Source organism: Crassostrea angulata, unplaced genomic scaffold (genome assembly GCF_025612915.1).
Source record: "Crassostrea angulata isolate pt1a10 unplaced genomic scaffold, ASM2561291v2 HiC_scaffold_137, whole genome shotgun sequence".
NCBI lineage: Eukaryota > Metazoa > Mollusca > Bivalvia > Ostreida > Ostreidae > Magallana > Magallana angulata.
Window position 1 is genome coordinate 50261 of NW_026441692.1, and position 72089 is coordinate 122349.

The 72089-nt window shown below is 33.4% G+C and overlaps 1 protein-coding gene, 1 long non-coding RNA gene and 1 pseudogene across 2 annotated transcripts; 2 read left to right on the top strand and 1 right to left on the bottom strand.

The window, feature by feature from the left end:
* Positions 1-4525: 4525 nt before the first annotated feature.
* On the bottom strand, positions 4526-34155 carry LOC128169461 (suppressor of tumorigenicity 14 protein homolog). Its single transcript, XM_052835599.1, has 11 exons — positions 33935-34155; positions 13927-14161; positions 13578-13704; positions 12909-13044; positions 12085-12192; positions 10924-11040; positions 9210-9326; positions 7905-8021; positions 7046-7299; positions 5600-5715; positions 4526-5494 (listed from the first exon to the last, which is right to left on the bottom strand). Exons 1-11 carry the CDS (start codon positions 34023-34025, stop codon positions 5356-5358), a joined length of 1557 nt encoding a protein of 518 aa, XP_052691559.1. The 5' UTR covers positions 34026-34155; the 3' UTR covers positions 4526-5355.
* LOC128169462 (uncharacterized) lies at positions 16780-26398 on the top strand (annotated as a pseudogene).
* A 9246-nt stretch (positions 34156-43401) lies between the features above and the next one.
* LOC128169463 (uncharacterized) lies at positions 43402-47191 on the top strand. Its single transcript, XR_008241538.1, has 2 exons — positions 43402-44631; positions 46892-47191. It is a non-coding gene; the product is annotated as an uncharacterized LOC128169463 (long non-coding RNA).
* Positions 47192-72089: the final 24898 nt, after the last annotated feature.

Consider the following 72089-nt stretch of genomic DNA (forward strand, 5'->3'; position numbering starts at 1 on the left):
TGATTTTTTTCTGCCTTAATGCTGTTAATTTTAACAGGTAATCAGATAATAACCCCTAATATGTCATTTCTGAAAAAAAAACTTGTTGTAAATTTAGACGAAAAGGATGAGAGAGCAGAACAATTAATCCCCTGGGATTAATTATCTTGCCTGCTGCAGAAAATTTAGAGGCTTACCTCTATCTGTCGTATGAAGATTAATGAACACGATTGTCTGCAACTGATGTTTGTTTTGAAGTTGAGGTCAACCCTTGGTGATACAATGTATTTGCATTCACTGAAGGCTTGCATTTTATAAAACACCTGTTTAAATCTTTTTTTAAATACACATTTTATTTAGTTTTTTTATAAGACATGAGGTCATCCCTGTTTTTGGCAGATACAAGGTTTCTATTTAGAGTTTTTGGACATTCAGGAATTATCTTGAAATTTTAAAAATACAGTTGTTACTTATAATTTTAATATTTTTTTTACCACCTTATATATATATTGCAGTTCTTTACATCTTATGCCGGGCATTTATTTTCATTATTCTTAATAGAAAGAGGATGGAATTCAAACTTTTTTTCACTTCTCTATATTAATTGTCATAGCGGGGCCCTTCCTGACTGGTCAGTTTTCTAGTTGATACATGTACATTTTTCTCAGCAACTATTTATTGCAGATGCTTGAAATTTTATCACGCTATTTGCTTAGGCATGTCATAGTGGGATGTATTTTTATTATGAAGTCTCTCAAACGAACGAAGTTTGGAGACTTAGTTTTTGTACGGTTCTTCTTCTTCTTTCCCGCTCTGAACTTGTCCGTCGCGTTTCTCAAAGATGGCTGAACACAATTGTACAAAACTCTAGGATACCATAAGCCTGCATATCTAAATGTGCAATCTGGTTGAACACTTTCTCCCCTTAGAGGTTTCTATCCTTTAACGACCCTGGCCATATCCTTAATGACGACTTTTGACGCACCCTAGTGAGACCTCTAAACACCTGTTGTTTTTTATAAACATGGACCAATATACACCTGGCCATGTATACGGATGGTTGTTCACTCATTCTAAATAAAGATATTACGGGATTTACCTGTGTATGGTGGCGTGATGCATTACTACAATAAACAAAGATGGCGGACTACGATGCAGACATCGCACATGTTCATTTTTTGTTTATAATTAAGTCTAGAGGCAGATTTTTCTAGAATTATTGGTAGTGAGATTGAATAATGAACGCCAGATGTCAAATTCATGCAAAATTTTGTGGAAAAATCTATGAAGTTACAGAAAACGGAACACAAGGTGTGCATTACCTGCAACCCCTAAATACATGAATATCACTGGTAAATTTGTATTTTTTCAAAAAGTTTACACACATATTTTGTTAACATGTTAGATTTCTCAAATCCTCTTAGACCATTTATTGGAAAAAAATCGTAAATATAAGTCTGAAAACGATAGAAATGAATTGAAATTTTTTTTGACGCCTCTAACTCCCTTATTATAGGGGCCAGCCTCTTTTTCTGTATACCGAATGAAAGGTCTCGGTTAGACCAAAAACAGTTAAAAATACATCTTATAACAACTTATGATCATGTAGAAAACTATAACGGAACATACGTGAATTCTTTTGCATTTTTTTTCTAACCTTTGTTTGAACACCCATACAACTCCTTTTATTTGCATTTTAATGACAAATGAAATATGTCTTGTTCCAATTCCATGAATCAGCTTCCAAACCAGCCAATCTTTAAGACTCTGTCAGTCATCGTTAAAGCTAAACCCATCGGACAAAATAAGTCGTTAAAATTTACTAAAAGGGGAATAATTCACAACAGGATTGGGATTTTCATCAAGTAAATTATGAAACGACAACACCGCGCGGCATGTGATCAGACCTGAAAATCTCAAATAAATCGGTGAACAAACGAGCGAGATAATAAGGATCAAAGTTGTCGTCTAGAAGAAAAAAAATAATATGAAATCTGAAAATTTCTCATAATAATAGTAAGGTCTTCCGCTTTCTTAAAAATAATAATGAAGAATTTCTAACACAATCAGTACAAGGTCTTCTGTTAGTTATACCTTACTGACAATGGAATTCAATTTTAAAGCATAATGGTATTAACTTTTCGAAATAATTTTTTTTCATAAATGCTTAGAAATAATTAACAGATTCAATGCTCTCTCTCTCTCTCTCTCTCTCTCTCTCGTGTTTAATCATGATCTGTTATATCATCATGACTAATGTACTGTAGGGAAAAAAACCCATTGAATTGACATTGTAAAACAACTCCATTCACAAGCACAATCATTAGATCACTTCCTGTAATGTCGATATCAACAAGTGTGTATTACATAGAAAAAACAAGAGTGAAACTTGTTATTTCATAAGGAAGGAAAATAAAGGGAATACTGTCAAACTGATTCACAAAGCAGCAAGCAGTAGGTCGGAGAGAGAGAGAGAGAGAGAGGTGATACCGAATATCTGGAAAAAACCCTGTCCGGATGAAAATTCCCTGTTTTACATAATGATCTCCTATGTTTGCCCTTTCATTAACTATACTTTCCCCCGTCATTTTCAGTTCTCATCCACTGTATTCCTCTTTGGTCTCCTGAACGCACCACTCATCCCTTTTACGGTCCCCCACAATGCTCAAGTAAACAAAGAAAAAGTTGGTATTTAATTAATATGTCTTTTATTTTTTTTATACAATTCATAATGAGTAAGAAAATTAAAAGCAATAAAATACTAATCTCTTTGATGGAATTAAAATATTAGTACATCCCAATTTTCAGACAAGAGACAACAAAAGAAGCCAACTCAGTTCTGACAACTTACGAGGTCTTTGCAGTTAAAACAAAAATAAATTAAATATGATATTAATTACCATTCGTTTAAAAATTTTCAAACAATGTCAAAACAGTTCATCCGCCTTTCGACCTTCGGCTGCTTTCTAAATCCTTTCAAAGAAGTCAGCAAATTAAATAAAATTGAATAATTTTGATTCAATTTTTATTACAAGTATACGTACAAATGTCCGTGTGGGTTTTTTTTGGGAACTAAAAAGTTGATGGGGGGGGGGGGGGGTTACATGTTCAGAAAATCAGCAACTTTCTGTAACGTAAGCTTCCTGAATTTATTTAAGCACTAAAAAGCATGAATAAATGGTGCAAATAATTAAGTTAGCTTAGACACACAAGTATGCTAATGGAATTGATGTTTTAAGATGCATGTAGAGTCTATTTATCAGGAAGTAAATGAGTTAATATATAAATGAAATAAATTGTTTATAGTCAACCGTTAAGCTCTTTCTCTCTTAGAAAATTTGTATAAAAGCTTGTCGTTTGTTATTTTGTTTTACTTGGTTTTTGTATCATGTGCGCAAATAACTGTTAAGTTAGTCGAATACTTCAGAATTGTCAGTGTCATGAATCCTAAAACTTGATTTTTATTGGTCAACAGATGAACTTAAATTACGGATTCATATTTTTTTGTATTGATGAAGTTTTAGATAATAAAGAAAAGTTCGACATTTAAATATATAATGCTTTCTTTATTTTATCCAAATATGTTGGGGAAAATGTTTTGATAAAGAATATTCATGAATGATAATCAAAAGCCGACACTCAGAACTTAAGGAGTGTGTGTATATACACGTACACGTTTGTGTGAATTAAATGTCTTGTTTCTCATTCCGCTACCATTCACTGCAAATTGTCAAGAGGGGTGGTGTATAATTATTAATTGAAAATATATGTCAACATCCTATCTTTTAAAAACTGTAAAACACAATTAACAAGTTGTTATTCGTGTGTTTTTCGATCAATTGATCTAGTGTAGATATTGATAAATTAAAAAAAAATAGTTTCAAAGGAGTATGGTTTCGATTTTGCTTATATTTCATTTTTTTTTCATTTTTTTATTACGATGCTTTAGTAATGCATTTTAAATAAACGACCAAAATTTTAGTATCAGTTTTAGAGTTTAAAACGAGATACAGAGCTCAAAATTCTTTGTTATGTAAACGAGACTGGTGCCATGTTTTTCTTTACATTGTTTCAATATACTTGAGACAGTGTTGTTTTTTTTTTTTCAAGCTGATTTTTTTATCTGCTAAGTGAAATTTAACATTAATAGTTCCTAGCATTTGTCACTTCAATTTTAGGTCTTAATTTGGAATTTTCTATTCAACAGTCAAAGTGTAATGTAGTACCTGAGCTTGTTTCATAACACAGAACTGTCAGCTCTGTATCTCGCTTGTAACTCGACAGCTGACACTGAAATTTAAAAGTATTATTAGAAATGCCTTACTGCAGTATTGTGAACAATAAAAGCGGAAATCGAAATGTTAACCAAAATAGTGACCGTGTCCCTTTAAGTATATCTAAATGATATAAAAATAAATTAAACTAATTACTTTCTTTTAAAGGGATGTTTTCTATTAATTTCAAAATATTGAAACCTACACGATACTTAACTGTAAATTAAATCAAAACGTAAACAACTCTCTCTCTCTCTCTATCTCTCTCTCTTTCTCTCGCCGTTTAACATTTTTTGCTCTGAAACACATAACCCGCAAGTATCTAAGTTTCTTAAAAGAACAATTTATTAAATAAAACGAAAAATGAAACATGTCTCGACTACTGATGTTGAAATCAGGTCGATCACAAACAAAAACAGTCAATAAAAATTACCCCTATAATTTTGTGTAAATGATGTTTGTCTTCACAGACTAATTACGGCTTGTCTAATCCCCTGGGATTAATTATCTTGCCTGCTGCAGAAAATTTAGAGGCTTATCTCTATCTGTCATATGAAGATTAATGAACACGTTTGTTTGCAACTGATGTTTTGAAGCTGAGGTCAACCCTTGGTAATACAATGTATTTGCATTCACTGAAGGCTTGCATTTTATAAAACACCTGTTCAAATCTTTTTTAAATACACATTTTATTTAGTTTTTTTTTATAAGACATGAGACTATCCCTGTTATATGCAGATACAAGGTAACTATTTAGAACTTTTGGACATTCAGGAATTATCTTGAAATTTTAAAAATACAGATGTTACTTATAATTTTTATATTTTTTTTTACCACCTTATATATATATATATTGCAGTTCTTTACATCTTATGCCGAGCATTTATTTTTCATCATTGTTTATATAAAGAGGATGGAATTCAAACTTTTTTTCACTTCTCTATATTAATTGTCATAGCGGGGCCCTTCCTGACTGGTCAGTTTTCTAGTTTTAATTAATTTTGCTGGATTGAGCTTTTGCCTGAAATTAAGAAACAAGAATAAAAAATAACCAAATCACTGAAATATAATGCACAGCAGCGTGACCGTCTACATATATCAACTATACGACAGTATCGTATATTTCAACAGGAGTTTGCTGTAGATGTTCATATTCATTACAGTTATGCGAGACATTAAGAAGTTCGCCATTTCTCCACTGTGCTTCGTCATTTGTTCTCTGTTTCTTCAGCCGTTTTCCTCTAAAAATTTAATCGACAAAAATGATAACAAGTAGCTTATGAGTAAAAACTTGTAACTTTTGTTTAGGTGTAATAATAGTTGGATTTGAAGTAAAGAGTATTTACCGTGAATGCACACACTTAACAAGTGCTCCATTAATGATTAGCGAAACGCCAAAAACACCCAGAATACAGTAGAACATAATCTGCCAGTGATTCACACTGTCTTCTTTTAGTGTTTCCGTAATGATAATCACGTTTATATTTTTATATATTTTAATAAAATGAAAAGGATGTAATGAAACCTTAACTTGATTAAACAGGTATAGAAGAAACCATATATATATTACTGATCGAATTATACCTTTAAGTATGTTTTGATTTTCCTTTTTTGCTTAAAATCTAAATATTCATAAAAACAAGGGAGCCAAAATCTGATGCTTTCACAACATTAAATAAACTTAAAGAAGTTTGTTTCAGAACAACTCCTACATTGCGCCCTTTCATATGGAAAGGAAAGCTTAGTGGAAATTAACAGGTTTTTTTATCCGATATGAAGTAAGTCTTTTTGTCATTTTTACGCAAAAAGTTTTCATGATAAGAAAAATATGTTAAGTATTTCAATTATATCAAGCTGCATACGTGGTATGCTCCAGAGTATTTTTATATTTGGAAGGGTTGGGTGGTTGAAAATACTTATTTCAAAGTTTTGACATTTTTTAAAAGTGATATATACTTTATATCAATTTTTTTTTTAGAAAAAAATCTACTCACAAAACATACACAGCGACACTTACTTGCAACCGACTAAAGTTTAGGCATATACATTTAGAAAGACACGCAATTTACACCATTTTCAAGATGAGTTAAATCCTCCCCCCCCCCCCCCAATTGATCGATTTTAACAAAAAAAAAACCGCTTCGGCGATTAATGTTCTCCTATAAAAAATCCAGACCATATAAGTATATTTATACGTCAATCCAAACTGATGATTTTGTTTATTAATTAACATCAATCATCAATCAGTAATAATATCTTAGTAGTAGACAATGTAGCGATGCGATGGTCCACCCCCATCCATAACCTCCACTGAATCTTCCGAACATGTTCATTTATTTTCATTACAGTATTGAAATCATGCTTGATGAACATCCCTTTTTCTTAAAAAAAAACGAATTGCTTTAATACCTAACATTTTCTTTTATTACGGATTTGAAAGTTGACACATTAAACCTATATTGGGTTATCTTTTATTAAATATTAAAAATGCCATAACTCTCGTTACTTGCACTGTTTCGGAGAATGCAACTTTCCAACCTAAAATGCAATAAATACTGCATCCAGTCAATTGATTTGGAATACATCAACATGTTCTAGTGTTTGCCTGCAAAGTTATATATCAAGTAACAATTTTGATTTCATTTTTAAAAAAGGTTTTTTGAATTGCTATGCACAAAATCAAAATCAAGCGTTGTTTTGTTGATTATTGATAATAAATAATGCGCCGTTTCTTTGTAATCAATTGGTATTGTATCAAAAGGGCGTTTTTAAATGCTGTTCTACTTATTACCGTAAACCTCCACTTCACAGACGTCATTAAAGGCGTACATAGAATAGTCGTCAGGGTATGCAGTACCAGGGAGTCTCTCGTTGTAGTAGATGACGTACTGTCCGTGGACGGAACAGTTGATAGTGAACACTGCAGGCAGGCTACTTGTGGTAAAATTGTTGTCCTTGAAACACAAGGTTCCTTGTGACCTATCTGTTGTGTTTGAGACATACACCGAAAAACCAAGGAAGTTGGATGGCATGTACGATATGGTTTCTGTCAAAAAGAATAAATGGATATATCTCCTTTCTTATTTCACTTAAGATCAAGAAACAAAAAAAGCAGAAGCATAAAACCCTAATGATAAAAGTATATAAAAAACATTTGCTAATTTGTTGAATATTTGTTCTAAGGCAAACACGTGTTTTCTGTCGTAACAATAGCATCTTAGCATGTTTGCCAAAACAACTGAAAAACACAACACTAACTTCAACAAATTCGTGTTAAGATTATGAACATGGTTTTGAAATGTGTTGACAAAAAGAATGAGCATGTCATGTGTTGATAACATCAGTTAAATTATAAGTATTGATAATTTACTCTCTCGTACACGCTACCCATTCAGTTTAGAAAAAGAAAGTCCTAATATTTACAGAGAAGTAGCTGAAAACGTAAAGATGTTAGCGAACGACGAACTCCGAAGTACGAAAACATACTGCGATACATGTATGTCATCTCAGTAAATTAAAGTGCATAGTTTGAAATGTATAACTTCTAGGTATAACCTAAAAGTAACAATTATTCACAATTGTTTTTATTTCATGTATTAAAAAATCGATATCCAAACAAATGACGTTGTAAACATCATCAATTACACTTACCACAGTTTCTTTCGTCGGAGAAGTCGCCACAGTTGTTATTTCCGTCACAGATATGGCTTATCGGTACACATTTTCCATTGGAACAGGTCATTTGATCTGGTCCACACGTGCTGTCTGCTATAATATAAGGTATATTATAATAAGTTTACGAACATGGTTTCGAAATAACTTTACAAAAAGAATGAGCATGTCATGTAAATTGAATCATTTGAGTTAAACAGCATTGATGTGTTATAGATGTGATGATAACATGAGTTCTACACAGACGATCCTTGAAAAAAAACCTCGAGAAACCCCACTTTTATTACCTAACATAGCACTAAGGGAGATTTTGAACCCGCAATAAACATGCTAATTATCTAAATTGAATATTTTATTTGATCTAAGAACATTTTCCGTTGTCTGATTTCCCTCTTTCGCGTTTTCATAAATTATCTAAGCAATGCTCTTTTCTAAAATGAAACTGAATTTCGTAGGTATCATATATCATAAATGTTTATCTTTGAAAAACATTGATACAAATTACTCGAATGTTACGGCTAATACAGGTCATAAGAAGTAGAATGGAATATCATATATTTTGAAAATCAGAAGAAAAAAATGCCCGAACACAAAGTGGATGTCGTTGGACAGTTAATCTGTGAGAAACTTGTAAGATTGTGCTAAAAACCATCTTTAAGACTTAAATTTCATATCAATCAGTGTATATTATTTCATCAAACAAAAAGATCAACTGTATGGTTCTAAAAATGATATCTATGAATATCTATATATTTGTTGTTGTTTTCTTCCTTATTATACACTGTGCTTATTTCCCCGCTAACTATCAAGCTGTATGGAAGATTTGTATTAATCGTAACAGATTAAAACCAAAACAATTGCCTTCAAGGAAGAATAGAGTAAGGTAAGCAAGAAATTTCGCCCTGTCTTAAAGAAACTGAAATCTAACAAAACATATCTGGAGTAAGATTCAAATTAGTTAAAACAAATTATTAGGATTTATAATTCCCTCTCCCTCTCTCTTTCCCTCTCTCGTTTATGCTTCCCATTCAGTTTAGAAAAGATAGTCATAATTTTCACAGAGAAGTAGCTGAAAATGTAAAGATGTTAACGAACGACGACCTCCAAAGTACAAAGATATAGCGAGACAGGTATGCCATCTAGTAAATTAAAGTGCATAGTTTGAAATGTAAAACTTCTAGGTATAACCATATTGTAACAATTATTCACTTTAGTTTTTATTTCAAGTATTAAAAAACTGATATTTAAAGAAATGACGTTGTAAACATCATCAATCACACTTACCACAGTTTCTCTCGTCGGACATGTCCCCACAGTCGTTATCTCCGTCACAGATGTAACTAATTGGTACACACTTTCCATTCGAACACATCATTTGGTCTGGTCCACACGTGCTGCCTGCTACAATAAATGGTATATTATAACAAGATTATAAACATGGTTTCGAAATGTCAAAACAAAAAGAATGAGCCTATCATTAAAATTTAGTCATTTCAGTTAAACAGCATTGATTTGTTTTAGATGTCATGATAACATAGCTCCACACACCCACCTTGAAAAAGAAAGAAAAACCCACTTTTATTACCTAACATAGCAATAAGGGAGATTTTTAACCCGCAATAAACATGCTAATTATTTAAATTGCATATTTTGTTTGATATAGAACATTTTCCGTTGCCTGTTTTCCCTATTTTGCGTTTTCGTAATTTTTCTAAGCAATTTTGTTTTTTTTTAATGAAACCAAATTTCGTAGGTTTTCATGTATCATAAATGTTTATCATTTAAAAAATTGTTACCAATGACTCGAATGTTTTGGCTAATACAGGTCATAAGAAGTAGAAAGAAATATTTTAAATTTTGAAAATCTGAAATATAATGCCCGAATACAAAGTGGATGTCGTTGGTTGGAGAGTAATTCTGTTCTTTGAATAATCATTACAAATGAATGAACCAGAGACAGATAAACATTGGCTGACATTATTTTATCAACTAAAGGAACTTCATAACAATTTTTAACAAAACTTTGTCGAGTAAAGATGCGTGAAGCAAAAAAGTGAGGCAGGTATGAAGTCGTACAAAATAAAATGGAATTCAAAATACCTATAATCAAATGTGAGAAACTTGTAAGATTTTGCGAAAAGATATCTTTAAGCCTAGAATTTCATATCAAACAATGTTTGTTATATCATCAAACGATAAGATCAACTGTATGATTTCTATAAATAATATTTATGAACATGTATGTATTTTTCTGTTGTTTCTTTCCTTATTACACACTGTGCTTATTTTCCCGCTAACTATTAAACTGTGTAGAAGATTTGTAACAATTGTATGTAAATGTAACTGTTTAAAACAAAAAATTTGCCTTCAAGAAAGAATTTGGTAATGTAACGATGGATATTGGTCCTGTATTAAAGATACTGAAATCTTACATAACATATCTGGAGTCAGTTCCAAATCATAATTTCTCTCTCTCTCTCTCTCTCTCTATCTCTCTCTCTCTCTCTCTCTCTCTCTCTCTCTCTTATATGCTTCCCATTCAGTTTAGAAAAGATAGTCCTAATTTTTACAGAGAACTAGCTGAAAATGTTAAGATGTAAACGGGCGACGAACTCCGAAGTACGAAAAAATATAGCGATACATGTATGCCATCTGAGTAAATTAAAGAGCATATTTTGAAATTATAACTTTTAAGTACAACCATATTGTAACAATTACTGTAAACCAATTTTCGCGAGGTTTGCAAGAGCCTTATCGATGCGATAATATCTTGCCGCTAACCAGTATTTGCCATTAAGTTGTAATAAAAAAAAAAGAGGTTTAGATAAGGCTTGGTAGCGAAAAAAAATTGTCGCGAACCAGTCCGTCATGGGTAATTCGCAATATAAAGTCGCCGCAAAAATAGTTGGTTTATAGTATTCAATATTCTATTTATTTCATGTATTGGAAAATCGATATTTAAATAAATGACGTTGTAAACATCATCAATCACACTTACGACAATTTTGTTCGTCGGACATGTCCCCACAGTCGTTATCTCCGTCACAGATGTATCTGGTTGGTGCACACTTTCCATTGAAACAGGTCATTTGACCTGGTCTACACGTGCTGCCTGCTACATTATATGGTATTAAATGAGAAAATTGCATCAGCTTTTAGGCCGTTTTGTTCGATTATATAAAATCGTTAAAAAATCTTTGAAACGATAGTTAAGAATTAGAGCCTTAGACCAATCAGTAGAACGATTGTAGTTCAACGCACACCAAAATAAACTTTACAATCATGCACCATACTCTGCCCCGACTCTTTCTTTGCTTTTAAAGTTTATTTTAAAATATATCATTATGTCCGTTATAAAATAGTATATTTACAATCTCCTTTAAATAGTAGATCAGATAATGATGTAACGTAACTAGCTTCGTTATTTTGTTTTAACCTCCTTAACGTTTAAAAAACAACTTTTGTGTCCTTTTGTTTAAATCATAAAAACGTTTGATATCATTTTCTGGTATGTCATAGAATTTTATTACATACTTAGCAATAAATAAAGGTTTTTTGCATGTGTGATACAGATGACATCACAAAACTCGTATCGGCCTTCCGTGCTGAAACAGGTTTTCAGCCCTAGGGCTGATACGGATGCGTATTACACCCCTTGCGGAACTCCTCTGCCTTTTTTTCTTTTCGGCATTTGTGCGTGTTTACAGACGAAAAAATAATACATTTGTTATAGTTGAAATTTTTAAGTGCAATTGAAAACTTCAAATGCTAGTAAATATTTTAAAGCAGTAAATTTTATAAGCTGAGGAAATTCCGTTTCTGTAGCTTTATGTTATGATGAACAAAAAGATCTCATTTTTTGTAATACATGTACAGACTACTATCAAAAATTGTTCAAGTTGATGTTTTTCATTGTTGTTTCATTGATGTTTAAATTTTATTATACATGTATGTACTAAGTATGTAATAAATATAATAACAGATACCCTTTTCTCCATATCACAGCCTGTATCGGCCCTCGTACTGATATTAGAGTGTACATGTCGAGCTGATACTAGCTGTGATATGAAAAAGGATATCTATTATTCTCCATGTATTAGCTTTAATATTTTCATTGCCAAATGAATCTACTAAAAAATCGTCTTTCTTCAAAACGTACTACAATTTCTTTCGTCGGACATGTCCCCACAGTCGTTATCTCCGTCACAGATGTAGCTAATTGGTACACACTTTGTATTGGAACATGTCATTTGGTGTGCTTCACATTCTAAAACATAACAATATTAGACAATGCCCTGCATATAAGAACACGTGTATTGTTTTATAAATAAGCTCACTACAGATGAAGTGCAATACTGGTCTTACATATTTTTTATGATAAATTGAGCATTATATGTAGTACTCTAAACAAACAGCTCTTTTTACAAAAAAAATATAAGCACCATCAATGCTTGTATTGAGAACAATTTTTTACCACTTTTAAAGTAAGTTTAAGCATATTTTACATTAAGACTCCGGCACATGAATAAAATATACACTAACATGAGAATAGCGTTTAGTATTTAGGATTTGAAAAAAAATGAGAGAAAAAAATTCAACATTACGGTCTTCATTGTTTGATAAGAAGAATTTTTTTCAAGAATCATTTCAATGGCGTAATGACTTTTTGAACGACGTTTGTACACGTATCCCTCTCTTGTGATTATGTTGATATATCATCTTAAATCAGTAAAGAATGGAAATAAAATATATTCTCAATTATTGAAGCAACACCTGAGGCCGAGGGTCTAACTGATAAATTTAAGTACACATACTTTTGTACAATTTTTGGAGTGTGTGCAAGTGACTAGGAAATTACCCTTTTTTTTTAGCTGTGTATCAAAGTAAAGCAAATACGAGTACTGCAAAATTAGAAGAGAAGAACGCTTTCATATATTTAGTATTTTATAAAACAAACCAATTGAGTTTTACTAAGACACGTACCTGACCAAATATCTAATCTGGCAATTGCAAAAAACCTTGATTCCTCACCAACAACAAAACACTTGTAAGATCCTGTGTCGGAAGTCCGTGTTTCTGGAATTGGCAGAAAGATGCCCCCAACCGATGCAGGCAGATACTGATTTAATATCCAGATTGATTAACATTTAACAGAAATAAATTACCATATAAAACTATTTTTAGATGTGCTATTTAATGTTACATTGATTAAATTCAAAAGTAACGTATAGGTTTTTGGCAGTATATAATTTTTTTTTTCTTTTCTTTCAGTAACCAGTGATGTACCCAATACGATTAAAGGGTTTATACAAGATACTTTACCGCCTATTTATCTTCTCGTGCATATATATCGCCTACTGTGTAAAAATACTGACAACTGTTTAGTCAATAACATTTGACCCGTTACGCGAGTATACGTATTATTTTCCTGACTTATAACGGGGTTTTAATATTTAAAAAAATGGATGGTTTTTTTTTTAATTTTACTCATAATTATTAAAAATAAATTCAGGCTATAAGGCACCTTCTAGACAAGTGATGAAATATTACCATTATTAATAATAGTAATTATATTATTATTATTATTATTATTATTATTTAATGTAGCAGTCTCGAATGATTGAACTTTATACATTTAAAAGAGTTGTTTACTTTATTGCTACTTGTACTCCATCGCAGTGGCACGGGTACACTGGACGTACATCTGAACACTGCTGGCTCACCTTCCCTCAGCCTTATATATTTAGGCGAAACTGTGATGGTGAGAGGCTGGTCAAAACCTAGATTGGGAGAAACAAGTGCCATAATCGCAACGCATAATATATAAAACATATGCAGCATACGCTATTTCAACTGTCAGTATAAAACGTAAATACATTCTTAGCAATATAATATTATTTTAACATACTAACAGCATAAGCGGATATAACATCCTGATCGAAAAAAAAATAACAAACAATGAATCATTTTTATGCATGCATTTTAATATGATTTTTGGATCCCCAATTTTTCATTGCCTGTCCGAAAATAGATGTTGATATGATGAATGTTGTGGATGCTGGACAAGTTCACCCACCAGGTGGCGGTCTGTTTGCCGTACGCTGATACAACACACTGCCCCTCGTCCCATGTATGGTTTGATTTGAGTCCATCCACAGCGTTACTAGATTCAAACCTGGCGTCCCACACTACTGCTGGATTCTCCTGATGGGTTGGCTTGTTGAGGGCGACATTTACTATATATATATATATATATATATATATATATATATATATATATATATATATATATATATATATATATATATATATATAGTTATACAAATCCGTGTTGTGGGTTATTTCATATACCTCAGACTCACGTTGTGGGATCCTTAGGTGGTTTATGGGTCATCTATATTTTGACCCATAAACCATGTAGTTCAAAATTCACAGGGAGGTTGAAAATGGTATTATTAACATAAAAAACAAAAAAAAAATGTTTTTTTGACCCACACGGATATATTGAAAAATGTCCCACAACTCAAAATCTATTTTTAGAACATCGCGTCAAAGCTACTAGTTTTGAACATTTTGTCTATCTATAAACACCCAGCGGGGTGTCCCACAAAACGGTGTGATGCACGCAATGCATTGTTGGATATCAATGGCGGAGTACAGCAGTAACTTGGGTAAGTACTGAATATATTTTCTTATTAGCAGTAATTAGTAGGTCATATTTATAAAAATATGACGAAGAAGCAAGGATTATCGAACTAAAAGTACAATTAAGAAAAAAAATGGCGGACGCTCTTAGGCTGAAACGTCAAACGGCTGCCTTTTGACCATGCACCGATTCGTAATGCTGAAATGTCAAATGGCTGCCATGCACCGATTCGGAATGCAAGTGTCATTCTTCAGCTGTACAGTACATAGGGATTAAGTCTGCGAGTTCAGAAAACTTGTCTTGAGCGGTTAGATTACTTTTTTGTTCGTTTGCATACATAAAAATGTATTGTTTACAGGTGCAAGTAGAGAGTCCCCCAATACTCAACCCCGGGACTTGTTGAACATTTCTTCCTTAAATTATATTTGTTATGCACTAATTTGTACGACCGGATTGATTAAAGATCGGTTGCTTATCACTTCCCTGCCATGTATACAAACTGGTGTTCACTGGGGGATAGTATTAAACCTAGCATATATACGGTAGCACATGCAACCCTGTGTCTTTGTTGTTGATTGAGTCTAAAGTAGTATATAATACTGTATATGAAATAGTTCACCGGAGATTTCATTTCACCCGCTAATGTTACGGTCCATCTATCGTCAGTGTAATTACATGTATTCCTTAAGATTTAGATATATCCTACCGTATTGCTTAAACAATAATAATTTATATATGTGCTTAATCATGATAATCGTTCACACCTCTGTGTGACTTTTATATTGTGTATATAATGAGTCAACCTCTCGAAGACTGCGGGCATGAGTAGCACGTGCCGAGAGTTCAACTGTGTATAAACAAAGTAGGCCCAACCCAGACTGATTTCAGAGACACCTGGTTTAGATTTCATTGAGAGTTTTATTTTGAATCTACAGAAAAAAACTTGTAGATGTGTTCTATTATAAAAAGAAATCAGCTTTTTATTTCTACCCGGCGATATTTTTTCCTCCTTTAATTACAGACCCTGAAACGTACTACTACACCCAAAAAGCGTGCGACTTTCGTGCGAGAAACGTTTCGTGTTTAATTTAGCACCATTACGGAGATCCTGTGGAATTGTAGCCCTCTTCAGTAAACATCAGATATAAAAATCGGAGAGGGCTACATTATTGCAGCTAGATACATGAATAACACTTTTTCTATACACTTTTTCATACAGGAAGCATTATGATATCATATCATGTGAAAAAAAGACCATACAGTGCGAGTAACATTTATCATATCGTACAAAAAGCAAACCGTGCTATGCTAGGAACGTATTGTAAAAACTGTATAGCGTGTGAGAAGCATGTGAGAAACATACAGCTGGTATAGTAGTGTGTTTCAGGTTTTTATTTGTATGAAGAAAAAAAAATTATTACCTCCTCTCCCCCCCTCCCCTCCCCCCCCCCCCCCCCCCCAAGAGCGTGCATGGGGAAAGGAATATTTTGATCTAAAGGGGTTTTATGAAGATAAATATTATTTGTTATTTTTAATTACATGTATATTCTAAATAATGCACCCCCCCCCCCCAAATATTTCATTTCATCTTGCGAGGGGATGCTCTGCTTTGCGGTGCCCTTGTATTTTTTAAAAATACATTGTGATTCATATATCGTTACCACTATATTGTGATATGTATTGTTGTTTCATAACGCATGCATTGTTCATATAACCATAATATTTCATCATATGAATGCTTATGTTTATATGTAACATTAGACTTTTTATCTAAGTATTGTTTTCATTATTATTTTACAGCATTGATAAGTATGAATCTTCCAAAAGCTTGGAAAGCACATTATTTAATGATGCAACCTCAGACAAGCCCAAAAATAATGCTGTTATGAAATTAATGTTGAACAACTACCCATGGAAGCTTTGACTCTTTGCATGGAGGAATATTGATAGACAGTAGGAGATTAGATATGACTTTGGACTCTGTTGCAGCACTGTGATGCACGTTCCATAGATTCTTCTGAACACTGCACTGATTCATCAGCTGTCAGACATGAACAGGTATTTTTCATTAACTACATTACTTTTTTCAACACATGATTTACAAGCTTAACTCTAATTACAATGAAATCTTTTTCAAATTTATAACAGAGAGCATTCTAGAGAAGGACACAATGGTAACTCATGTAGATGTTCCACTAACTAGTTAAGATGGGCTCTTAACTGATACTACAGTCTACTCAGGACCATGTAACTCCACATGTTCAACAGCTTTGGCATTTTACTACAGGTATTACCTTAAGTTACTCTTTCTGAAATATAGGGGAACATTTCAGTAACTACAGTAGACCTGTAGTAACTAAGTAACTAAAATTTCATTGACAATTATTCTTTGCCTGTACTCTAGGGAGGAATTTGAAGGCAAATCCTGTTGAAGCACACCCAGATGTTCCACAGATTCTGCAGAACAGTGAAGATCTGTTGCAGCTCATAATTACCGTATATACTTGTTCAACAGATTCAACAGGTCATAAAGGACCATGTTGCAGAATATGTTCAACAGCCTTGCATAGGTATTTTTATTACACAAATACATGTATTCTGAATGATAGGGAATTTTTGTCAAGGCAGGACTTCACGAGAATATCATTGTTCTTTGTATACTATAGGGAGCATTTTGGAAGCGGCAGTTTTGCATATACCGCATAGTTTAGTGCTAGGATCTTTTTAAGAGCACTCTATTGGCGCAACAATTTTTGGACTATTTTTATCTCCTTAATAAGAAGACCTATGTATAAAGATAGAGAAAAGTAATAAGATTTTAAAGCTGAAATATTTAGAATTTTTTCTTTTGTAAATGATAGTTTATAACTAGACAAATCATATCAAAAAAAATTAAAGAAGATCTGATGGTTAATTTATTAACCACCCAGCCTCCTTAAAGGATGCCATCCGAGTACTAATTAATCACCAAATCATTTTATTTCTTTTCAGAATATGAGATAGAAGCTTGTAATGGTAGTAGCATCAGCATTGCCTGGAAGGAACTATCAGTGAAGGTAATACATGCAGGTACATTATTTGAGGGTCCTCAACACCTGTTAAAAGTTCTGCATACAAGCCCTTTTTCTTAATTAAAGATATTGATTTTTACCATGTGTTTTGACTTAAAAATTGCCCCCCCCCCCCCACCCCCTTATAATCAGTTTTTTAAGGGGGGACTTTAAATTTCATTTCTCTTCATTAAAATAAATGCTCCTCCAGTATTCACACTCAGAACCTGTGGGTTGGTAGACTGAGGGTAAACCCATAGCTGCACAGAGATATTTAAAACACCAATTATTGGCGATATAAACTGTTTCACATCGCGTTGAAATTGCCATGATGTGACGTATTGTCTTAAAAGTAGAAGTCACAGGGTGTCGAGGATTCTTAATTTCGTTATTGTTTTAGTTATATTTTGTCACCACTTTTTAATCAGCCTTTATCCTTAACTTTGACAATGACAGCTTTTTCTCTGAAATGGAATTGTTTGTTCTGACATTTTCCCTGTAGATTGTTCATGATTTTTTTTGTGTCTTTGTGACATTGTGTATATGCAAACATATAACTGTGTGATTGCTCATGGTTTTTGGGTCACTGTCAAATATATGTATTTGTGTCTGTTCATAGATTAAACGTGGGTCATTGTCATATATATATATGTTTGTGTCTGTTCATGGATTGTGGGTCATTGTCATATATATATAAATATATATATATACCGGTATATGTTTGTGTCTGTTCGTGGATTAAATGGGGGTCATTGTCATATATACATGTTTGTGTCTGTTCATGGATTGTGGGTCATTTTCATATATGTGTCTGTTCATGGATTAAATGCAGGTCATTGTCACACATACATGTTTGTGTCTGTTCATGGATTGTAGGTCATTGTCATATATATATACTATATATACCAGGGTTGTCCAAATATGTTCGTGGACAATAGCATTTTTATCATTTTAAATGGGTTAATTTATTCATATTATATATCTAAATCTTTTTCATAAAATGTCAGATCAAACCAAAGTGGTCTTTATTGTTTTCTATAGAAATAAAGTAAAATTTTAATGTATCAAAGGCTCGCAGAAAGTATGCACGTCCCAGCGCAAAAATTGTCCAAACTTTGTAATTGAGTTTTTAGATATGTATATTTACTGTTTTCATAATCTTCTATTGTGATGTCGTCTGTATTGTGTACATTATTTTCATACATCATTTAAAAATATTTTCAAACCAGCAGAGGACATTTAAAAGATATTACGGCAAGAATATGTCTTTTAAAACGCATGAAAAAGCAACTTCATCTGACCGCTGGCAATAAAAAAATTGTGTCAACTGAAGTAAAAAACTGAAATGAATGAAACGATTAAGGAAACTTATCCACAAGTGGCACAAGTGATATGTTGATGGAATATGCGATTGTACCTTCTGACCAAACGGTGAATGCGGCATATTACTCTCAATAAACCCAGTACTACGTCATTATAATTTAACGTCATACTGGGCTGTGCGGCCTGTATAGGCAATGTATATACATTCATAACTCCATTACAAAAATATACATTATTATGCTCTTTATTACAATATTATAATACCTTCCTGAAAATGGCGCTTCTATTTTGAATAAAATTACATGTGTCCACGAACTTTTCGGACAACCCTCGTATATATATACGTTTGTGTCTGTTCATGGATTGTGGGTCACTGTCATAGAGTTTTTGTTCTGCAATTTTTTCTGTGGATTGTTCATGGGTTTTTGTGTCTTTGAGTTTAGACATTTGTGCATATGCATGCATACATATTTAGTCAAAGATATATATGTGAATGCTCATGGTTTTTGGGTTGCTCTCATATCTACATGTTTGTGTCTGTTCATGGGATGTGGATCACTGTCATGGATTGGTTGTTCTAACATTTTTCCTGTAGTTTGTTCACGCCTATTTTGTGTCTTTGACTTTAGAAATTTGTGTAAGTGCAAATATATATGTGAATGCTAATGATTTTTGGGTTGCTGTCATATATACATGCTTTTGTCTGTTCATGGGATATGGGTCATTCTAACAGATTGTTTGTTCATGAGGTTTTAGTGTCTTTGTACATACCCTAACTACCTTATGTGGATGATGATGATACTTCAACATTAATTTACATGATGATACTTCAACATCACATGCTGAAACTTTAACATTACAAGCTGATACTTTGTCTTTATATGATGATAGTTCTTTGTTATATGCTGATACTTCTTCATTATGTGATGGTACTTCACTCTGCGGTGATTCTAAAAATAGGGAAGGGTCATCTTGAGATTGAAATACATTAAAATTCAGAACTCATTGATGCCTGACAAGTTTTTAACACAGGGCTTTTTCTCTGTTTCGGAGATTGATCAGATATTACTAAGGTCCACTGAGACTAGTTTAATAGATCAAGATACTCAACAAATAATACCACTTGATTATGTGTTGTCCTTTAACAGAGTCATTTTATATTTAAAGAAAGCCTGCTTGGGAAAACCATTGGCGCTCCCCATCAGTGCATACAAATCAGGGGGTTCGAGGTACCCCAGGGGATTTTTTGTCCAAAAATGTGCATTCTGAAGTGAACCCAAGTTTATGGCGCTTGGTCAAAGTGGACCGCTAAAAGTATTCATAGCACCTAAACAAAGACTTCTGTCATTCAGGTTACATCAGATTTATGGGTGGGCTTTCCCTGGAGATCCACGTAAAGGAGTGGAGAATGTAAGCACTAATTTTTTTCAACAGTACAGTTACTGCTAAAATCAGTTTCAACAGCGCACGTAGTCCCTAGCATCTGACTTCATGTAAGATATTGCAATCTGGAGGACGCAATGCTCTATCCTTTGTATGTAGTTTTACAATAATTTTATGAAAATGGAAATTCGATCATATGTAGATCAATAGAATGATGAAATATTGTAAAATACGGGATCCCCCCCCCATTCCCTATTTTATATTTACTTGTTGACTTGTGATTGAGGGGTAGGACTGCCACCACCACCCCCCTCCCCCCCCCCCCCCCCTTAAATAAAAGATAGTTTGTGAGAAGCGCTGGGATCTAATGGATGATTGCTCATGCTCTGATTTCCTTAAGACAGAAAGTAAAATTGCTATTTAATGGCGTAGAATGCCCAATCCAAAGGGGGTAAAATAAATTTGAAGGCGCCTGCCTGCAGAATTAAAACAATCAACCTACAACATAAAACATACTCATAAAATTGGCATCCAATTTGAAGGCGCCTAAACAAAGACGAGTTACAATAAGGGGACTATGGAGTTGTTTGACACACAGAGATTTCGGCGCAAGTTTCAACAAATGTAATCAAAAGTGATGGTGCCCCCATTCCCTCCAGCATCCAGTTTCAGCTGAATGGCACAATCCCTAGTATTGGGAATATAAGTTTTGATAATAACCAATGGGGTGTCCATATTTATATAAGGAAAAAAGCATAAAAGAAGCTTGTTTAAATTGTTGGGTACAATGTAGCTTGAATTTAGTCTATTCTCTCCTTAGTAATATCCCTGAGTTTTATCGAATCACGATCCTGCTGCTTATAGCGAATTTAGAATCAGCGCATACTGTAATACCATCATTTTATGAAATATCAGCATGTATTAGTGAAAGCATATAGTGAATACTAGGTATAATCATATAATAAAAAATTATCAGCATGTAATGTTATACTATCAGCATGTAATGATAATTGATAAATTATCATATAATGAAGAAGTATCAGCATGTAAAGTTCACTTGATGTATCAGCATGTAATGTTGATCGATGATCAGCATGAAATGTTGAACTATCAGCATATTATGGGCATTATCTACATAAGGCAGTTGAGGTGTTCCATTTCTTTGAGTTTTATTTGTGTTTGCATGTATATGTATATATATGTGAATGCTTATAGTTCTAAGGTTGCTATACTAATACATGTTTGTGTCTGTTCATGGATTGTGGTTCACTGTCATATATACATGTTTGTGTCTGTTCATGGATTGTGGTTCACTGTCATATATACATGTTTGTGTCTGTTCATGGATTGTGGTTCACTGTCATATATACATGTTTGTGTCTGTTCATGGATTGTGGTTCACTGTCATATATACATGTTTGTGTCTGTTCATGGATTGTGTATCACTATCATATATATACATGCTTGTGTCTGTTCATGGATTGTGGGTCACTATCGTAGGTTAATTGTTGTTCAGTATTATTTCTCCTGTACCAGGTAGTTTGTTCATTACTTTTTTGTGTCTTTGAGTTTATACATTTGTATATATGCAAATATTTTAAAGGGGCACTGTCATGATTTTGGTCAAATTTTGTTTTTCTGTTTTCATTATTTACAATGCTTTAGGATATATTTTTAATGATCAAATGAAATTTGAGAGTCAGTCATTGAGTTACAAGCAAGATACAGAGCTCACAATTCTTTGTCATGTAAACCAGGATTGTGCCCTATTTTTTTATTTACATAGGTTCAATATACAAGTCTTTTTCAAGCTGATTTGTCTATCATTTTATTCATTTTAAGAATAAAAAAACAGTTCCTAACATTTAATACATTCATTTTAGGTCTATAACTGGAATTTTTGCTTCAACATTCAAAATTAAAACAAAAGATTTGTTTACATAGCAAAGTAATTTCTTATTTAATTTTGGTCTCAAGCATTTTGATATTAGTATGATAGAATGCTGGAGAAAATTGTATCTAATTTGTTTGATGAATTATTGAACTGTATATACATGTTTGTGTCTGTTCATGGATTGTGGGTCATTGTCATGTATATACATGTTTGTATCTGTTCATGGATTGTGGGTCATTGTCGTATATTTACATCTACAAACTTTAAGTATAATTTCCTCAATTTCTTACGAAAGGTTATAGTTAATTCATAGCTCTATAGAAACAGCCAGACTGAAATCTACACGCCCCATTTAACTATTGGTCGAAATCTACAGCGGCTGAAAGTGACAGGACTGAAATTAACACGCCCTGTTTATCGATTGATCTGAACCTACAGCGACCTAAGTAAAATCACGGACTGCATGAAATAATCATGATGATGTCAGACTGAAAGTCTCACAGGAGACGATTTGGCTGTTTCTTTTAGCTAACGTACATGTGTACGTTAACAGTAATTTAGTAAATTTTACTAACTTTTCATAATCAATTTATTAATTAGTTAAAGAAAGATGTTAATATAAACAATAAAATGCTTTCTTTGATGATTCATGCAGGTTATGAAGGTAGCGATCATTGCAGGAAAAATTTACATAACCCGCTAATGCTGGTTATTTAGCGGGTTATGTATTTTTCCTGCAATGTCACTACCTTCATATCCCGAATGAATCACTATAGAAAGCATTTTATTGTTTAAATATGTTACATGTTGGCGTCGATCTGTTCATGGATTGTGGGTCATTGTTGTAGATTTCTTATTTTAACATTTTTCAGTTGATTGTTCATGAGTTTTTATGTTTTTGAGTTTACTGATCAATAAATATTTGCTTTAACGGCCTATTGAACAACATGTAACTTCCAAGTAAAATGACTTGCTTATGGAAAGGAACGATATGATTAACATAATAGGATACACAGAAAAACCGTGAAGTTAAATGATAAACTTTCTAGGATTAACACTCGGTACTACTGGATTTGTGCATGATGATAGATCTGTATGCTTGATCAATAGGTCTGATAAATGATATGATAGTATAAGATTGTAAAAAATATTGATGCGGGTACCATATATATATGTTTGTATCAGTGTTCATGGATTGTGGGTCACTATCATATATTGTTTGTTTAAACATTTTTCATGTTATTTGTTTATGTGTTTTTTGTGTCTTCAAGTTTAGTCAATTGTGTATATGCATTCATACATATTGAGTTCAGACATTTGTAAATTCAAAGATATATATGTGAATGCTCATTGCTTTTGGAGTGCTGTCATATATATAAATGTTTTTGTCTGTTCATGGGATGTGGGTCACTCTCACAGAATGTTTGCTCAAACATTTTTCTTGTGACTTTGAGTTAGATATTTGATCTTTATGTTAATTTTTGGTTCTCTGTTATACTGCACCCGCAATGAATTTAACATGATAATAAAATGATAGGATAGAAACCACGCACGATATGATAGGATTGACGCATGTTATACATGTACATTGAAAAGTGTACATGCAAGATACGATAGGAATGATACACCAGAGGAAAGGATAAATGATGTTCATGATAAACATATAATATTAGCTCTAAATGATCTTCAAAATTAATGTGATAAATTAATGGCATAGTTTGATAAAAAAAATGTACAAATTAAGATACTTGCAGAAATCTTTTTATTAACAATTGCCTAGTTCTTAATCCTAGCTGCTTCATCTAAAGGGTATACAAAAATGACTTATTGGCTTACATGATTAATAAATTATCTGTATTTCTACATTTTTTTCATTACCGAACATCCCAGCCAAACACTACTAACATCTCATCCCAACATCGAATCCTGTGGAAAATAACAGGTTCAATAAAAATTCAACTGTTGTTTTTGATAAACATGTAAAATCCATACAATAACAAATTATATACAAATTACATGTAATGTTTACGCAGTTATAAACTCTAGTACATATGATTAAATGTAATACTATGAGCATTTAGTCTAGAAAAAAATGTTACTGTAACCATGTTCCTATAAAGATCTTCAATTGTTCACATTAATCTTTTATTTCCATTACTTACATATATGATTAACATGTAATTTCTAATTTGATTTTTGTCACAAGAGTTTTGATATTAGTATGATAGAATGCTGGAGAAAATTTTACCTAATTTGTTTGATGAACTATTGTACTGTAAAAAAAATGTTGGTGTCTGTTCATGGATTGTGGGTCATTGTCTTGTATATACATGTTTGGGTCTGTTTATGGATTGTGGGACATTGTCATGTATATGTATACCTGTTTGTGTCTGTTCATGAATTGTGGGTTATCATCATATTTTTCTTATTCTAACATTTTTCAGTTGATTGTTCATGAGTTTTTGTGTCTTTGAGTTTACTTAATTGACATTTGTATACTGGATATATGCGTCCATACATATTGAGTTTGTACATATGTACAATGAAAAATATGTATGGGAATGCTTATGGTTTTTGAATCTCTTTCATGTATAAATGTTTGTGTCTATTCATGAAATGTAGGTCACTGTCAGAGATTATTTGTTCTAACATTTTTCCTATAGTTTATTACTGTGTCTTTGAGTTTAGTTATCTGTTTATTTGCAAACATAATTACCAGGTACATGGGATGTTGGTCACTGTCATAGATTGTTTGCTCAAATATTTTTGCAGTGGGTTGTTTATGAGTTTTTTGTGTCTTTGAGGTCAGATATTTGACTGTTCATATGCGTACATATATATATTGCAAGTTTAGACATATGTTTATATGCAAATATATACATTGATATGTGATCGCAGATAATTTTTTAGTTTTTTTAACATTAAAGCATTATTACTTGAAAGATGTGGTCACAATTTACTGCAGCATAGTGTGTATACAAATTGAATACCAAGCACTAGCATGTTATGAAAATGTGTTGCGTACACTATTATTTTAACTTACATGTACAATTGTAGAATTTAATTCACTGAACCTTTCTTATATTTGATTCACAGATTCTATTGAAGAACACAAGGATTATGTCCCAAGTGGTATAGAATCAGTGGATAAACCATCATGCACCACATTACCATCAAAGAAAAAATGGACAATGGAATAGGACATTTGAATTTTATATGGACTTTAAAGATTAAAGTGTACCAAGAGAGGCAGAAGCACTGAAAGTAAAAAAACAATTGCAAATTTCTTGCTGATAGAAGTATTCATCAGAAAAAGAGTAAAATGCAACATATGCTGAGACTTAATCAGCAGATACGAAAGCTGATTCCAATGAGCCCCCGTTAAACGTAATGGCGGAAGATGAGGATGCAAATTTAGGACGTTTGGTCTTGCAGTAACAAATGATTCTGTAATAAAGCCTTTAAATTTAAACAGTAATTGGAAGATTATCTCCTCATGAAATACCCTGGACTTATTTATAAACAAGAGTCGTCTATATGCTTCATGTTTTAGATTGAAGATTGAATGTGTATGTGTTATATCTGTATTACTCTCTCTGCTTCCCATCTGCAACATGTGTACCTGTGGTGTAACCTCATGGTTTAGTTTTTATTCGTTTTAAAATCTTAATATCAGCAATAAGATGTTGTAATTTCGTATGTGTTACTTTTATGTTTAAGGTCAAGTGAACATGATTGAAATATGTATTGCATATATTTTAAAAGTATATTACAATGTAATTTAGAATACTTAACGTTTTTAAAAAAGGACAATCATATTAATATCTAATATTTACATGTAGTGTATATTTCCCCTTATGTTTGCAGAGGACATCTGTGACGTTCAATTTCTCATGACACCTGTGGGTTTTAGCTCTGCTGGCCATAGACCAGAAGAGTGTATGCGATGATCTGTTTGTGTAGCTTTCTGTTTGTCTCTCTGTGAACAATTTTCAAATGCTACTACTATTACAGCTATCAAGAATGTTCACATATATATACATGTCTTGTGTTTGAAATCATGCATGACACATTTTTCTAACTTTGAGAAATAGAATATATAATCTTTAACTGACAAAAGTGTTCCCTTATTAATATTGTTTTACCTCTGCAAATAAAGGTATCATGGTATAAAGGATTTACCTTGTCTGTCTGTTAATCTGTGTCTACATTACAAGTGTTGAGGATGGATTGCTATGCCATAGCAATATTTTTGGTGGGGGTTATGCATTTGCTGCTGCCTTTATTTGACACAGAGATGGTCATGGTCATGTAGGGATTCGTCATGACCTAGACGTGGTAGTACATGGACAAGGTGACAAGGAAAATAATGATTTGGGGTATTACCCTAATACAAAGTCACAAGGAAAAGCGTATAGGACATTTTGATGTGGCCTAAGCTATAACCGAGATAAGTTGTTCACACCTTAATTTTTACAAGTAGTTTCAAACCAATGGCATTTGACACTTTAGGCGTCAATGATTTTAGTGAAGAGGTTTTCTGGTCTGTTACCATATTCTCTTTGAAGATAATTATAGAAACCAAACTTAGAAAACAATGTATTTGAAGACATTTTATTTTTTTATCTTTGACACCGGTTAAGGACAATGTTTTGATCTATGTTCATCTTATCAAAAGGGGTACACAGACCAAACTTCTTCCTGAGATGCATTAACATATACTAGTATATGATCATTTCAAAGTATGCTTTGCATGCTGCTTTTGACTTAAATTACATTAGTCTGTGATTCATAAGCACAGTATCTATATCTTTTTATTTCAAGGGGTTTACAAAGTAAATTTCTTCAGTGCATCACTGGCTGCTCTGTTCAATGCATTACATGTAGTAAAAAATCTGCCACCTTTTCAGGAATGCCCCATACTATGCACTGTTGCCATTAGGAGACAAGTCGTTAGTAATTCTTCGGTTACTTTTATAAAACAAATTCCCTTAACCATTTCTGTGCCACAGGGCCTATTTGGGCCTGTTTGAATATCTACGTTAAGTGCCACAGGGCCTATTTGGGCCTATTTGAATATCTACGTTAAGTGCCACAGGGCCTATTTGGGCCTATGGCAATTTGAAAAAATATACATTAAAATAAAAAAAAATATTAAATATATTCAGGTTCTGTTTTTAATTATTGATTTTTTAAAATTTGTATCAATATACATCGTATGATCTATGTGTTTAGTGAAATACTGCTGATAACGTCACAACGTTAAAAATGACATCATAATCATGACGTCACTACGTCACACAGCGCAAACTCGTTGTCTGCGTTTTACCATGGCTGGCGTATGGTTTTTGTGAATACATCCCCAGGACTTTTCCGTCAGAACGGGAAAATAATATCTGTCCTAATGCACAACTGGACCAAAGGAAATGCCCCCTCCCCCACAAGAGCACGACCAATCTTACTTTTTCCTACTCTGCCATATAAACCCTGGGCTCGTTTAACATATAACCGACTTTTGACTAAAATCTATCTTAAAAGACCAAATATTTTTCATAAGATCTCACCATAGCTCATAAATTTGTCATATCTTAATAGGATAATCTTAAATACTGTCAAAATACAGGTCTTAAGTCCAACTTTAACATGGCGAGAGCTAATACTTTAGTCCACCACCGAAGGCCGAGTATAATTCGAGTGTGAGCGACTTTTTTATTTTCATGCTGCCGTTAGTGCTGATTAAAAAAATCAAATAAAACACATCGGTAATATCAATGCGGTTTTTTTTTTTAATCGGGTAAAAAGCTACTACATACAGCATCGTTCTCTGGTATTGTATAATTTGCAAGAAATCGAGAGAATATAAAGCACCAAAGGAAGCATGTACTTTATATGTATTATTTTTATTCAGAGTTAATTAGTGAACGGCAATATAAACTGCGATATGCCAAATAAGGAGGAATGGGCACTGAAAAAATTACTTTGATATGATCCTAGAACAAAATTTTAGTCAGATGATCAACATTAAAAAAAATTCCATCTGGTGACATTTTACTGTAGTTTTCATGCATGTAAAAGAACAATACTGAATCTTTGGACAGAAAAACAAGAACTGCATGTAATAACTTATTTGGAGATAATGGTGATGCTTCGACCGTGTTCGAGATTAAGACTTCAGTGCACAACCCCCCCCCCCCCCCCCCCCCCCACCCGCGTACGCGCTTCAAGTCCTATTGATACCTTTTTCGTATCTTCTGTCTCCTTCTTCAGAGCATTTCAAACAGAGACATTCTTTCTTGAAACTAAATTTCAACTGTGTCTCTAAAATGGGATACCGCATATCATAGACATTTAATTTTCACATGGATGGTTCTGACCGCACGGACTTTCGTTACCTGTTTTATGGTCATAAAGAGCATCTACTCTGTGTAAAGGTGCAAAAATAGCGGTAAAAGAAGGAAAGATTTCTAGGACTGTAATATACTTCATGAAAATATTTAATCACAAAATTTTATCATTATTATATTTTAGACAACTCAGTTGGTCAAGCGGATTTAATCACTAAAACAAACTGTAAGACCACAAGTTGGTAAAAAAAAAACTTCTTAGCTCTAATCGAGATCTAGAATCGTAAATGTTTTGCATGTCATAACTGTTATATTTCATCGTATGATGATGAACTATGTGTAATCGTTAACTTTCTTAGGTCTATGTTGTTTTTGATTCTTTGAATATTAGAACTATAATATAAATCACAATCGTAGTTGTATCGATAAATAAGCTAAGATATTAGAGAACATTAAGAACAAAATTATACATCTTTTTCCGAGAGTTCAAACGTTTACAACTGACGATCGTGATTGTCAATATTACACGTATGATGTGGTAAAAGTTTTTACTTTGTATGGAATAAAATGTAAAATTAAGATAGTGTTCACCTGTCCGAGAAAAGGAAGATTTTAAAACATACAGATAATTTAAAGCTACATAGTCCGATTTTTTTTGGCTATGGGAGTATCAAATATTTTTCTATACAGACCAAATTTATTAGACAAATGCCTATTTACACAAACAAAATCCGTCTCCTTTCAAAGTTTGTATTATTTAAAGTACATAAAAAATTTCTGTGTGAGAAAACAAAAAACAAAACAAACCAACTCCATCTTGGGAATGTTTAGAAAAGGGAACCGCTTGGTTTTGTTCCCGAATGATTGGGTTTATTCAACCCGCATGTGATGTATCGATTGTACATGTATACAAAACACTTCCCCAAATATTAGTGAATAAAATGTACCGACGTTTATTTTTGATTTGAATTTTTTTCAAAGTCGTAATACAACCATACCCGCCTTGACCTCAGCAGCGAATTTTATTATGAGACGAAAGAAATCAATACAATTTATGTCGTTTGTTTTTGTAAATAAATTGTGTACATCACTTTTTCAATAAAATATGGCTTAATGTACCTGGAAAACTACTGCAATGTCTATTATGATACTCGTACTTAGCATAGCCATCGTATAAAATCGAACATAGCAGCTTTAAAAATTTCACGATAAGCCTATATATTATTCTATTTACGAAATCATTAAAGTCATTTGGGGTATTTTGAATAACAGTTTTTGTTCAACTTGATTGTAAAATATGTGTAAATACGCATGTTTAATACAGTTCGTTGTTTTGGTCCAACAGAAAGATCATACTCGTTCATGTGCGGACCTAGAAGGGGGTGCATGGACTATTCCTTCCACCTCTTGGGAAATCAAATTAAAAAGATTATATAGCAAAATTCCCGAAATAGGCCTCAAAACCCCTCTCCAACATTGGAAAACAAAATTATCCCTCGGACACCCCCTGGAAATGTTTTCTGGATCCGCGCATGCGGTAACAAACATACAATATATCAATTTTCTCGCTGAATAAAGCAATAGCATACAGTGTAATGAGAAATGAATATTGAGCAGCGTTTTCATCACATAAATTCTCTTTACTGAGGTTAGCGAGAATATTTTAATAACAAAATGATTTATTAATGTATGTCATTTCTTCTTTAAACTCTCTATATATAAATCACTGCATGGCGTTGGAAGCAATTTGAAAGTGAGTGGGGGGGGGGGGGGGGCTAGACTAATCCTAAAAAATATTGACAAGCAAAAAAAAATGATAAAAAACTAATTCCCAAAATATTCGTGGGGGGGGGGGGGGTAGTACTATACCTATACTTCCAAAAAAATCTTACCTACCAAAATAAAAAAAATTCCCACATCATGAAATTCCTAATCCGGGGGGATAGTATGCCTATGACTTCAACTTCTCAATAATTTAATCATTTCAAGGTAAATTTAGGAACAAATATGTTTCCTGCGAGAAAGAGTGGGGGGGGGGGGGGGGAGGCTAACCTTTTATGATGCTATGTGCCTAATGGTTAGGTCTAACTTTGCAAAAATGGTGGGGTGGGTGCTAAGCCCCCCTTAGCCCTCCCCCCTCCGATTCCGACGCCTATGTAAATTACATTGCAGGTGGTGACTGTTGGAGAGTTTCATTTGTTCGTGTTTTGTACATTGCAGTGCGATACACCACACTTTCTAAAACACGGAACGCGGGGTGATTCGAAATTTCCCCCAAATGACTTTACGAGCATAAACTTGGATGGACGTTTATGCTTGCGCGATTTCATAGAAATGATTATCAAAACGAACAAGGAATTGCTTACCAATCTAGCACTGTCATTCTTTGTGTGTCTGTCTGCATATCTAACACACAGTAAAAACCAATTCCTTTTGCGAATTTCTTAAACTGCATCATGATAAACCTTTACAGCTGCAGCCAGCAATACCCGCCTCTTGACCACTAACATATTTGCGTTATACTAATTAATTAGTTTTTGAAAATTATCCGCTATTAATGACAATGATTGTTACAAAAATATCGTATTAATGATGCATACAGGCTCTAAAACAATGTAAGTTGGTTATATAAAATCGCTTTAAAACATTTGGTGCTTTGCTTAATTACACATATAGTTTAATGTTAATCTAATATGGTTTGTACATGGTCAGTAAATCCCATACGGTGCGAGGCCGAATGAAGATGTTTTAAAAATAAATGTCCAAATTATTCGTGGGAAAAACTTAGTTATTGCTATTTAGACCATATACTTTCGTGATAACTATTTGATAATCCCGCCCCATCAGTTCCATTTTTCACAATTTGAGGGAATTTCTGGTGTGAAAAACATGATTAAGTTTGCATTGCATGTCATTAGGTTATCAAAAAAGAAATCCGATAATTTATGATTTTTTTAAGTCAACCTACTTAAACTCTCTCTCTCTCTCTCTCTCTCTCTCTCTCTCTCTCTCTCTCTCTCTCTCTCTCTCTCTCTCTCTCTCTCAGGAATAAGATAGCTTTTTTATCGTGAAATTTATGTCTCATATATGTGCAAACAAAGAAATAAGAGATATATGCATTATATCTTATAGAACTACATGTAATTTCAATGATAAAAAATTCACATGTATGCGTGGATTATAATTAAGATTGACAGGATAAGAACGTGATTATTTTAAAAACTGCACGTATTTGTTAAAGATTGGGAACATGCATCATTAATGAAGTAATTCATATTTTTTGAAAGACGTGGTTTTCTTTACATTTCTTTTTCATTTGGCGACGCTTAAAAAAGAAAGAAAAAAAAAAGAATGGCGTAACGTCTTATTTGAAATGACAGAGAAAAAGATAAAAAGCCATTGTTTTCGATAATAACATTAGAAATTATTGATTAAACACAAAACTGCATCCCGCAACGCTAAAAAATGGTACGGCGCGTTGTGTCAGATTGTTACGTCAAAACATGAATTTGATAACGTCATGCTTGGCACTGAAGCGTAATAACGTCTTTTTTGACGTGGCAGCGAAAGGGTTAAAAAAGCCTATATATATAAGTCTGATAAAATGATATTTTGTATTTTGTGCTCCTATACAAATCATATTCAGCTGTATGCTATATATCATTGTTTTAGCACCCATACATGGTTTGTGGGATATATCCCATAAAGAATCTATATATATATTGCCATGACATGGTTTGTGGGTTCCTACCCACAAGTATGTTATATATATTATCTACTATATATCACTGTGGGTATGTATACCCACAATGTGGTGACCCACAACGTTATCTATAACTTTGAAACCAAATATGAGTAATCTTTATATTCATCTTATATTTGGCTTCTTCATCAAAAACTATTCCTAAAAATGCGTTTCCTTTTGTAATAAGCCTACCACAAATGCAGGGTCCCACAACCCATGTTTATGGATCATGACCCGCAAACCATGTCAAGTACCTATATATATATATATATAAATATATATATATATATATATATATATATATATATATATATATATATATATATATATATATATATATATATATATATATATATATGACTTATTTAAACATAGTATACATTGAAGTTTTGTTTTCTATAAACTTTCGATTGAAACTGTACTTCATAGTTAATAGCAACATGTTCTGGACTGTTATAATTATCACTCGAGTATATTTGTTAACCTTCCACTTTGTGTCATTGTTAACTAAACAAAGCTCTATATGTAATAATTTTCATTATGAAATCGAAAAGATTGCAAACTTAGCATAAGCTCTCAATTGTCAATCATTATTTTACTTAGAATTCCCTACTATTTAACTTAAACATTATCATTTCACGCCGCTTCACATTGTAACATTATTTTTTTTTTAAATATACAAAATGAATGGCTGTAATTCTTTAAACACTTAGAGTCATTTAAAAATCTTAACATAATTCCACATTAAATTGATTTTTTAAAACTGTTATCCCCGGCCTTAAATCTTAAAGGGGTTCGCTTTAATCTATTTATTATTTTTGAAAAACAAATCGTGTGGAAAATTATTTTCTTAGGAAAAAAAATGGGGCTTAGTATATAAATAAGTCATTATACATGTAACAGGGCTGCTTAACATGTTTGTTTCTGTTTGATTATGTTTGTTATCATAAGGATACGAATGTCAACAGGAATTAAAAGGTAAGTTGAAATAAAATAGAATTAAAAATTGATTTTTGTACTCATATCAACTTTATAATTAATAAATAGTGCAGTTTTTTTTAGAACATGAACGGTAAAATAGACGTTTTTAAGAAAACAAAACAACTCCACCCCCACACTTCGTATCTTTTGCAAATCAGGATGAGAATCTAAATATTAATTTTACGTGGCCTAAACACAGAACTACTTATACTTTTATATACATATTAGTATAACATAAACGTTAAAAAGTTTTTATGTCAGTTTTGATATCTTTTTTAAAGCCTGACTTTGCTTCACATGACTAGTCAACTTTCTCAAGTAGAGAAACAAATCCAAAAAGTAAATTTTTACGGAAATACCAAAAAAGGTGATCGGAAAAGTTTACTCTTAAAAAGTGTCGCATTTTAGCTTTAAATTATATCCATAGTACTCTTCTAATATTACAATAGAGATTTTTTTTAATTGAAACCTCTTCATTCAGTTATTTTAAATATTATAAAAAGAATAATGATACAAATATTTTCATATAAAATTAATTTGTTCACTTGATAGACCAATTGTAAAATGGATAAGACATCTTTATTTGGTAAGTTTAAATATCATTGTAATATTGCAAACACATTAATATCTTACATGTACTCACCATAATCACTAGATACAACCATCAAACCAAAACTAACAGATAGGACTCCAACGTAGCAAACGAAGTAACTAGAAAATAACATCCAAGTCATTTTGCTTCAAATTATATCACTTATATCATATGCTTAAATGCAGAAATATTAAAATCTTGTCACTGGTGGTATTATTCAAAGTATACTTCAATTCACAGCCGTGAGTGACACGGAAGTCAGCACAACTTCATAAACTAGCTAGATTTAATCTTTTGAAAACTGAATCTAGAAAAACCCAACAAGTTTGAGTCATTGAGCGTAAGTACGTGTCCCTGCCTTCTAAGTACTAGCCTATTTTAAATCTTAAGTATCCCCTTCCATAGAATATGTAACGAATGATGCAATCAATATTGAAAATAGATGATACACATTATATTTTTAAATTTCGTTTGCAGTATCCGATAATTGCTACTATTTTAAATGTAGAACGTTTTAAGATGTTATCTTCAGCATTAACCTGGTAGCAACTATTGAACCACAAAAACACAATTTTTAAATTATATCTTACCAAATGAAGTAATGTTGAGAATCTGACATTTCAACTTATTTTAGACGCATTATCTCAGAATGTAATCTTTTTATAGAAAACATGAATCATGTAAAGAAGTTGTAGGCTACTTAATACTCGAATTTATTGGCACTTAATTAAGATTAAATAGGGAAGAAGCCTCCATGCCATGCCTACTTTGTGGTCACAGTTAAATTGGCATGTAAAGAATTGTAATATAAGAAATGACTTTTTTTGTTTTGAGAAACGGTTTTTTTTATATTCTCAATATTTAATATCAAACAGCTGTTGCTCAGTAGATTGAATGAAATTGAGATATTGTTTTTTTACACGGACGACATCAGATGGTGGTAAACTTGGATGTATCAACCACCATAAAACAATCAAATGACATTGAGATTCTGGTTGACTACCTTACGTGATGAAAAGATTATATCTAGGGCAACGTATCTCACAGTGAAAAAAAAACAGATGACTATCTAAAAAACAAAAGGCCCAAGGACCACATCGCTCACCAGAGCAACATATGATAAAATCAGCTTAACAGAGTCATAATCAGACTACAGTGTATCTGGACAATGTGGTATAATATATGTATAAGGTCACACAATTATAGATGTTCTATTCATCTTATTTGGACAGTATTTTTTGAAGTTTTAGAAATGTTCTCTAAAAGCGACGATTGATTTTTTTTATCGATGGTGCAATGCGGCGTAAGCAGCTGATGTAACTTTGTGCTATTCAAAATACAATGTAGTGCGTATTTGAATTAGAAAGTTTTTCGCATTAGAAAATGAATTATCACTAAAATAGACTTTGTTTTAAGTGTCTGTTTTTCTCTTATTTTGTTTTTAGCCTTAAAATTACATAAGGAATGTTGCAAATTAGATTTTAAAAATTAGATCGCGTGACATCATTTGTTTGAAAAGTTACGAAAGTCCTTGAATTTGAAAGACTCAATAACTAGAAACTAAACGTTACGAGATGTTGTTTATTTGTGTGTAACAAGAACCAAATTCAATACAATTCAAGCAATTCGAAGTTCATTACATAGTTAGCATTTACGTTCATTTTGATTTTTTGGCTGGTGGTGGCTTGAAGTCCTGGCAAGCACTTTGGTAAGTGTAAAAAATCCCTATTGTTTACGTGCGAGATTGCCCCTTCAAACAGCGACTGGGCCTGTTGAATGCTTCCTACGGCTGATGCTTGTCCATGTGGACTTGTGCTATATTCTTTATTTTTCGTTGTAGACAATAATTGGACATTTCTTTGTGTTTTGTAACTGTGATTTTGGAGTAATTATTGATGGAATTAACATTTTTGTGGCCGCTTACTTGCATTATATCTGTAGGTGCTTCATACGTAAATTTTTGGACAGAGTATTTTCTCGTGCTTGTGTTTGTACGGTGCTTTCCAGATTCTGCAATTTTTGACATTTTTCACTCATTTTCCTCATAATTTTCCTAATTTGGTTCACTCCAAACTTTTGTTTCATGAACTATTTATCGTTTTTTTGTCCAACAATGGCATAGTGCGAGGAGTTGCAATATAAAAAGGATCGTTTGGTTCACAAAACCCCTGTGGTCTTAAACTTGCATATTTCCTATAAATTTAAATTGAGTTGTTTTCATTCAAATCGAGATTGAAAATATTTTGCCAAGCACTTTTCTTGTGTCACTCGTGTTAGCACCGGTGTGCGTTTTGTCTCTCATAATGCTGTAAATATTATGTGCCATCATGGTTTTTATGTAATGAATTATCACCTCAACAGAGGTTAAAGTGTTTCTGGAGCCACGCAACCTTAAATGGGTGGCATTGTTAAACCATACTATGTTCAACAGCGACTGAGGGTGGGGGGGGGGGGGGTAACTCCCAGAACTCCAGAGTCATATAGAATATTGATATCATCGTCAGATAACGGATCTGCTTTTTGTGACCTATTGCTCTTCCCTTTTTATTTAAGATCTTTTTGTTTGGCTTTCAGAGCTTGTTTGGTTGCTGTAAACTAGAAAGGATAAGATCATTAGGCATTTGATCAGGCGCATTACAAATATTAAAACTGTGAAAACAGTCAAAGAGAAGACTACACATTTTTAGACTTTATTTAAAGCGATGTCAAAGACGTAATGCAATCATCTCCGCCTCCACGTCAGAAGCGAATTATAATATGAGGCAAAATAACGATAGTTTTTTTATGTCATTTGTTTTGTTTTAAAAAATTGTATCTATTTTTCTCATTGAAATTTGGCTTTATTGACTGGATAAACTACTACAATGTCTGTTATTAAACATGTACGCATAACAACCATAACCGTCCTATAAAATCGGACCAAGCAGCTTGAAGGTGTTCTTCTCTGTGTGATGTCTGGCTTTACCAACAATATCAGGAATGTTGAAATTGTATGCTTTTTTTAACCTCTCCAATTCCTTAAATTTTGGGATCAAACTTTGTTTCTAAATAATTTCCCACATTAATTTTTATGCTTCTTTAGAAAATGCTGTTAAAGTTAATTTTCAGACCAGAACTCTTCCTTCTTTTCCTCTTCCTAAAGGTGAGAAAGTGTTCTTTATAGTTGACAGATGATTTCTTTCATACCTGTCTTCAAAAGAAACCTCTTCTTCTGCAATGGACATGAAACAAAAGAACATGCAACTGCTGATTTCTCTCATTTTCACCATGACTTCTATATTTCTTCTAACATGACTTCAAGCGTATCATACAACATGATTTTAATCCGGTTTTAAATATGTTAATTTTAAAAATTTAATATTCACGACCTCTGCTTCTATCACTTCCTGAGCTTCCTCTGGCACTTCCCCTCTCCCGTCTTTTGTTGTTAACCCTACCGCAAATCGGTCTCTCTTCATCTGGTGTAATGCTCTGCTACTATTTGAAATCTAACAAATTCTAACGGGTCTGTACTCTATTTTTTTCAATATAGTTACAATGTACAGTCAATAAAAGGCACTTTAGATGACGAACTTTCGAACTAAATAAAAAAAAATAACCAATAAAATTTACCGCTATAGATATATACCAATTATTAATCAAAATCTTTTTTTGTGTAAATTACTATTCGATATTTAAATGAATTGATCAAAATTAAAACTAATATTGATCAAAAGAGTTAAAAAAAGGAGAATGAGAGAGAGAGAGAGTGTGTGTGAGTTTGACTTTACAGAGTTATCCTTCTTGCATTATAGAGTATGCGGTATGCGTTAACCCTAGCTTGCACACAAACGTAATCGCAGACACACAAAAAATGATAAAAAATTAACATACCCCGCATTGTTTTCGTGTACTTTCTCATGACCCGTCATACTGTCATACGAACCGAATATTAAATGGCAAAATCCACACTGAAACATCTTGTTCAAAAGTTAGAAGAGATGAAAAAAAAATCAAAAGACGTCATGCGGAGTCAAAGTAATTCAAGTTCATACTACAAGGAATAAAAAAATCTTGGAACTTATAACAGAAATTCTGAAAATTTTTCCATTGGTTATTGCCTTTGACGACCAAAAGACATTTCAAATTGTTCATAATGATTGGGTTTTAAATTAAATGGGCGTATTTAATGAGTAATACCATTTAAAAATATCGACTTTTCCCTCCGATTTTAGCATTATTTTTAAATTGTTAAACAAATAATCAAAAATATGTTTCTTTAGGAAATTGTTTGTAGATTTACTATTTGTTATAGTTTTATTAACCATTTTTTCCATTTCTAATTTGCTCAATATACTGTCCTTTTCATCGTTCAGACGAATGTTTGACAAATAAGAAATAAATACTTATACCAAATTGCAATAATACTTTCCTCTTACATTACTATTGACCAATTTTATACACAATTCTTGGTGATCTCAATCATCGTTTTTATTTTTCAGCAGATCAAATTATCCATAAGGTTATTTTTCTTTGTTCAAACCTTTTTGTTTGAAACGTTCATACATTTCCGAGACTTTAAAAGAAATATTTACATTTTTTTTCTTTTTTGTTTCCACAACCCTTTCTCTGGAAAAATTATATAAAGTTACAGCAAAAAAAAAAAAATGCAGATATTTCTTTCGTCTCATCAGATAACAACAGTAAAAAAAACACCGCGCAAGTTTTAAAGTTTTGTTATCGGAGGATTTTAATTGAATATTTTTACACAACAATCAAATCTTCTCTTACAGAGAAGCCCCTCTGCGGGGTCAGCACAGGCATAGACAGCGATCGTCTTGCAGAGGGTGGAGTCACGGGCTCCTTCTTTAAGGTTTGTTCCTGAAAGGACGTGAGCTCTGTAGCATGGGCGGTTGGACGAGGACGAGTTGGTTGCGTGGGCCTCCTCTCCCTCTTCAAAATGAAGTCACGGTATCTCCTGAGAAGGTACCGTAGCGCAATCCCTGTAGCGACGAATGCCGCTATGATGATGGCGGAAAGCGCCATATCAAACGCTTCGTTCACTAAGAATAATAAAAAATATATTACTTCACTGTGATAAGAATGTATGATTTTTAAAAGCCATATCAAAGACCACCATTACATATAGCATAAACAAATAAAAAAAATGTATTTTTATTCATCTCTGTTTTTAAAAAACACCATCAAACGTTATATAGTTCATAATAAAAATTACTTACTTGTCTTGTACCTATGCTCAGTTCATGCAAAAAACCAACAAATTACAACAACAAACACAACAATCAAACAAGCAAGAACAAATAAAAGAAAAACAACTACAAAACAACATGCAGTCATACATTTAAAAATAATTATTTATTTCTGCGCCATTTCAAACATCGTTACATCATCATCATCATCATTTTCACATTCACTAATGTGTCGAGTTACGTGTATGTGTTTTCGTCTACGATTAAAATTTCTTTAATACCAGTATATAAAAAAACATGCTAATAATAAAATGGGTACAAAAAATAATATGTAAAGCAGTTTGTCGTGTTTCGTACCACGAGACTCATTGTTTGCCGATCCGGTGGTGTTGGCTCCAGTTTGTATGTCAGTAGTCGTCGAGTCCGTCAAATTTGAGGTAAAATGTAAAAAGTCATGCAAAGAGGAAGTAACTACAGCTGGTAATGTAATATTTGTAGCCAAGCGACTCAAGTCAGACATAGTGTTTTTGGAGTGTTCAATAGGGAGGGTGGACTGATCTACTGATTGGGTAAGCGCTGTACTTTCATGCAACGTAGCAGTGAAAATATGGGGGGTAGTTACATGTGTCATTGTCAGGGATTCATTTTCGAACAAAGTAGATTCGTGCGGGATGTGTGTACTATTAAATGCATTCGTTTCATTAATTAGCATGCTACTGTTGACAGGAGTCTGTTCGGTCACGTCAGTCGTCAATAAGTTTTGGTATAGCCTAGACGACTCCGTCCCGTGTGTTACATCTAAATTTAAGGGAAAAATCATTATTTTTTTTTTTTAAATAAGATAAAAACATTCCGACATTAACAAATTGCTGTCTTCTCCATATTAACAGAGGAGTGTATAAAAAGCATGCACACACAAAAGAGTTGATCATACATTTTCATTACTTAGCTTGCTCAATTTTTTGAGAAAAAAACCAGATTACGCCAGTTCGCGCGCGCGCTCGATCGTAACGTTCGAACGCGCAGCAAAATAAAACTTTAATACAGTGTTAGTTTTTCCCACAAAATTTAACAGAAATCTAAAACAAATTCGTTCAATAAACGATACTAATCTAAAAACAAAACATATTTACTAAAGAAGAGATTACTCACGTTTCTCACTGGCACTCCCCCATTCAATTCTCGCTGTGGTCATATCTACAGATAAAATTGAAATTTCCACTTCATCTACTTTGATATTTACAAATTGCATTTAAACCTATTAAAAAAGAGACAAAATCTACAAGAATCGGTGAGATCAGCAAAATTTCTGTACCTCGGCAAACAACACGCCCGTTCACAAGGGAACACGCCATGATGAATGAACGATAACGGTGTCACGTGATATGCAGGATATTGCACATCAAAAGAAGATTCAGAGATCGGCGAGCCCATGTGACAATAATGTTATCTCCCTATCGATTAGTGACAAAACTATTGAAATCCAATATCTTGATTTTTTAGATTTTTAAAACTCTTTAGAAATTTTTTACGCACTTAAATAAAAAAAATAACATTCAACTCTAAAATGCAATAAATGAACTGTTTTCCGTAATTGGTTTTTAAAATTAAATTACAAATAAAATCGAAAAATATTCCCCTAACAGATAAATTAGCCCTCGAGCATAGAGTAATTTCTCTTCCCCAATTAGAACTCCATTTTAAAATATATATTTGCACTATTTAGAAAAAATGAAATTAACTGAACAAAGGAAACTTTCGCGGGTGGACTGCATCTTTATTTCCTTAACTGCATACATGCACAGGCGCCTGTATGCCGATATGTTGTCGCATTCCCCGTGGATCTGTACTTGATCAAGTGATGTGTTTGGTTTCAAAATTATTTTGTTTATTGCACATTCCACCTGAGCATTGGGTACAAATTCCGGACAAGCCCGTACATAAGGACAGAAGGCCATCCCCATTCTGCGATCGTATTGACAAACACAGGGTGAGGTGTTCTGAGATAGACTCATCCCAAGAACTGCATGTAAAATAATTATCACAATCATTATGAAAGTAAATTTATACAACATCCAACTGTACCACTTGATAACTCTTTTGGAAAAGAGAAGACAAAAGGTTCATACAATTTATTTATATCAATTAAATTCGACTTTGATATTTGTCTTTCAACACTGCATATAAAAGGTGATTCGTCGTTTGTGTCGACCTACGAGTTTACTCTGATACCCCTATCACTAATGTTTGAAACAATACCTTCATTTTTGTTCACTACACACTCATGACCTATTTGATTTTGGTTGAAATTTAATTATTTTGTTCTCATAAATATATAAGACGGTGATGTGACTCAATTCTAATGAAAATCTGATTCTACACGCAAAAACAGAAAGCATTAGTTTATTAGCACTTGGTGAAAGATTTATGGAAGGGAAGGGGGGGGGGTATCCCAATCTTCTCTATTATACAATCTGGACCAATCATTTACAGGCATGACATTTCTTTCTATGGAATCGGAATATAAAATCATTGAAACGCTTTAATTCCCCCCCCCCCCCCTTTTTAAGGATCTTTCAAACAGTTACCGGAACTTTTCTTCTTTCATTTTGGATATTTCCATCAAAATTTCAATCATGGCAAGGTAAAGTTATTTATATTTAGCTTGATAGTTAAATTCAAATAGTGATCCAATTAACCCTTCATCTCTATACCTCTATATTTATTTTCTTAATAAAATGTTATCAGTCAGTGCATTTGCAATTGTAAATTGGAATTGATCGATCTCCTTGAGAAAATCAAAGGGAAGCTGGACAGCTGTTTTATATTTCGATAATGTAAAAGATATTAAATTTCCCTCAAATTAAAAATATATCCAATCTAATGTTTTTCATATCAATATTTGTTCATTTTCTGATTAAATACTAAATATTGAAATAAAATATATTAATCATTTATTTTAAGACACAGCAGAAGGGGTGGTGGACGCAAATCATCGACCCCGGACGTGTACATTACATATTATTCTTATTTTTCAAATGATGTTTCAAATTGTTTAAATTTGCGTCTTACCGAAATTAGTTATTCCTTTTTTTTAATTAATAAAAACCATATATATATATATATATATATATATATATATATATATATATATATATATATATATATATATATATATATATATATATATTTCTTTAAATTTAGACAAACTCCCACCTGTGAAAATGGGTCAGTAATACTAATTTACACATTTTTTTTACCAATTCTAAAATCTCCTCAAATCGTTCATAAGTGTCACTTCTTTTAAGGTTGGCAACCACACCGATGGCACCCAAAAGAGTGCGGTTAGTATAAATATAGATCAATTTCAGTTGTGCGGGGGGGGGGGGGGGTTCCTTAAATCGCGACAATTTCTAAGCTACAATTTCTTTTTTTCCTCAGCAAGCCTAGAAAAATAATGGAGGAATCGCTCCAGTGGGAGGTTTCTCCCATAGGGTTAGATTATTTCTCATTCATGATTTTATATTTAATCAATAAAATTACAAATGTAAACAGATTAAACCAAAAAATCTTTTTTCTTTAAATTGCTGTTTTTTAAAAAAAAATCACTATCCTCGTTTTTTTTTATAGGCAGGACAGCTCTTTTATTCTTGTGGACTCATCGTAGGTGTATAAAACTTTTTTTCTCTTCGATTTTAGCATATTTATAAAAATCAAAAAATTAAATTCTTCGACTTGATTCTCGGAGATTTCGAATATTCTCGCATTCACACTGTCCGATGACTCGGATTGCACCATTCCTCCGTAAGTTCATTACACCTATGTCTTGTTCTCACAGTTGTCAATCTTGTTAGGGTCTTCCGTTTTCAACGGAAGACCCTCTTGTTATTCTTCGGTTTCTTTTTCATTAGGGTCTTCCGTTTCCAACGGAAGACCCTCTTGTTATTCTTCGGTTTCTTTTTATTATTATTAGGGTCTTCCGTCTTCAGCGGAAGACCCTTCTATTATTCTTCGGTTTCTTTTTCACTTTTCTTATTATTATTATTAGGGTCTTCCGTCTTCAGCGGAAGACCCTTCTATTATTCTTCGGTTTCTTTTTCACTTTTCTTATTAGGGTCTTCCGTCTTCAGCGGAAGACCCTTCTATTATTCTTCGGTTTCTTTTTCACTTTTCTTATTATTATTATTATTAGGGTCTTCCGTCTTCAGCGGAAGACCCTTCTATTATTGTAATGTTTTTTTTTCACTTTTCTTATTATTAGGGTCTTCCGTCTTCAGCGGAAGACCCTTCTATTATTCTATTGTTTCTTTTTCACTTTTCTTATTAGGGTTTTCCGTTTTTCAACGGAAAACCCTTCTGTTATTCTACTGTTTCTTATTATTATTTTTTTTTTTATCCGCAAATTTTGTGTAGGCCATTTCTCGTACATTTGTTGTCTGATTGTTATGAAACTTTCAGGGTATGTAGACAATGTTAATATCTCGGGACGTTTTTTTCAAATTTTTAAAATTCACTTCCGGTTATGAGTTATTGCCCTTTAATTGAAAATTGGGGGGTCTTTTGTCCAGAGTTGATCTCGGGAACTACAAAAGATAGTTGCATGAAATTTAGCAGGATTGTTGGTAACATTTTATAGTTTTGCTGGCATGAACATTTTGGCAAAATGTTTTTTAGTTTTTAAGCTATTTGCCGGTAAAGTTTAAGGTTTTGGGGGGTCTGAAATTTTGTTGCTTTTTGTATAATAACCTTTAAACTAAAAATAATTTGTTAATACATATAGAACAAAAGTTGTTTAGAATAATGAGAGCTTTCATTTAAAATTAAGAAAAAAGGGCTGGCCCCTGTAATTAGGGGTCAGCAGCTCATACACGTATTTTTCTAATAGCAAAAATCGTTATCATTTTATGAAAAGAAATTAATTCAGTTATTGTTAATATATTAAATAATGTCATTTGGTATCAAATTTAAAAAGTTCTGTGCCCTATTTTTTTCAAATTTCATAAAACAAATATGTGTGAATCGTAACGTTACATGAACGAGTTAATTTGTCTACATAGACACACAAGCGAACAAATGCCACTTTAAGGCCCAGGCATTTACTGCATTACGTTGTGTTGCGTCTTAAATAAATAGTTGTGATTCAATTTCATTTTTTTCATCTATATCATTTATGAATTCAATGAACACACATTATTTTAACGTTCTATGTGCAACTATTTGTCGGGGCGCCCCTGTTTGTAACCCCCGCGCGCGCGCCGAATGTAAACAGTAGGCCTAACGAACGGCATTGTAGAAAAGAGAGAGCCGTAATGCAGAAGAGAAGTTGTGTATTCTTTCGATGTACAAATGCATTTTCAATTTACTGTGAAACATATGAACATGCACAGGGAACAATACTACATATTTGTTTAAGGAGGATATTTTTCTCGTGTGAATCGTTTACGAGGAAATTCTGACAGCCACACTTCTGTCGACGATCAGCCGTTGATAAGCTACGAGTAATAAAGGAGAAAAGATGGACATTAAAGTGTGTGATTTATGTGGATGTTACTGAAGAAGGTGAGGCTTTTACTCCTTTTAAAGTTTAAAAAAGTTAAAGTTAAAATTTAGTTTATAGTATAGATGTACATGTAAGTACGTGCACACTGTTTGTTTTTGTTATGGTGTGGGTGTTTGTTTACTAACGTGTAATTTTTACATGTTTCATGGATGTTTAGACTCGCTCGAGGTTCATGGGGGACTGGAAAGGGTAACTGAATTTATCTATTTAAAAAAATAACAGATTGTGAATTTCAACTCAATATTCAAAGCAGGGTCTAATTAGAAACATATCATATATTCTTGTGCAGAAGACTCCAAATGTAGTCATGAATATCCTGTAGACATAACTTCAAGTAAATAAAATTGTATACTTCAGACTTCAGAGTTTAAACATGACTTTAATATCTTTATGATGCCAATCATTGTATCATTAGAAAGGTTTAGCAGACCAACGGGTACCCGGTACATGTACTTGTACATGTAGGTTACAAGTTAGAACTATGCGTACTATTCTACCAGTTCACATAATTTTTCTTGTTTAGCAGTTATGATGTGTACTTAAATTGTCCTTGTTAATGTTTTAAATGTAATTTTTTATTCTCTTTTTTTAATCTGACTACTGGCAGTACTGGCCTGCAAGCAGTTCTCGCCGAGGACCATTTCTCGCTGGTGCACTGTTACATCATATTTTCGTATATAATTTTATGTGTTGATAAAATGACGTAACGATGCAGTGAATGCACTGGTGAGAAATGGTACTCGGCGAGAACTGATCGCACGCCAATATTGATTAATTACAGACAAAAACTGAAGGTTGCGCGTGTTATTTTTTATTGAACAACATTGTTTAAAATAATTATATATGTGATGATCAGACCGGTTTGAATACCAGTGCCAGATAGCTCAGTTGGTAGAACACCTGACTAGAGATTCAGGGGGCCCAGGTTCAAATCCCGGTTTGGTCCTTCATTATTTCTCCCATCCTGTTACAATATTGGTGTTGTGACCAACCCCTGGAACTAACAGGTTAACTCCTGCCAGGGGTGATCTTCGAGGGTGAAGATCATTTAAGGGGGAAGGAATGTGATGGTCAGACTGGTTTGAATACCGGTGCCAGATACATGTAGCTCAGTTGGTAGAGCACTTGACTAGAGATTCAGAGGGCCAGGTTCGAATCCCAGTTTGTTCCGTCGTTATTTCTCCCATCTTTTACATATACATGTATATCAGATATATGACAGATGATTAAGGGTCATCACATGTTTTGCAAGATGCAATAAGTGTTAAAAACCTTTACTTTACAACACAATACATATAAGTGAATATTTATGTTTCTTGTTATTATTTGGTGTGGTTTTCTTGACAGTGTCGCATAAACAATTTACCCGCTTCTAAAACACAAACTTTCTTTTTGTGGATTCAGCTTACCGCTGATTGGCTGCTGTTGCAGCAGACAAATAAGATATGCACGCACAAAACACAATGAACTTATCAGAGAATGAGTTGAGTTTATTTCAACTGTTGGAATTTTGGTTTTTTTTTTTTTTTTTAAATGTATACTTGTGACAAAATATATATGTGGTACATACAGCTGTAGCTTTATGAAGAAAATTTTGGTAAGACCATATATACCTATCATGCAAGTAAATGATATTTACAAAAAACTTGCAATTTATGGCGCACGAAATATACGCTAGTTTTATAAAGATTGACATACATGTAATGTACCACATTCTGTGAAAAATAATCTATTAAAAATTCTTCATTAAGTTTACTCATACATGTTTATGCTTATTACACATAGTATTGTTTTTAAAACATGTGATTTATAAGAAAATAAGCAAAAACCCTCGCTAAATTTATTTGCCAAAAAAAAAAACACAGTAGAATTGATAAAAAATGGTATACCAGAAGCTAATACCAGTACATGTACTTTGACGCTGTTCGGTGGGTAATATTCGTTTGTAATTTACGAATTGAAATATTGACTGTTGCACTACAAGTATGGTAATAAACTCTCTCTCTCTCAAACTCTCTCTCTCTCAATTTGATAAGTGTTTATACCTATGAAAATTTTTTAATATTATATTATGACTTGATATGCAAATTTTTGATCTTGTACTGCCTAAATGTTATGTCATGTATTGGGATATGTCATACCTTTTACACTGCATGGTCAGTGTATTTTTTCCAGATATACTATGCATATGTTAATGTAAACACAGCTATTACTATTACATGTATGTAAACACAGCTAATTATTTTTTTTTTATTTCAGCTCAAAACAGACTCTTGTTACCACATGGCTTTTACCGGTACCTGTTGATTCTTGTGGGTCAGCTCCTGAGATTAACCTGTCACCTCTATCCACATGCATATTCCTTGTGTTCTACAGACTATTTACCGGTAATTCAAATTAAATCCGATAATGCATGAACAATAATGGAACTTGAAGAAAGCATCATGCCATGTTGTGGTTTGTGTTTGATAAGAAATTATGAAAACAAAATTAAGGCTGTTTATAAAGAAATTCATAATTGCTGTGAAAATTTGTTTTTCAATAAAAGTATGCAATTATGTTTCCTTTATTTTTTATTTCATAAAGATATTTAGATGTGTTTACATAATTGAAAAATCCCCCCCCCCTCTATTTAATTGTCTGCATTAAGATTACATGTAGGATATGTAAATGTACATTTGACTTTGAAATAACATCTGCTATGATAATTACTTTTGAAATGAACAAGAAACAACATATTTCTACCTTTCTAAGGTATATATGCATAAAAAAAACTAGAAAAACATGTCAAACTTGAAAATTTTTCATGGAAATCAACTCGATCTGTCTCCAGCTACCTGGGTGTGTTTGAATTTAATTTTAATTAAAGGCAGATGTCTAACTTGTAGGTTGTAACTTACTGTTTTAGCATGGTTAGAAGGAGACTAGAAATCAGAATAGATTAGATATTCACTAAATATGATTGTTAGCTTACTTTTTTCATGAAAACAAGAAATCACAAGCAGGACAGCTGTCTATTTGTTAATTAAAATGGTACAAATCATACAATAAACAAATAAAGATCAAATTTTAGAATCATTGATGATTGTTTTCAAATATGTGTGAGAAATTACTCAAGGAAATTGCCACACGTTTCATAAAATTAGGTAAAACATTTCAAACCATGACTTTTTATGAAAATCAAAAGATTGGGGGGTGGGGGGTATACATGTAAGGGTATTTCTAAGTGATGTGAAGCTTTTATCATGATTATATCATGTAGATGTATGTTGTATTGAATAAGGTTTCTTTTTAAAGGTGGTTGAACAAAAGTTGACCTCTAAAAGGTCAGGTAAAGATGTTTTACTATGGAGAACCCTGTAAATATGTGTTTACTAAAGGAAATTGGAAATGGTGGGTTCACTTAAATGGCCATATTTTTATTAAACCTCAATGGAATTGGCAATATGTGGTATTCTTTTTCTCAGAATTGCATTAGCTTTCTTAGTCTTTTCATAAAAATGTTAGTGTACTAAGTTAAAGGTACAAGGAACAGTTTCGGATAAAGTACCGTCAATATTTTTGTAAAATTGAGAGTGACTGTACTTGAAGGTTTATCATTGTTGCGTAGGTTCATGAAATGAATTTTAATGATTATCAATAGTTAGAGGGATGTCTCTTGTTGGAATTGGTAAGCAATATTAAGGCCCCTAATTTTAAGTACATGAGAAGCAGAAATAAATTGTGAAACTTGCGGCTATGACAGATATGTTGACTTTACAGTGAAATTGAAGGTTACAAACGGGAGGTTATATAACATGAAATGTAGGTGGATGGGATATTATATGCCTATTTAGTATTTACTGGGTATGAGGACAATAACAAGTTTAGTGTCCCCAAAGACAGCAACTATTTAATGAGGCAAAGCCAAGGGAAATAGTTGCTGTGGAGTGGGACAATAAACTTGCTATTGTCCGAATAGTCAGTTAATTGGTATTTCATTATACAGAAGAAAACTTTATTTGTCAGCGATGCAGAATTTCTTGATGATAAACAAATTAGAGTTAAATCAAACTTTGTATTTAATGCGGCGATCTTATTAATTAAGAGGTGTTCCGAGTTTAAGGTGATATGGGACACTTCCATGTTGTGACGTATTGTTTATCGAAATAAACAATAAAATAAAGTGTAATTATATAAGTACATGTAGTTTCTTTTCAAAAATGGTCACTTAACTCCTTAGCACAGTGGGTTAGAGGGTTACTAGGAACCTGTAAATCATGAGTTCGAATCCCGCTGGGGTTTTTACAATTTTTACCTTTTCAAATATTTTTAAAAGCTATTTTTTGGTTAAATCTTGTAAAATTTGAAAATTCTAAACTAGTGAACATTTTTCAATTATATAGTACTTTAATCCACATTAATATTGACAGATCTATGTCCCATACTACCTTAAAAAGGAGGGAAATCAAATTTTGCTGATGAATGGTTTTGATGACTATTCACCATGGGCAGATAGCATGGATACTATTTTAAATTAGATAAAATGGCATGTTTATGCGGGCGCCTTCTATTGATCAATTTGTCCGTCTGTCTATCCGAGATGGCTTGACAGGAGCATAGCTTCTCTCCCCTTGGCCCAATCTGGCTCATACCTCATCCACAGGGTTCCTTTGGTTGAAGGATGTGCAGTGACCTTGAACCATGTTTTTAGGTACAAGGTTGAGGTCATAGCAGAATTATATATATAAAATCCTTGTCTGGGGCATATCTTTTTTCCCTTTGGTCCAATCTGGCTAATACTCACAGAGTGTCTCAATGGTTAAACGATGTGCAGTGACCTTGCATTAAATTTCTAGGTAACGGGTGAAGATCATATCGGATCATGCAAAAATCCTTTTTTGAGAGCATATATAATTTCTACTAACCCCTATTTGGCTCAGACTTCACATAAGCAGAGCGTTTGAGTAAAGGGTGAAAGGGTGTGTAGTGACCTTGAACCTATTTTCAGTGAAAAGAAACTGTGAAGGTCATAGCAGAATTATATTTTTAAAAATCCTTGTCCGGAGTATATCTTCTCTCCCTTTGCTCCATTCAGCCTCATACTTCACCCACATGATGCCTTTGATCAAAATATATGCAATGACCTCGAATGATATTTGTAGATGAAGAGTCAAGGTCATATCAGATCACACAAAAATCCATATTTTAAGAGCATAGATATACTCTCCTTTTAGCCCCTATTTGGCTAATATTTTACCTTTACAGAGTTTATTGGTTAATGGCGTGCAGTGACCTTGAACCAAGTCTGTCAATGTGAAGCCAAGGTCATAGCAGATCTTTTTAAAATTAGTTTTAGACAGTAGATTATTTTCCAAATATGCTTAATCTTGGTCAGATTGAACAAAAATGCATGTATGTTAGGGGGAATGAAATTGAACTAAAAGTTCTATGCCAGCTGGAAAAATTTCAAGTTATAGGTCAAGGTCAAAGCAGAATTCTCTGAAATAACATAAGCGGGGCCCTTTGAAATGTTCACCATTTCAATGTTGTCTGGTTCATAGTAATTTTAATAAAAAATATTCACAGAGGTACAGTAAAGTAAACTTTACATCGATAAGTTTCTGACAATTAATGACGCAACGAGCACACAGTATGAAAGGTCAACCCTTTGAAAAGCAGTGAAAAGAAAAAGTTGCTCAGAATTATGTTTTAAACAAAATTGATTTTTTACGTAAATTTTAATTTTGCATTCTGGGTTAAGAAAAAAGATGTTAGTTCAAGGTAAAGTAAACTTGTAGTCTGGAACCCTTCCCACAATTCCGTTCGCGCACTCTCTACAATGTAGAGAGTGCGCGAAGGGTACCCTTCCCACAATTCCGTTCGCGCACTCTCTACAATGTAGAGAGTGCGCGAATGGAATTGTGGGAAGGGTACCAGACTAAGTAAACTTGTTCCTAAAATGAAGTCAAATTTGTTAAGTCGTACTTAAACACATTGTTTTTTTTTGTTAAGTCGTTCTTGAAATGGTTAAGGGTTTTTGGTTAAGTCGTACTTAAAAACATTCGGATTATGTTAAGTTGTACCAAGAATCATTTGATTTTTTTTTATCTTTTTGTACTTAGGTTTCTTTGTTACTAGATAAAGAACTCTGCTTCTTAGACGTACTTCTAGCGTTGCTTTCGACATTAGCGGAAAATCCACTCGTTGCTTTGCAACGAGCTTTGCTCTAGTTCTTATTATTAGGGTCTTCCGTCTTCAGCGGAAGACCCTTCTATTATTCTATTGTTTCTTTTTCACTTTTCTTATTGTTATTATTATTATTATTCTTTTTTTTTCTTACCGATTTTGTGCAGACGATTTCTCGGAGATGGCTTGGTTGATTTCGCTCAAATTTTCAATATAAACGTGTTTTTATCTAAAGCTGATACATTTTTTTTCATTTTTGAAAAAACACTTCCGGTCAAAAGTTATCGTCCGTTTACGATTTTAAAAAGTCAATTTTGTTGGTCGGGTTTCTCAAAAACGAGTAAAGATAAAATGCTGAAATTTTCAGAGATGATAGATCTAGCGTTTTTCTGGTGCACCTCGGTCAAGAGAATATCCGCCGTTACTTCCGGTTGTCACCGGAAGGAAATTTGAAAAATTGAATTTTTCGACTTTTTTATTTTTTAATATTTTTTTTGAAATTTTAACACCTTATAGTGACCCTTTTACTGATTAAGAATATGTAATTAGTTTTAAAATCGATCAAGGCATTCTCGAGAAATTAAGCGTCAAAGTTCTGAAGCGGAGTCCGAGTAGCTCAGTCGTTATAGTCGTGGACATGGCCCAGGCGACCCGGGTTCAAGCCTCGAGTGCCGCACAATTTTTTTCTCTTTTTTACGCTTAGATCTACGATTTTATCTTTGAATTGATAAGTTTAATCTTATCTATTCAAAAATTGGACGGAAGACCCACTCGTTGCTCGCAACGAGATCGAATCTAGTTATTATTAGGGTCTTCCGTCTTCAGCGGAAGACCCTTCTATTATTCTATTGTTTCTTTTTCACTTTTCTTATTAGGGTCTTCCGTCTTCAGCGGAAGACCCTTCTATTATTCTATTGTTTCTTTTTCACTTTTCTTCTTATTATTATTATTATTATTATTATTATTCTTTTTTTTTCTTACCGATTTTGTGCAGACGATTTCTCGGAGATGGCTGGGTCGATTTCGCTCAAATTTTCAATATAAACGTGTTTTTATCTAAACCTGATATATAATTTTTATTTTTTGAAAAAACACTTCCGGTCGGAAGTTATCGTCCGTTTACGATTTTAAAAAGTCAATTTTGTCTGTCGGGTTTCTCAAAAACGAGCAAAGATATAGAGCTGAAATTTTCAGAGATGATAGATCTACCGTTTTTCTAATGTACCTCGGTATAGAGAATGTCCGCCGTCACTTCCGGTCGTCACCGGAAGGAAATTTGAAAAATTGAATTTTTCGACTTTTTTATTTTTTAATATTTTTCTTTGAAATTTTTACACCTTATAGTGACCCTTTTACTGATTAAGAATATGTAATTAGTTTTAAAATCGATCAAGGCATTCTCGAGAAATTAAGCGTCAAAGTTCTGAAGCGGAGTCCGAGTAGCTCAGTCGTTAAAGTCGTGGACATGGCCCAGGCGACCCGGGTTCAAGCCTCGAGTGCCGCAAAATTTTTTTATTTTTTTTCGCTTAGATCTACGATTTTATCTTTGAATTGATAAGTTTAATCTTATCTATTCAAAAATCGGACGGAAGACCCACTCGTTGCTCGCAACGAGATCGAATCTAGTTGTTATTATTATTATTATTATTATTATTCTTTTTTTTTCTCACCGATTTTGTGCAGACGATTTCTCGGAGATTACTGACTCGATTACGCCCAAATTTTCAATACAAACGTGCTTTTATCTAAAGCTGATATATAATTTTTTTTTTTTGGAAAAACACTTCCGATCAGAAGTTATCGTCCGTTTACGATTTTAAAAAGTCAATTTTGTCTGTCGGGTTTCTCAAAAACTAGCAAAGATAAAAGGCTGAAATTTTCAGAGATGATAGATCTACCGTTTTTCAAATGTACCTCGGTCAAGAGAATGTCCGCCGTCACTTCCGGTCGTCACCGGAAGGAAATTTGAAAAATTGAATTTTTTGACTTTTTTATTTTTTAATATTTTTCTTTGAAATTTGTATACCTTATAGTGACCCTTTTACTGATTAAGAATATGTAATTAGTTTTAAAATCGATCAAGACATTCTGGAGATATTAAGCGTCAAAGTTCTGAAGCGGAGTCCGAGTAGCTCAGTCGTTATAGTCGTGGACATGGCCCAGGCGACCCGGGTTCAAGCCTCGAGTGCCGCAAAATATTTTTCTCTTTTTTCCGCTTAGATCTACGATTTTATCTTTGAATTGATAAGTTTAATCTTATCTATTCAAAAATTGGACGGAAGACCCACTCGTTGCTCGCAACGAGATCGAATCTAGTTATTATTCTTTTTTTTTCTTACCGATTTTGTGCAGACGATTTCTCGGAGATGGCAGGGTCGATTTCGCTCAAATTTTCAATATAAACGTGTTTTTATCTAAACTTGATATATAATTTTTATTTTTTGAAAATACACTTCCGGTCGGAATTTATCGTCCGTTTACGATTTTAAAAAGTCAATTTTGTCTGTCGGGTTTCTCAAAAACGAGTAAAGATATAGAGCTGAAATTTTCAGAGATGATAGATCTTCCGTTTTTCTAATGTTCCTCGGTCAAGAGAATGTCCGCCGTCACTTCCGGTCGTCACCGGAAGGAAATTTGAAAAATTGAATTTTTCGACTTTTTTATTTTTTAATATTTTTCTTTGAAATGTTTACACCTTATAGTGACCCTTTCACTGATTAAGAATATGTAATTAGTTTTAAAATCGATCAAGGCATTCTCGAGAAATTAAGCGTCAAAGTTCTGAAGCGGAGTCCGAGTAGCTCAGTCGTTATAGTCGTGGACATGGCCCAGGCGACCCGGGTTCAAGCCTCGAGTGCCGCAAAATTGTTTTCTCTTTTTTTCGCTTAGATCTACGATTTTATCTTTGAATTGATAAGTTTAATCTTATTTATTCAAAAATCAGACGGAAGACCCACTCGTTGCTCGCAATGAGATCGAATCTAGTTAAGGTCTTCCGTTTCCAACGGAAGACCTTATTGTTATTCTTCGGTTTCTTTTTCCCTATTATTTTTATTCTTTTTTTTTTCTTCCCATTTTTGTGCACGCGATTTCTCAGAAACGGCTCAACCGATCTCCATCAAATTTGCAGATGTGATAGATCGTGGTCTCAACTTGATAGCAAATTTTTTGCATTGATGACGTCACATCCGTTTTGGAGATATTGAGATTTTTCTATTTTTTATATGGGTATTTTGTCTGCGGCCGTTCTCCTAAACTATAAGAAATTTTGAGCTCAAATTTCTACGGTTGGTAAAGGAAAGATTGAAGTTTTGCATGATTGTTGTTTTGTATGTTTAGTACTATTGGCGCCAAAGCTCGCTATGACTCGAAAATTGACATAAAAAAAGCGTCGTTATTTTTTGTGCTTTTCTCTCTTTATCTCTTTTCTGGAAAATATTTTGTTAAAACATGTAATGTAAAAAAAGTTTATATTTACACGATTTTTCAGCTGATATCAAGAAAAAGGGGCTGGCCCCTCAAATTAGGGGCCTAAAGGGCTCTAAAATCTTTTACCCGTAACTCTTTACCGAGGGATATTTTGTAAAGGATTATAGAAGCAAATATGTTTATCTCAATGTTATATAGTCAAGCAATGTAATGATTTTATTATGTGTTACGTTATTAAGGGTTTTTAGGGGCCAAAAGTCCAAAATTTCGATCACCCATATCTCAGAAAGGAAAAATATTTTGTAATGCAGTACAGAAGAAAAGTTTTTCAAAATGATGTTCTCAACAAAATGCAACCGTCAAAATTTCGTTAAACGGCCCTTAAAAGGAGATAAGGGATCGGCCCCTAAAACCTTCTTTCTCATATATCTCCAGAACGGTAACGAATTTCTAAACACTTGCTTAACAAATTTTGTATAGAACTAAATGACCTTTTATTTGATATCAAGAAAAAGGGGCTGGCCCCTAAAATAAGGGGACCAAAGGGCTCTAAAGTCTTTAATCTGTAGCCCTTTACTGAGAGATATTATGTGAAATGTTATAGAAGCAAATGTGTTTATCTCAATGTTATGTATTCAAGCAATGTAATGATTTTATCATGTGTTACGTAATTAAGGGTTTTTAGGGGCCAAAAATCCAAAATTTTGATCACCCATATCTCTGAAAGAAAAAAAATATTTTGTAATGCAGTACAGAAGAAAAGTTGTTCAAAATGATGTTCTCAACAAAATGCAACCTTCAAAAATTCGTTAAACGGCCCCTATAAGGAGTTATGGGATCGGCCCCTAAAACCTTCTTTCTCATATATCTCCAGAACAGTAACGAATTTTTAAACACTTGTTGAACAAAATGTGTTCAGAATTAAATATCCTTTCATTTAATATCAAGAAAAAAGGAATGGCCCCTAAAATTAGGGGACCAAAGGGCTCTAAGGTCTTTTATCTATAATCCTTTATTGAGGGATATTTTGTGAAATGTTATAGAAACAAATGTGTTTATCTTATAGTTATGTATCAAACAATGTAATGATTTTATCATGTGTTACGTAATTAAGGGTTTTTAGGGGCCAGAAGTCCAAAATTTTGATCACCCATATCTCAGAAAGGAAATATATTTTGTAATGCAGTACAGAAGAAAAGTTGTTTAAAATGATGTTCTCAACAAAATGCAACTTTCAAAATTTCGTTAAACGGCCCTTATAAGGAGATAAGGGAACAGCCCCTAAAACCTTCTTTCTCATATATCTCCAGAACGGTAACGAATTTCTAAACACTTGTTGACAAAATGTGTTCAGAATTAAATGTCCTTTCATTTTAATCCAAGAAAAAGGGACTTACCCCTTAAATTAGGGAATCAAAGAGCTCTAAAATCTTTTATCTATAGCTCTTTAATGAGAGCCATTTTGTGAAAGGTTATTAAAGCTAGATTAGGTATAATACGTTTATATATCCTAACAATATAGTGATTTTCTCTTGCGTTACCCAATCAGGGTTTTTAGGGACCAGGGGTAAACAAGTTTGATCTTTTCTATCTTAATTGAAAGAAATGCAAGTATTTAAAAAAGAAAGAGAACTTATAAAAAGCAAAACAATAAAGCATAAGTACTTCACTCCTTTTTCCATAACATGTTTTGTTGTCGAAAATGAAAGTCGATGATGTCATATTTCATTCTAAAAAACGAACGGAAGACCTCCTCGTTGCTCGCAACGAGATCGTGTCTAGTTATTATTAAGGTCTTCCGTTTCCAACGGAAGACCTTATTGTTTTCGTACTGTTTCTTATTATTATTTTTTTCCACAAATTTTGTGCACGCGATTTCTCAGAAACTATTCGGCCGATTTTGACCATTTTTTCACAGATGATTGCCAGAGGTCATAATTCTAGACGTTTTTTGAATTTTTGAAATCGTCACTTCCGGTACCGAGTTACGGCCGATTTACTATTTTTTTACGTTCTATTTTGTGCAGAGCTGATCTCAGAAACTATTCGAGATATGAATACGAAATTTTCAGGATAGGTAGTCTATAGTTTGAAGTTGTGCACTATTATGTTGTTTTACACCAGTGGCGCCATTTCTTGGAGCTCGCCTAGGCACGAAAATTGGGCACGAACTCTCATTCAAATTTTCATACGTTTTTAAGGTCTTCCGTTTCCAACGGAAGACCTTATAGTTTTCGTACTGTTTCTTATTAAGGTCTTCCGTTTCCAGCGGAAGACCTTATAGTTTTCGTACTGTTTCTTATTATTTTTTTTTTCCAAATTTTGTGCACCCGATTTCTTGAAAACCTTTTGACCGATATCGATCATTTTTTCACAGATTATTGGGTGTGATCTAAACTTCATACATTTTTCTCATTTTTTGTGTCGTCACTTCCGGTACCGATTTATCGGCTATTTTGTAATTTTTTACGACCTATTTTGTGCAGAGCTGATCTCGGAAACTATCAGAAATATGACTATGAAATTTTCAGGATAAGTAGTCTATAGTTTGAAGTTGTGCACTATTATGTTGTTTTACGCCAGAAGTGCCATTTCTTAGAGTTCGCCTAGGCACGAAAATTGGGTTCAATTTTTTAATCAAAATTTTTGCACGTTTTGATCGGTATCTTTTTATCAGTTGATATTTTGTTCAAACATATATAACAAATGTGATTGAGAATCTAAAGTTCTCTCCAACAAAATCAAGGAAAAGGGGCTGGTATTTTCGTTAAGGGGCCAAAACACTCGTAAACTCTATAACGAATAACTTAAAAATGATAAAAATTTTGTAATGCGTTATAGAAGCAAAGTTGTTGATCCTAACAATCTCTATCCGAAAAAACCATTGCCACGCCCATTAATGACGTAATTAGGGATTGTTAGGTACTTAAGTACTTAAACTTTGACGCAATATATCTAGAGAAGGAGACATATTTTGTAAGACATTGCAATTGTAGAAGAGAAAATGTCTGCATTGATGATTCTAATTGATTCTATTTATCAAAAGACCATTGTCAGTCCCCATTAAGGACCTAGAGGGCCGGCCCCTAAAATATTCAATCATTTGTATCTCAAAAATGAGCATCAATTTTAGATGGTTGTAAGAACAAAAAATGTTAGTATTCATGAGACCTTTTGAATGAACTCAAGAAAAGAGGGCAGGTCCCTTAAACTAGGGGCCAACAGACTCGTAAAGTCTCTTACACATACCTTAAACACGATTAAGATTTTGTAATGCATTATAGAAACAAAGTTGTTGATCGTAACAATATCAGTTTGTAAAACACATTGCCACACCCATTAATGACGTGATTAGAGATTTTAGGGGACTAAAATCTTAAATCTTTAATGTGCAGTATGTGAAAAAGCAAAACACTTTGTCAAGCATTTGGAAGGATATTGACAATCGTATACATTATCTGAAAGGGAGGGGTTGAGTTGAAATTCTGAAATTTCATTGATATTTAAATGTTATCGTTTAAAAAATTGAACGGAAGACCTACTCGTTACTCGTAACGAGATCGTATCTAGTTATTCTTATTCTTTTTTTTTCTTCTTACCGATTTTGTGCAGGCGATTTCTCGGAGATGGCTTGCCCGATTTCGTCATCTGAAGTTTGTACCGCCGGAACAGTTTTTCAAAATTCACTTCCGGTCAGAAGTTATCGTCGTTTTACGATTTTTTTAAAGTCAAATTTGTCTGCGACGTTTCTCAAAAACGAGTAAAGATAAAGAGCTGAAATTTTCAGAGATGATAGATTTACTGTTGTTCTGGTGCAACACACTCAAGAAAATTTCCGCCGTCACTTCCGCTTGTCACCGGAAGGAAATTTGAAAAATTGAATTTTTTCGACTTTTTTATTTTTTAATATTTTTTTTCGAAATTTTTACACCTTATAGAAATCTTCTTACTAATTCAGAATATGTAATTTGTTTTAAAATCGATCAAGGCATTCTCGAGATATTAAGCGTCAAAGTTCTGAAGCGAGAGTCCGAGTAGCTCAGTCGCTAGGGTCGTGGACATGGCCCAGGCGACCCGGGTTCAAGCCTCGAGTGCCGTAATTTTTTTTTTTTTTTTACTATTTTTCGCTTAGATCTACGATTTTATCTTTGAATTGATAAATCTAATCTAATCTATTCAAAAATGGGACGGAAGACCCACTCGTTGCTCGCAACGAGATCGAATCTAGTTATTATTCTTTTTTTGTCTTACAAATTTTGTGCAGGCGATTTCTCGGAGATGACTCGTTCGATTTCCTTCAATTTGCAGGGCTGATGCCTAGTCATATGAAGTTTATACCGCCGGAACAATTTTGAAAATTTCACTTCCGGTCGGAATTTATCGTCGTTTTACAATTTTTAAAAGTCAATTTTGTCGGCGATGTTTCTCAAAAACGAGCAAAGATAGAGAACTGAAATTTTCAGAGATGATAGATCTAGCAATATCCTCGTGTACCTCGGTCACGAGAATGTCCGCCGTCACTTCCGGTCGTCACCGGAAGCAAAATTAAAAAATGAAAATTTTCAACTTTTTATTTTTATATATTTTTTCCAATAAGATGATAGTGACCCTTTTACTGATTCAGATACGATATAGTCGTGGACATGGCCCAGGCGACCAGGGTTCAAGCCTGGAGTGCCGCAAATTTTTTTTTCATATTTTTCGCTTAGATCTACGATTTTATCTTTGAATTCATAAGTTTAATCTAATCTATTCATAAATCGGACGGAAGACCCACTCGTTGCTCGCAACGAGATCGAATCTAGTTATTATTCTTTTTTTTTCTTACCGATTTTGTGCAGACGATTTCTCAGAAATGGCTCAACCGATTTCATTCAAATTTTCCAGATTAACGCGACTTTATCTGAAGTTTATTGTTTTTTTTTATACATTTTTGAAAATACACTTCCGGTCGGAAGTTATCGTCCGTTTACGAATTTAAAAAGTCAATTTTGTCTGTCGGGTTTCTCAAAAACGAGCAAAGATATTGAGCTGAAATTTTCAGAGAATATAGATCTACCGTTTTTCTAATGTACCTCGGTCAAGAGAAGGTCCGCCGTCACTTCCGGTCGTCACCGGAAGGAAATTTGAAAAATTGAATTTTTCGACATTTTTATTTTTTAATATTTTTCTTTAAAATTTTTACACCTTATAGTGACCCTTTTACTGATTCAGAATATGTAATTAGTTTTAAAATCGATCAAGGCATTCTCGAGAAATTAAGCGTCAAAGTTCTGAAGCGGAGTCCGAGTAGCTCAGTCGTTATAGTCGTGGACATGGCCCAGGCAACCCGGGTTCAAGCCTCGACTGCCGCAAAATTTTTTTCTCTTTTTTTCGCTTAGATCTACGATTTTATCTTTGAATTGATAAGTTTAATCTTATCTATTCAAAAATTGGACGGAAGACCCACTCGTTGCTCGCAACGAGATCGAATCTAGTTATTATTCTTTTTTTTTCTTACCGATTTTGTGCAGACGATTTCTCGGAGATGGCTGGGTCGAATTCGCTCAAATTTGCAATATAGACGTGTTTTTATCTAAACCTGATACATTTTTTTTCATTTTTGAAAATACACTTCCGGTCAGAAGTTATCGTCCGTTTACGATTTTAAAAAGTCAATTTTGTCTGTCGAGTTTCTCAAAAACGAGTAAAGATAAAAGGCTGAAAATTTCAGAGATGATAGATCTACCGTTTTTCTAATGTACCTGGGTCAAGAGAATGTCCGCCGTCACTTTCGGTCGTCACCGGAACCAAATTTGAAAAATTGAATTTTTCGACATTTTTATTTTTTAATAATTTTTTTTGAAATTTTTACACCTTATAGTGACCCTTTTACTGATTCAGAATATGTAATTAGTTTTAAAATCGATCAAGGCATTCTCGAGAAATTAAGCGTCAAAGTTCTGAAGCGGAGTCCGAGTAACTCAGTCGATATAGTCGTGGACATGGCCCAGGCGACCCGGGTTCAAGCCTCGAGCGCCGCAAAATTTTTTTCTCTTTTTTTCGCTTAGATCTACGATTTTATCTTTGAATTGATAAGTTTAATCTTATTTATTCAAAAATCGGACGGAAGACCCACTCGTTGCTCGCAACGAGATCGAATCTAGTTTCCAACGGAAGACCTTCTTGTTATTGCTTTGTTTCTGTTTCCCTTATTATTATTCTTCTTTTTTTTTCTTACGCATTTTTGTGCACGCGAGTTCTCGGGAACGGCTTGACTGATTTTAATGAAACTTTCAGAACTAACACATATTGATCTGAACCTTATTGGAAATTTTTTATAATGATGACGTCATTTCCGTTTTAAAGATATTGACGTTTTTACGATATTTAAAGGGTTGGCTTGTCCGGTGATTTTCTCCTAAACGAAAACAGATATTTGATTCAAATTTTCAGGGTTTGTAGACCTATGATTGTAGATATGACAGAAGCATTTTCATTGTTTTGTGACAAAAAACACCGAAGCTCGCCTGAGCCTAAAAATTGAGATAAAAAGCGTCATGATTTTTTTGTGGTTTTCTTTGAATATCTTTTTTCTCAAAAGTATTTTGTTAAGACTTGTAGAACAAAAAAACCCTAAAAAGTCAAGAGCTTTCATTTGACATCATGGAAAAGGGGCTGGCCCTTTAAATTAAGGGCTGAAAGGGCTCTAAAGTATTCTAATAATATCTTTTTACTGTGAAATATTTTGTAATACTTTATAGAAGCAATTATGTTCATCGTAATGTTATGTACCTATACATGACAATTGTTTACTCTTTTGTTACGTAATTACGGATTTTAAGGGGCCGGCAGTCCGAAATTTTGATCTTATATATCTGAAAATGGAGAGAAATTTTGAAAAGCAATGTTGAAGAAAAGATGCTCCAAATAATGTCGTTAACAATTTGCAACCATAATTTGTTTGTTATTCGGTCCCTAACAGGAGTTATAGGGTCGGCCCCTAAAACGATCTCTTCCAGATATCTCTAGAATGGTATATAATTTCTACATACTTCTTGAAAAAAATGTGTTTGAAATGACAAGAGCTTCCTTTTCACACCAAGAAAAAGGGGCTGGTCCTTCAAATTAGGGGCCGATAGAGTTCTAAAGTCTTTTAATCATAACTAATAATTGTGAAATATTTTGTAATACATTACAGAAGCAATTATGTTAATCGAAATGTTATGTACTTTTACATGAAAATTGTTTACTCCTATGTTCCTTAATTAGGGATTTTAAGGGACCAGAAGTCCGACATTTTGATCTTCAATATCTCAAAATAAAAAAAAATTTGAAAAGCAGTATTCAACAATATGTAACCATAACTTTATTTGTTAATAACTTCCTAAAAGGAGTTATAAAGGTTAACCCCTAAAATGATCTTCTCCAGATTTCTCTTGAACGGTACATACTTTCTAAACACTTGTTGAACAAAATGTGTGTAAAATGAGTAGAGCTTTCTTTTCACATCAAGAAAAGGGGCTGGTCCTTCGATTAGGGGCCGTTAAGGCTCTAAAGTCTTTTAACCATAACTTTTAATTATGAAATATTTAGTAATACATTACAGAGGCAATTATGTTAATCGAAATGTGATGTACCTATACACGAAAATTGTTTACACCTATGTTCCTTAATTAGGGATTTTAAGGGACCAGAAGTCCAACATTTTGATCTTCAATATCTCAAAATGAAAAAAAAATTGAAAAGCAGTATTCAACAATATGTAACCATAACTTTAGTCCGAACTTATTATCAACGTCCAAAAATAAAAAAAATAAATAAATTTTAAGAAGAATTATTGAACAAAACACGCTAAAAAAATGAGGTTAACAATCTGCAACCAAAACTTGTTTGTTATCCATTCCCACGATCTCTTCCAGATAAATCAAGAACGGTAACAAATTTCTAAACTTTTTACACAAAATGTATTGAATTCAAAAGACCTCTTATTTGATATCAAATAAAATGGGGTTGGTCCCTCAGTAGTGATCCAATGGGGTGTATAATCCTTCACCCATCGCTCTTTTAGATCACATCTGCATTTCTTGATATGTTTCGTTGATGAAGATGAAAGGCAAGGTCATTTCCTCTTCTAAAAATCGGACGGAAGACCTCCTCGTTGCTCGCAACGAGATCGTGTCTAGTTAAGGTCTTCCGTTTCCAACGGAAGACCTTATTGTTATTGCTTTGTTTCCTTTTCCCTTTTATTATTATTATTTTTCTGCCTTTTTTTGTGCACGCGATTTCTCAGAAACGGCTCGGCCGATTTCAATCAAATTTTAGGATGTGATAGATAATGGTCTGAACTTGATTGGAAATTTTTTGTATTGATGACTTCATATCCGTTTTTGAGATATTGAGATTTTTCTAATTTTTATAGGGGTATTTTGTCTTCTGTTGTTCTCCTTAACTATAAGAAATATTAAGCTCAAATTTTTACGGTAGGTAAAGGAAAGATTGAAGTTTTGCATGATTGTTGTTTTGTATGTTTAGCACTACTGGCGCCAAAGCTCGCTATGGCTCGAAAATTGACATTAAAAAAGCGTCGTGAATTTTTGTGCTTTTCTCTCTTTATCTCTTTTTTGGAAAATATTTTGTTAAAACATGTAATGTAAAAAAAGTTTATATTTACAAGACCTTTCTGCTGATATCAGGAAAAAGGGGCTGGCCCCTCAAATAAGGGACCTAGAGGGCTCTAAAGTCTTTTACCCATAACTCTTTACCGAGTGATATTTTGTAATAAATTATAGAAGCAAATATGTTTATCTTACAGATATGAAGCCAAGCAGTATAACGATTTTCTCATATGTTACGTAATTAGGGATTTTTAGGGGTCAGAAGTCAAAAACTTTGACCACCTATATCTCAAAACGGAAAAATATTTTGAAATGCAGTATAAAAGAAAAGATGCTCAAAATGATGTCCTTAACACCATGCAACCTAAAAAATTTGGTTCAGCGGCCCCAATAAGGAGATAAGGTTCCGGCCCCTAAAACATTCTTTCTCAGATATCTCAAGAATGGTAACGGATTTCTGAACACTTGTTGAACAAAATGTCTTTATAATTAAATGACCTTTCATTTGATACCAAGAAAAAGGGGCTGGCCCCTAATATTAGGGATCTAGAGGGCTCTAAAGTCTTTTTACTATAGTTCTTTACTGAGAGATATTTTGTAATAAATTATAGAAGCAAATATGTTTATCTTACAGTTATGAAGCCAAGCAGTATAACGATTTTCTCATATGTTACGTAATTAGGGATTTTTAGGGGTCAGAAGTCAAAAACTTTGACCACCTATATCTCAAAACGGAAAAATATTTTGAAATGCAGTATAAAAGAAAAGATGCTCAAAATGATGTCCTTAACAACATGCAGCCTAAAAAATTTGGTTCAGCGGCCCCAATAAGGAGATAAGGGACCGGCCCCTAAAATATTCTTTCTGAGATATCTCAAGAATGGTAACGGATTTCTGAACACTTGTTGAACAAAATGTCTTTATAATCAAATGACCTTTCATTTGATACCATGAAAAAGGGGCTAGCCCCTTATATTAGGGACCTAGAGGGCTCTTAAGTCGTTTTCCTATAGTTCTTTACCGAGGGTTATTTCGTAATAGATTATAGAAGCAAATATGCTTATCTAACAGTTGTGTAGCCTAACAATATAATGATTTTTCTCATGTGTTACGTAATTAAGGATTTTTAGGGGTCAAAAGTCCAAAAATGTAATAACCTATATCTCAAAAAGAAAAAAATATTTTGAAATGCAGTATAAAAGAAAAGATGCTCAAAATAATGTACCTACATGTAATAACATGCAACCTTACAATTTTTTTTCGGCGGCCCCAATAAGGAGATAAGGTCCGGCCCCTAAAATATTCTTTCTGAGATACCTCAAGAACGGTGACGAATTTCTAAACACTTGTTGAACAAAACTCTTACACCTGAAACAAAATAGTATCAGGCACTTAAAATGAAGATCCTCTTTTCGTGTTTTAAATCAGGTATAGCTGTTAAATAGCAAAATCAAGATCGAACATAAATCTCAATTTCTAAAATCAGACGGAAGACCTCCTCGTTGCTCGCAACGAGATCGTGTCTAGTTATTATTATTATTCTTTTTTTGTCTTACAAATTTTGTGCAGGCGATTTCTCAGAGAGGGCACTATCGATTTCTCTCAAATTTTCAGGACTGAAGCCTCGTTATCTGAAATTTATACCGCTGCAACAAATTTTGAAAATTCACTTCCGGTCGGAAGTTATCGTCGTTTAACGATTTTTAAAAGTCAATTTTGTCTGTCACGTTTCTCAAAAACGAGCAAAGATATAGAGCTGAAATTTTCAGAGATGATAGATCTACCGTTTTTCTAATGTACCTCGGTCAAGAGAAGGTCTGCCGTCACTTCCGGTCGTCACCGGAAGGAAATTTGAAAAATTGAATTTTTCGACTTTTTTTTTTTGATATTTTTTTTTTCAATTTTTACACCTTATAGTGACCCTTTCACTGATTCAGAATATGTAATTTGTTTCAAAATCGATCAAGGCATTCTCGAGAAATTAAGCGTCAAAGTTCTGAAGCGAGAGTCCGAGTAGCTCAGTCGATAGAGTCGTGGACCTGGCCCAGGCGACCCGGGTTCAAGCCTCGAGTGCTGCAATTTTTTTTTTTAACTATTTTTCGCAAAGATCTACGTTTTTATCTTTGAATTGATAAGCTTGATCTAATCTATTTAAAAATCGGACGGAAGACCCACTCGTTGCTCGCAACGAGATCGAATCTAGTTAGGGTCTTCCGTTTTCAACGGAAGACCCTCTTGTTATTCTATTGGTTTTTTTATTATTATTAATCTTCTTGTTTTTCCTTCTGACCTCTTTTTTGCTTTATATCTCAAAAACTATTCAACTGATTTGCATGAAATTTTCAGAGATTATGTTAAATTCTTGTACCTTGAGGCTTTTACAGTTTCAGTCATTAAATCACTTCCGTTTTTTAGTTACGTCATTTTAAAAAATTTCAAAAAGTGATTTTGTCCAGGACTTTTCTCGTAAACGGTTGTTTATAAAGACTTGAAATTTTCTGTGATTGTAAATCTGCGGATTTACTTATGGCATTTGACCAAACAAATGTATTTTGTCACTTCAGGTCGATACCGGAAGTGAAACAAATTTTTCGAAAAAATGAATTTTATGATCAAATCGAAAAAGAATATGTGTTTTGTAGAGCTTATTAAGCTAAATCTAACACTGAAAGCCGTTTTCAAGTCGGACGATGCATTACAGAGATATCGGGGTTTAAAAATTGATTTTTCCGGAAATTTTGATTCCGCGGCCTTGGTTTAAAAAATAGCGTAATGTTCAAAGTAAAATTAACTCGTACCAAAAATAATTGCTAAGTCGTACCTAAACACATTCGGATTTTTTTTGTTCAGTCGTACCAGGAATATTCGATTTTTTTCATATTTTTATTTTAGTTACTTTTGTTATTGGTTTAAGAGCTCTGCTTCTTACAGGAACTTCCAGCTGTACTTCCGACATTAACGGAAGACCCACTCGTTGCTTTGCAACGAGCTTTGCTCTAGTTATTATTATTATTATTTTTTTGTCTTACAAATTTTGTGCAGGCGATTTCTCAGAGATGGGACGATCGATTTCTCTCAAATTTTTAGGACTAAAGCCTCGTTGTCTGAAATTTATACCGCTGAAACAGATTTTGAAAATTCACTTCCGCTCGGAAGTTATCGTCCGTTTACGATTTTAAAAAGTCAATTTTGTCGCTCAGGTTTTTCAAAAACGAGCAAAGATAGAGAGCTGAGAATTTCAGAGATGATAGATCTATCGATTTCCTGGTGCACCTCGGTCATGAGAATGTCCGCCGTCACTTCCGGTCGTCACCGGAAGGAATTTTGAAAAATTGAATTTTTCGACTTTCTTATTTTTAAATATTTTTCTTTGAAATTTTATCACCTTATAGTGACCCTTTTACTGATTCAGAATTTGTACTTTGTTTTAAAATCGATCGAGGCATTCTCGAGAAATTAAGCGTCAAAGTCCTGAAGCGAGAGTCCGAGTAGCTCAGTCGATATAGTCGTGGACATGGCCCAGGCGACCCGGGTTCAAGCCTCGAGTGCCGCAAATTTTTTTTTCATTTTTTTCGCTTAGATCAACGATTTTATCTTTGAATTGATAAGTTTAATCTAATCTTTACAAAAATCTGACGGAAGACCCACTCGTTTTTCGCAACGAGATCGAATCTAGTTAGGGTCTTCCGTCTTCAGCGGAAGACCCTTCTATAATTCTTCGGTTTCTTTTTCACTTTTCTTATTATTAGGGTCTTCCGTCTTCAGCGGAAGACCCTTCTATTATTCTATTGTTTCTTTTTCACTTTTCTTATTGTTATTATTAAGGTCTTCCGTTTCCAACGTAGGACCTTATTGTTTTCGTACTGTTTATTAAGGTCTTCCGTTTCCAACGGAAGACCTTATTGTTTTTGCTTTGTTTCTTTTTCCCTATTATTATTTTTCTTTTTTTTCTTACAAATTTTGTCCGCGCGACTTCTCGAAAATGGCTTGGCCGATTTTCTTGAAACTTTCAGATCTGATAGATATTAATCTGAACCTTATTGGAAATTTTTTATTTTGATGACGTCATTTCCGTTTTAGAGATATTGACGTTTTAGCGATTTTTAGAGTGTCAGCTTGTCCGTCGAACTCCTCGTAAACGATAAAAGATATCAAATTCAAATTTTCAGGAATTGTAGACGAATGATTGTAGTTTTGTCTAAAGTGAGCCATTTATGTTTGGCACAAAAGGCGCCGAAGCTCGCCTGGACCCGAAAATTGAGACATAAAAAATGTAGTGATTTTTCTTGGTTTTCTTTAATTATCTCTTTTCTTGAAAATATTTTGTTAAGACATGTAGAACAATTAAAATTTATTTTTTCAAGAGCTTTCATTCGAGATCAAGAAGAAGGGGCTGGCCCTTCAAATTAGGGGCCGATAAGGCTCTAACGTTTTTTGATGATAACTTTTTAATGTGAAATATTTTGTGATACATTATAGAAGCAATTATGATTATTCTAACGTTATTTACCTATACATGGCAATCATTTACTCCTGTATGACGTAATTAGGGATTTTGAGGGGCCAGAAGTCCAAAACTTTGATGCTCAGTATCTCTAAATGGAGGAAAATTTTGATAAGCAATATTGAACAAAAGATGCTCAAAATATTGAGCTAATCAATATGCAACAAAAATTTCTTTGTTATGCAGTCCCTGAAAGGAGTTACAGGGTCGGCCCCTAAAACGACCCTCTTCAGATATCTCCTGAACGGTACAGAATTTCTAAACACTTGATGAACAAAATGTGTTTGAATTGACAAGAGCTTTCATTTGAGATCAAGAAAAAGGGGCTGGCCCTTCAAATTAGGGGCTGAGGGGGCTCTAAAGTCTTTTGATGATAACTTTTTACTGTAAAATATTTTGTGATACGTCATAGAAGCAGTTTTGTTTATTCAAACGTTATTCACCTATACATGGCAATCATTTACTCCTTTATTATGTAATTAGGGATTTTAAGGGGCCAGAGGTCCAAAACTTTGATGCTCAATATATTTAAATGGAGGAAAATTTTGATAAGCAATATTGAACAAAAGATGCTCAAAATATTGAGCTAATCATTATGCAACAAAAATTTCTTTGTTATGCAGTCCCTGAAAGGAGTTACAGGGTCGGCCCCTAAAACGACCCTCCCCAGATATCTCCTGAACGGTACATAATTTCTAAACACTTGTTGAACAAAATGTGTTTGAATTGACAAGAGCTTTCATTTGAGATCAAGAAAAAGGGGCTGGCCCTTCAAATTAGGGGCTGAGGGGCTCTAAAGTCTTTTGATGATAACTTTTTACTGTAAAATATTTTGTGATACCTTATAAAAACAATTCTGTTCATCCTAACGTTATTCACCTATATATGGCAATCATTTACTCCTATATCACGTAACCATAGATTTAAAGGGGCCAGAAGTCGATTTTTGAACAAAAGATGGCAAAAAAATTAAGCTTAACAATATGCAACCATATTTTCTGTGCGATGCGGTCCTTTAAAGGAGTTACAGGGTCGGCCCCTAAATCGACCCTCTCCAGATATCTCCAGAACGGTACAGAATTTCTAATTTCTTGTTGAACAAAATGTGTTTGAATTGACAAACACATTCTTATGACATCATGGAAAAAGGGGCTGGTCCTTCAAACAAGGGGCTGAGGGGGCTCTAAAGACTTTTAATGATAAATATTTACTGCGAAATATTTTTTGATCCGTTATAGAGGCAATTATGTTTATTCTAACGTTATTTACCTATACATGGCAATCATTTACTCCTACGTTACGTAATTAGGGATTTTAAGGGGCCAGAAGTCCAAATCTCTGATCCTCTATATCTCAAAATGGAGGTCAATTCCGAAAAGCAGTATTTAACAAAAGATACTGAAAATAATGTGCTTAACAATGTACATCCATATATTGTTTGTTATTTGGACCCTAAATGGAGTTTAGGACCAGATATAAAAACCATTTTTCACATATATCTCAAAACGATAACCAATTTCTAAACATTTATTAGCAGTACACAAAAATACCTTTTAACTAAAATGAATGAAAAGGAGCTGATCCCTCAAAAAAGGGACACAAAAGGGGTAGATAGTCTTTCACCCATTACTCTTGAACCCCGCTTCCATTTCCAGATACGTTTCGTTGACGAAGATCAAGAGCAAGGTCATTCCGTATTCTAAAAATCGGACGGAAGACCTCCTCGTTGCTCGCAACGAGATCGTGTCTAGTTATTATTTTTTTTTCCAAATTTTGTGCACGCGATTTCTCGAAAACAACTCAACCGATCTCAACAATTTTTTCACAGATGATGGGAAATTATCTGAATTTTATATATGTTTGAATTTTTTGTCGTCGTCACTTCCGGTCCAGATTTACGGTCGATTTTGTAATTTTTTACGACCAATTTTGTGCAGAGCTGATCTCAGAAACTATAAGAGATATGACTTTGAAATTTTCAGGATAGGTAGAGCATGGTTTGAAGTTTTGCACTATTTAGTTGTTTTGCACCAGTGGCGCTATTCCTTGGAGCTCGCTTAGGCACGAAAATGGGGTACATATTTCGAATCAAAATTTTCATATGTTTTGATCAGGATCTTTTTATCAATTGATATTTTGTTCCGACATATAGAACAAAAGTTGTAGAGAATCAAGAGTTCTATCCAATAAAATCAAGAAAAAGGGGCTGGCCCCTTTAGTTAGGGACCAAGAGACTCGTAAATTCTATTACGAATAACTTGAAAACGATAAATATTTTGTTATGCATTATAAAATCAAAGTTGTTGATCTTTACATTATCGGTTTGAAAAAGTCATCGTCAGGCCCATGTTTGACGTAATTAGGGTTTTTATTCTTTATCTTCAAATTTGGGGGGGGGGGGTAATTTTGAAATTGTATCGATATTTCATGGTATCAAAAAATCGGACGGAAGACCTACTGGTTACTCGTAACGAGGTCGTATCTAGTTATTAGGGTCTTCCGTTTCCAACGGAAGACCCTCTTGTTATTCTTCGGTTTCTTTTTATTAGGGTCTTCCGTTTCCAACGGAAGACCCTATTGTTTTTCTTTGGATTCTTTTTAGGGTCTTCCGTTTCCAACGGAAGACCCTCTTGTTATTCTACGGTTTCTTTTTCTTTATTCTTATTATTAGGGTCTTCCGTTTCCAACGGAAGACCCTCTTGTTATTCTACGGTTTCTTTTTCTTTATTATTCTTTTTTTTCTTTTTCTGACTATTTTGGAGCGCTATTTCTCAAAAACTATCCAATTGATTCGCACAGAATTTGCAGGACAAATAAAGCATGCTCGGCGCTACATATTATAAAATTTTTAAATAATGACGTCACTTCCGGTTTCAGATATTGACGATTTTGTAAATTTTTAAGGGTCATTTTGTCCACGCATCTTCTCCGAAACTAATCAAGATAGAAGCTTGAAATTTTCAGGGAATGTAGATGAATGTATGTAGATGTACCCCCATGCTTCCAATGATGAAAATTGCTAAAGGCCTCAAAGCTCGCCTGAACCTGAAAATTGGCACCAAATTTTTTCACGAAATTTTTGCACATTTTCTGTGATATCTTTTAATGTATAAATATTTTGTTAAGACATGTAATGCAAAAGTTGTTTCAAATTACACGGGCTTTTGTTTGATATCAAGAAAAAGGGGCTGGCCCCTCAAATTAGGGGCTAAGAGGGCTCTAAAGTCTTCTTACAATAAATCTTTACTGAATAATAATTTGTTATTAATTATAGAAGCAAAAATGTTCATTGTTGGGCTGTTTATCTATATAGTACCATTCTTAAGTCATATGTTACGTAATTAGGGGTTTCAAGGGGCCAAAAATTCAAAATTTCGATCATTAATATATGAAAAAGGAGAAATATTTTGAAAAGCATTGTAGAACAAAAGTTGATTAAAATAATGTTCTGTACAATATGCAACCTTAAATTTTTTTATTCATGACCCCATTTAGGAGATAAAGGGCCGGCCCCTAAAACACATTTGTATAGATATCCTAAGAACTGTTAACATTTTGTGAACACTTGTTGAACGAAATATGTTTATATTTGCAAGACCTTTCATATGATATCAAGAAAAAGGGGCTGGCCCCTCAAATTAGGGGTCAAGAGGGGTTTTAAATCTTCTTACAAGTACTCTTTACTGAACAATGATTTTAATTACACGTTCTTGGTTAAGAAAATAGTGTTATGTTCAAAGTTAAATTAACTCGTACATAAAATAATTCGAAAATTGTTAATTCGTACTTCAAGACATTCGATACTTTTTTTTATTAAGTCGTTCTTGAAATTGTAAAGGTTTTGTTAACTCGTTCTTGTTATCATTCAGACATTGTTAAGTCTTACTAAGAATTATTCGATTTTTTAATATTTTTTATTAATTTTCTTTGTAGTTGGTTTTAGAACTCTGCTTCTTACAGGAACTTCTATATTAACTCTCGACACCACCGGAAGACCCACTCGTTGCTTTGCAACGAGCTTTGCTCTAGTTCTTTTTTTTCTTTTTCTGACTTTTTTGGAGCGTCATTTCTCAAAAACTACCCAACCGATTTGCACGAAATTTTCAGGAGTGATAGAACAACGTCGTCGCTACATATTGTAAAATTTTCAAATGATTACGTCACTTCCGGTTTCAGAGATAGACGATTTTGTAAATTTTTAAGGGTCATTTTGTCCACGCATCTTCTCCGAAACGAATCAAGGTAGAAGCTTGAAATTTTCAGGGATTGTAGATGAATGTCTGTAGATGTACCCCCATGCTTCCAATTATGATTATTGCTCATGGCCTTCAAGCTCGCCTGAACCTGAAAATTAGCACCACATTTTTTCACGAAATGTTTCCACATTTTCTGTAATACCTTTCGATGTGTACATATTTTGTTAAGACATGTATGCAAATGTTGTTTCAATTTACAAGGGCTTTCATTTGATATCAAGAAAAAGGGGCTGACCCCTCAAATTAGGGGCCAAGAGGGCTCTAAATTCTTCTTACAATAACTCTTAACTGAACAATAATTTGTTATTAGTTATAGAAGCAAAAATGTTCATTGTACAGCTGTTTATCTATACAGTACCATATTTAAGCCATATGTTACGTAATTAGGGGCTTCAAGGGGCCAGAAGTTCAAAACTTTGATCATTAATATCTGAAAAAGGAGAAATATTTTTAAACACAATGTAGAAGAAAAGTTGCTCAAAATAATGTTCTGTACAATATAC

Coding starts and splice junctions, on each gene's coding strand:
- LOC128169461 (XM_052835599.1), bottom strand. CDS start 34,025: ATGACTTGGATGTTATTTTCTAGTTACTTCGTTTGCTACGTTGGAGTC. Junction 11,041..12,084: donor GTCCGACGAAAGAAATTGTA/GTACGTTTTGAA, acceptor CATATAATGTAG/CAGGCAGCACGTGTAGACCA. Junction 8,022..9,209: donor GTCCGACGAGAGAAACTGTG/GTAAGTGTGATT, acceptor CTTATATTATAG/CAGACAGCACGTGTGGACCA.